The sequence below is a fragment of the Rhipicephalus microplus genome, unplaced genomic scaffold, assembly GCF_043290135.1.
Source record: "Rhipicephalus microplus isolate Deutch F79 unplaced genomic scaffold, USDA_Rmic scaffold_48, whole genome shotgun sequence".
Classification (NCBI taxonomy): Eukaryota; Metazoa; Arthropoda; class Arachnida; order Ixodida; family Ixodidae; genus Rhipicephalus; species Rhipicephalus microplus.
Window position 1 is genome coordinate 1843327 of NW_027464621.1, and position 56581 is coordinate 1899907.

Below are 56581 nucleotides of genomic sequence, written 5' to 3' on the forward strand. Positions count from 1 at the left end.
TGCGGAGCAGCGCAAAGATTCGTGGATTGCGTCTCTGATGGATTACTTATCTGAAACACTCGCCCACCCGCCATCTCGAGCGCTACACCGACAAGCCTCTCACTTTGCCAGCCATGATGTAATACTTTATCGCCGCAACTACCACCCCGTTGGCCGCAAATGGCTACTCGTCATACCCATGCATCTCCGTGCCAGCATATCTGCTGCTTTCCATGCCAATCCACAATGTGCACACGCCGGTTTGTTTAAAACCTATGCCAGGCTACGTTTTTGGTTTTATTGGCGCAGCATGTACACATTCGTTCAAGTACATTCGATCTTGCACAGAGTGCCAACGCTGCAAGCACGATCCTTGCCGTCCTACTGCACCAATGCAGCCGTTACCATGCCCAGTGCGACCATTCGACCGGGTTGGAATGGACCTTTATGGTCCTCTGCTATATACATCAGCTGGGAATTGCTGGATTATTGTAGCGATCGACCATCTCACGAGATATGCAGAAACAGCCGCGACGGCACGTGACATTGCGTCTTTCCTGCTGCAACATTTTGTTCTGCGTCACGGTGCTCTATGTGAACTTTTAAGCGACCGAGGCCGCATCTTTCTCGCAGATGTTATTCAAAAACTTCTTGATGAATGCCATGTGATTCACCACTGTACTACCGCATATCGCCTACAAACAAACGGCTTGACCGAACGTTTCAACCGCACTCTCGGGGACATGCTTTCTATGTATGTCGCCTCCGACCACACCAACTGGGATCTTATCCTTCCCTACATAACGTACGCTTACAACACGACACCTCAAGCGACGACAGGCTTTTTTCCCTTCTTTTTACGCTATGGTGAAGAGCCATCATCTCCAATCGACACCATTCTCCCCTCCTGACCCGACTCATCCGAAGGCACACCAGTTTTCAAAGCCGCTTGGTATGCGGAACAATGTCAGCAATTAGCTCACACCCTTGCAACACAAGAACAAGGTTTACAGAAATTTCGTCACTACGATGGACGGTTCCACTACCAGTTTTCGCCCAACTCTCTTGTTTGGCTGTGGGTGCCTCTCACTGCTACTCCTGGTACCTCTACAAAGTTCGTCAGCAGGTACCATGGGCCTTATCGCGTCATAGAGCAAACTTCCGCTGTCAACTATCTCAACGAACCCCTCACGCCCACTCCGCACCTGCTTCGCGGAGGCCGCAAAATCGTACACGTGGATCTTCTCAAACCGTATCACAACCCACTTATCCTCACAACACCTTAGAACACCTGCTTGGCTCCATATTCAGCGAGGGGGAAATATGTAATGAAGTAGTGGGTCATGCAAAGCTCGGCAACAACATCGGCAGTGCTAAGCACAAGACGCTCCGCCCGGACGTTGTCGCTGCTTTCGCTGGCTAAAGCTATGCTCCTACCTGGTCTCAAATAACAGTCCTGACTGTCTCAGTTCTTTATTATAAAACGCATCAAAGGCACAAAACCAATAGGGAAAACACGAGATAAGGATAAGTTTAGTTAGTGAATACGGGCCCTAGAGGCAAAGTGGTAAAGGAGGAAAGCGAAGCATCTTGAAAAGTGCCTGTGAGCGAAGAACAACTGTGAGTAGCCAAATAAAACACTTGCTTCCTAATTACATTACCATGGTGTCTGGTTGCACCAACAAACAAGTACACGTTTCGCTTGATGACCCAGGTTATCAGAGTCCCAATCCCCGCCGCGGTGGTCTAGTGGCTAAGGTACTCGTCTGCTGACCCGCAGGTCGCGGATTCGATTCCCGGCTGCGGCGGCTGCATTTCCGATGGAGGCGGGAATGTTGTAGGCCCGTGTGCTCAGATTTGGGCGCACGTTAAAGAACCCCAGGTGGTCGAAATTTCTGGAGCCCTCCACTACGGCGTCTCTCATAATCATATGGTGGTTTTGGGACGTTAAACCCCACAAATCAATCAATCAATCGGATTCCCAATGCTGCAGTCAAGAGATAGCAGGCAAACTCCTCTTAGGTGCGAGTATAAATGTCTCATTTGTCCAATTATCATCGTGGAGTTTATTAAAGCCATCGTGATTAATGTAGAGAGAAATTCTACAGCTAATGCACATGGGCACAGAATGAATTTTCCTGTGTTGAGGTAGCAAAATGTCAATAAAGTTTCAGACAGAACCATGCAGCACCAATTGGAGTACACGGCAATTCTGTGCTACAATTACACACGTAGAATGGACATAGACGTTGCTGCATAGTCAGTACACTCAGCACGAAGCCGCAGGAAAGATCACTGCCCTGTCTGCTTGTACCAGAGCCAGACAGACACGTAACATGTGAGCAAACACAGGAGCCTTCAAATAGCCCTGTGTTAACACATCACTCTATTGGTGCACTTCAAAGCTGCGCAAAGACTATTTGCAGTAATATTGTAATAGGGGTATAATATCCCAGGTAGCACAAAACATTGCAATAACATAGCATTTTTGTTGTGAATGTTGGAGAAACGTTTTATGTTTTCAAGCAACATTGTCTGAACGTTTTACATGAAACGTATAACGTTCTTTATTGCCTGTCAAACGTTAAATATTCGAAATACACTGTTAAAAAAACGTTGAATCTGGAACATTAGTGCAACATTTAAACAAAACATTGAATGCTATATTTCAAACATTAAGAAAATGTTGAAATTGCACGAACAAATAACTTAACAGGTAAACAATTCAGTAATGTTCATGAAACATATTACCATCATTATTTGCCAAAAATGCCCATTAACCAAGAAATTGAATAACTTATTGCTACAGAAAAATACTTCATGATGTAACACAAACACTGCTCTATGCAATACAGAGAAAACATTATTTCATTTAAGAAATGAAATCGGTTTTTGCTAAGTGACACCCAATAATGATAGCTACAATAACATAGTGCAGTCAATGTGGCCATTCTTCAAGGATATTGCAACTATTCTATATATGCTTATGAACTGGTCTCGCTGCTTAAAATGTCATGCACAGCCGTCTTTTGGTCATGTACAGCCGCGGCCACGTCTGTGTAGAGCACGCGAGCAGCCAGTTTTTGCTATGCGGCGCGAAACCTTGTGACAGTTTCGGGCTCTGAATTGGTGTATCGGGAGCATTTGTGTCCTAGTTGTAAGGCTGACTACATCAGAGCCCAATAGTACCTCAAGGTTTTGCCCCACAGAGCAAAAACCGGCTGCTTAAGTGCTGTACACAGACGTAGCTGCGGCTGTACTTGTCTTAGCTTTCAAGTTTCTCACGCATCACTGTGGCATGTACTTTAGCAGCCACACTATCATGGGCGTCGGCATGAGTTAGTCTTGGGGGTGGCTTGGCCAAATGATGTTTTTGCATCCCCCTGGTGGTTCCCAAGAATACTGGTGTTATAACTCACAAAAGGCTGGCAAAACAGTAATGCAATTTATTTATTACACCTGAAAAGTCTCAGTGCTTTACGTGAGAGAGTGAGCGAAACAAATATTGTAAGCAAAATAAAGATTCTAAGGCTTTCCTAAAGCTATCCAGGTTTGAATGACCGTGACACTCTTGGAAAGACAGTTTCAGTCCTGGGTGGTCTAGCAAAGAAGTGCGTCGTGGTGCAAGCAAGAGGTGGGTAGACAGCCTAGTGGTAATGAGTGAAGGCTGAAGTATGATGAGCTGTTTGGAAGTTATTATGAGATGTATGCTTTTGGTGCTACAAGTATATTCCAGTGACTGTGCATTGCAGGTCTACATTATGTACGCCTGGGTTAGTTCTTATCTAAGCGGCACTAGCTGGTACAGTACGAGCAATCGGAACAGAATGATGCAACTGCACTGTTTAGGTCAAGCTCCATAGACTTCATTTGGACTACGTTCAAACTGCAGATGATTACTTTAATTTTGGGCCAATTTGTGTTTTGTAAGCTCAAAACTTTGACTCATGGAAGGGCAAAATGCAAGTTATAATGAAAATAGCCAAAACCTTTGCAAGTATTGTCAACTATCTTACTTCAGAAGACTAGTTTAGATTGTGGGAATTCTTAAAAGACAAGACCCTTAACATAATTAAAAGACTAGATCGTAGCATGACCTCACCAGAATTTTGCGATCCTTTATACTTCTAACAGCGAAGCTGTTAAGCAAGTCGTGAGTTGGTGGCAGAAAACTATTATTGTAACAGGTTGTACAGCCTACCAGAAAACTATCATCATCATAAAGGGGTATGTGTGACAGGAATTGGGCAAATGTCACTACTCGCCACTGGTCCACTAAAAATGATGAAGGCAACGGTAGCACGACAAATCGCTTCAAAGCAACAGCGAGCCGAAGAGCCCCAAGCCCGTATGAGAAAATACTAGGGAAATGAGGAAGGCAATGGCAGTTGCGAGAAGACCCCGAAGCAATGGAAGGCATGTGCTAAAAACGTGCCTGTCGATCTATAAGAAGTGTGAACGCTCAGTTTCAGGGTGAGTTTCTGTCTCTGGAATTCGAATAACCGTGTCGTGCCAGTGACTGTCTATGCACTTCTCTGACCTGAGGATTAACATAAAGACAACCTAGCATCACCTAGCCAAAGCCTAGAAGCAACCAGATAAGTTAGTAATAATAGTATTCCTTGTTAGCATATACTAAGAATACTATTATATAGACAATACCACTAACTGGGGGCCATATAGTGCCCAAGCGAAACCCATCACTTCCAGCTCAACTGACTGACAAGCTCCTCACATGGGCAGAGAGCAACTGAGATGTTGCATCTCTTTCGGTGTCGAGCAGCACAGTTGAGCAAGCAGCCTTTATTGAAGGCACTCAGCAGTTTCTATTGAAGCCCATTTCAGCCTGCATTGCTCTTGCAGGAATGATATGTTCTGCCAAAAAACTGATAGATGCACTGGGGTAGCTTGCAATTTCATAGGATTCCAATTTTGATGCCACAAACAACATGGGTACAAAATGCTTGCCATAAAAATTATAGTTCTCTCAAGTACTGTATATATAACGATATTGCGACCAACAAAGCACTGAGCTAGTTGGTACATATTTATGTTGAGAGACGTGTGCAACCACGGACACGAGATCACTGCAGTGAATCTTATAAGACGGAGTAGGTTGGTGCCTGTACATATCTCTTTGATTCATAAAAATATTATCACGCAGGTGGTTGAAAAGTTTCGGTTTTGCAGGAATCTGCTACGCTAGGCATAGTCGTGTTCCAAGAGTAATATTATTATCACATACTGCTGCGCTTCGCTCGCCTGCGAAACTCGCTCTAACTGAATTTTATAAAAAATAGGGCGTCCATGTAATGTAATGCGCTATTTTGTTTGGTGGGCTAGATTCATGATTATGGCAGAACAGTGCAAAGAACGAGACACAGAGAAAGGCTGCTTCCTATATTTATTTATTTATTTATTTATTATTTGTGCTCTCCTGCCATGGTCGTTATAATAAACTTCAGATATACTTCCGGAGCCCCTGTTTATGTGAGCGAAATGTAAGAACAAAGAAATGGTTTGGTTTCAAGGTTTAAGAAGAAAAAGTAAAACAATATGTTAACAGGAGGGGCTACGTATCATTACTCTGTTGATCTTCAGTCAGATTGCTGCATGCCCATATGTAAGGGAACTGGAAGTACGAAGAAATAGTTTAAAGGTATAAACCATTCGGCAGATTCCACTGTCACACACTTTGGGTGAGGCCCCGCCGATCTAACATCGACGTGCGGCAGACTCGCAGGCTTCCACTTTACGCTTCGGCCTGCGGCGCCTGAAAGGTCTAGAAGTGGCACACTTCAAATTTATTTGGAGGTCGCTCGACCCGTGCGGGGTTGCACGTGTGGTGATGTATGGGCCCGACCGACGCACTCATAGAGCTGAAACGGACATTGCATTGAACGCAGGCAAACATTAAATGCAGGCAAATCCACGGAGGAAGGCAAATCGGACAATGGCAAGGAGACTACGAAAATAACAGAGAGTAAACAACAAAAGTTTGTGCGATGGAGGAGACCAGCTATAGAAAAGTATGCTTTATAAGAACACTACAACAGGTACAGACAAAACACATACGTGGAAACTACCGGAGAAAAAAAAAAATTACGAGAAAAAGCACATGCTCGCGCTTCTTTGTGCGACGCAGCACACACAATTACAATTATTTAAAAGCTGGGTATATAACAGTTGAAAAAAAATCCCAATGAAAAGTTCCATATGGACTAGGCCAGCTCTTGGTACACGTAGGGGAGTTGACGGGTGCCGCTGAAGATCTCGCCATCTTAGTACAAAACGAGAGTGCCCGGTATATCAGCCGGCTCAATACGTTGCACGGGTCACTCCATATACTCGCCGCCTACGCGAGCCTCGCGACACCGCGGCGACCACGCTTCTTGCTGGTTGCACCTTCGTCGATGCCCATGCATTCCAAACTCTTTCGGGACGTCCCGTCCCCTCTCGAGGTCATCTCTTTTTCCCCGAACACGTGTCCCTCCATTCGGTACAGGTGCAGGGAAGACGCATAGTCTTCTTCTTTCTCTATGGAAGACGCGCCGCCACTGCGTCGCCGGATGCCGTCCTCCCAACGCAAAAGCACCCTTCCTTGGACGATGGGGCGCGCGGGCGGGACGAACATTGCAGTTGTTTGTGACATCCACGTACCCCGGTAATCAAGTTACGCAAAACATGTGGAGAGAAAGTGACCGTGCTATAATTTTTTATTGAGCCTCGCGTCATGCACACGTCATGATCGAAATACATATGTATACATGTTGCACGCACAGGCATATATAATGCTGAAGAGTAGCAGATGTTTATATAACCAGTTTTTTTGCACTTGCGCAACGACGCTAACAGGAACATGCATCGTGTTTGCGCTCATAAAGAGCGAAAATGCATGGGCTAGCCTGAGACCTCTATTGATTTTTTTTGTTAATTCTTTGTAAAAGCACCAAAGAATTGCGTTCACAAACACCTAACATTTCTCGTCATTGGCGAGCATTCTTTGGTGCAGGGAAATACACGGATTTTTTTTTTTTTTATCGCCGAGTTGACACGCACTTTGGCAGATAACCCTATGAGACGAAAACAAGGTAGCAGCATCAAACAAGCGCTTTATGTCCTCGGAACTAAAATGAACACACGGAGTGAATAAACTTTACAGCATCACTCAACTAGACGTAGATGGGGGAGGTTCAGAACACAAATCATACACACTGCAGCTTATAAAGGTATCCATAAAAGAGCCTGGTGGCACTAGCTTCATTTCGGAGGTTTCGCTCGCAACATTTATCTAATAATCAATTTAAATAGCCTGCCTGTGCAGCGCGGCGCTGCGCATGCCTTGCCGGTCTCTGTTGAAAGAAACCAGGCTCTGTTGAAAGAAAATGGGAAACCTTTCTAAGCTGTAGAAGGGATGCATCCCTTCTGATCAATGAAAAGATTAGAAGAAAGGGAGCTCAGTGGTTGTCAGTAGTACATAAAAATCATAGAAAAACAGCTGCGAAATTTTGGAACCATCTAAACTCCCTAAGAAATGAGACGAGCCTAGAGCAGAGTTTTATAACTACAGCCCAAGGTGCTAGGCTAGAAGGGGACGAAGCTATTGAATATATAAGAACAAGGGTGACAGAAAAATTTCAACAAAGAAGTACTTTATGCACCACAATAGACAAGGACGAATCAAGTGGTGCAATGGCTCCATTTTCACAACGAGAGTGGGAAAGGGCTGAGAAAAGGGTTCCTAGTAGTACATCAACAGGCCCAGATGGCATTCCAATTATGCTGATAAAGACATTAGGTCCGAAGTCTAAGCAGGCTTTGAGAGAGGCAGTGAGCAAAATAATAATCGATGATGAAGTTCCCGATGGATGGAAGCTTAGAGGGATGAGCATTATCTATAAAGGAAAGGGGGACAAAGCTGAAATAAACAACTACCGTCCTATAACAGTGACATCAGTGGTCTACAGGCTGGCGATGCAGATTATAAAGGAAACACTGCAGGCATGGATGGAGGATGAAAGGGTGCTGGGGGAACTGCAGAATGGGTTTCGGAAACACAGGAGGTTGGAAGACAATCTGTTCTCACTGACGCAGTGCATTGAAATAGCAGAAAAGCAACACAGACCCCTGTGGCAAGCATTTTTGGATATCAACGGAGCGTACAATAGCGTGGTTCAAGAGGAATTGTGGGGAATACTGGACACACTAGGCGTGGAACATGTAGTCACTAATCTTTTAAAGGATAGCTACAAAGGTAACAAGGTAGTTATAAAGTGGGAAAAACAGGTATCCAAGCCTGCAGAGGTAAAACGGGGGCTTAGGTAGGGGTGTCCCCTGTCACCCTTATTATTCATGATGTACCTACAAGGATTAGAGGCCAAATTAGAGGGAAGTGGACTGGGCTTCAACCTCTCTGTAGTCAAACAAGGAAAACTTATTGATCAGGCACTACCAGCATGCATGTACGCAGATGATATAGTGCTAATGGCCAACAACCCAGACAACACAAACACAACCTCAGGACGTCCTCAGTATGCCTCCGTGAGGACAATATGACGCCCTCAGAATGTCCTCCTATGGTACTAGAATTGCACTAATCCCGTTCCCTTGTCCATACACATAACAACCTGAGCACATCCTCAATACAACACTTCAGGACTTTTTCAGTATCTTTTCAGAACAACGATTGTGTGGCCGGTTCGGTACTGTGGGCAGTGATACTATTTAGGATTTACTTCTTTTCATGATATTTCCGTACATCAAAAGAAAAACACCTGCGAGGTCTCGAGTATATATACTGTATCAACCAACAGAGAGGCGACAGTGCTGTACTATTAGAGTAAAACAAAGCTTGTTGACTGAAATTTATTTATTTAACATGTAATTAATCACAATAGACAGCTTTGTCAGGCATTCAAGTCCGCGTATAGTCTGAAAAAAGAAAAGCAGTATCAAGGCAGTCAACACAGCTCAATCAACTATGGTTGTAACCTTCCTCGAAAGTTTGACGCAGTGTCCTCATCACCACGTGCATCGCGCCCAATGCACCCACTAGTGTTAAAGGCTCCGCTTTGACAGCCTATCAGTACACTCGACACGGGCGTTGACTTGACTTGCCCGAGGTTGGGCCATGTGTCAGATGCAGAAGTCGATCGTTTCACGTTGGGACCAGGCTGATTCGAAGCCCAATCGATCGCGATTGGCTGTTGTTCCAGGCTGCTTCGAACCACACCTCGCCGCGGTCAGCTGGTGACAATGCATCCATCATCAGTCTGAACGTTGTGCATCCCAGTGCACCCATCAACACGGCAATTCACCTACCGTCATCACCTACGACTTACACTCTCACACATATCTCACTTTTAATCATGCACACAAGCAACAAAGGACACGAACCTTCACTAGTTCACTGCACTTTCCTTGACAAGATTGCCGCTGCCATTGTGACAATCAGTTGGCTTGGAATGGCTTGGCTACTTGACTATCTAGAATGGTGCCGCATAGTTAATGGTTGCCAGCTGCTAGTTTGCTATTGTGCGCTACAATGGCGTATAATGACTAATTTAAGGCTGTGACATTTAAGAACACACTGTTTCAAACGGACATTTCGCAATACCAGGTTCGATACCTAAGCCAATTGATTACGTATGTCTCATTAGGCGCGACGCATATTTTGAAAATTTTCTGCAAAAAAACAAACAAGGCGAAAATGTACAATAACTTTATGTGTAAGAAACAAAACGTGTGGAGAAAGTTTTCACGTATGAAATGCATCTACTTGGTGTGCAAAGGTCTTCAAGAATTATATCTAAGTGCTCAGTGCAATGCTTTTGTAATTCCCAAAAGATCCTTAATAGGACCTTTTCCGGACCAATTGTTGTCCCCAGAAAGCACTCGAAAAGACGTTTCTGGGGCAAACCAGCTTGTGTCGTCCTCAGTAAGTACTAAGGTCCATGAGAACTGTGCGAAAACGATTGCACCATATGAGGACGACCTCAGGACATCGAGTGTTGTCTGGGAACAAGGAAGATTTGCAGAGATTGATGGACATCTGCGATAATGAGGGAGATAGGTTTGATTTTAGATTCAGTAAGGAAAAATCAGCGGTCATGTTTTTCGATGACAACGAAGGTAGTGAGCTTAGAATACAGGAGGTCACGCTAGAGATAACAGATAAATACAAATATCTGGGCGTATGGATAAGCAATGGGACCGAGTACCTGAGGGAACACGAAATATATGTGACGACTAAAGGTAACAGGAATGCAGCAGTGATGAAAAATAGGGCACTGTGGAATTACAATAGGTATGATGTTGTGAGAGGAATATGGAAAGGGGTCATGGTTCCTGGGCTGACGTTTGGCAATGCAGTCTTGTGCACGAGATTAGAGGTAGAAGCAAGATTAGAAATTAAGCAACGCGGAATAGGTAGGCTTGCTTTAGGAGCTCACGGGAATACACCAAATCAGGGAGTACAAGGTGATATGGGATGGACATCATTTGAGGGCAGGGAAGCTAGCAGCAAGATAAAATTTGAGAAGCGATTGAGAGAAATGGGGGAGGAGCGTTGGGTTAGGAAGGTTTTCAGCTACTTGTACATGAAGAATGTCGATACAAAATGGAGGAAGCGAACCAGGAAATTGACTGGTAAATACTTAGAAAACAGTAGGTGGCCAAACCAAAAAGAACTATCGGTTAAGAAGAAAGTGAAGGAAACGGAGACTGTCATGTGGAGAATGCGCATGATTAAGAAGTCCGCACTAGAGATCTATCGAACTTTTAAGCAGGAAATTGCCAAGGAAAGAATCTATGATAATACTCGGGGTAGTTCTCTACTGTTTGAGGCCAGGACGGGAGTAGTGCGAACCAAGACATATCGGGCCAAATACGAAGGGGTAGACACAGTATGCAGTGCGTGTGGAGAGGAAGAAGAAACTGCCGAACACTTGATAATGTTCTGTAAAGGGCTTCACCCTATAGTTCAGGATGATGGCGCAGAGTATTTCAAAGCACTGGGGTTTAGGGACCGGGAGGGCAAAATAGACTTTAAGCGGGTAGACTTAACTAGAAGGAGGTTATCTGATTGGTGGCTAAAGTCAAGGCACGAGTGAAAATTAAACTCTTCACTGCAAAGTACGAATCCTCAAACTTCCTTTTTAAAGAAAAATAAATAAATTTAGTTTTTGATTCAATAAGTATTACGGCTTGGTGGCGCTAGCCACCGCTCGCTCTGCAGGATACAACCATATTCATCCATCTATTCATCTATCTTGTCAGCGTGAGAAGGTTTGGGCGAGATGATGGTACTTATTCATCCTGGTAAAGTCCTGCGCGCATGGGGACGAATGAATGAATGAATGAAACCATGTTTATTCCACTTTGTTCGCGCCGAAGGCGCTGCGGTGGACAGTCAGGGCACTATAGCAGGGGGGGGGGGGGTAGAGCTGCCTCCGTTTTATTACCGGACGTCATGGAGGCAGCTAAGTGGGGGCCGCTTGAATGGCTTGAATCTTGTGGCTGTCGCGGAGCCGGTCGCCAACCGGTGGCGCGGCCGGGTCCTGGAGGAACATGATGAGTGCTCGCCAGAACTCGATGGCGCGATCAGGGGGCGAAGGCTCCGGGCAGGCCCATGTCCGGAGAGAAGAAGGCCAGGGTCCCCGTTTTATGGTGGCCAGGGCACGGAGCCTAGGCGGGTTGTACACAGGGCACTCCCAGCACAAGTGGTTGAGATCAGCCCGGCAGTTGCACGTGGAGCAGAGACCTGTCACGGGTGGTGGCGTGTCACCCCTGTGGAAACGGTTCAGCAAGAAAGGGGTAAGGAGTGTTCCTGCCTGAATTCTCCGAAGCAGGACAGACTCTCTCCGTGTGAATACCTTCGAAGGAAGCAATGGTATCGAGAGTGGATTACCCACTGCTGTGAGGTAGGCGGCGCGACGTTGTTTGGTAATGTGCTTATCTGCTATCGGATCTGCTAGCTCGGGTGGGGTAGCCAGAAAAGTGGAAGGAGTATCGGAAGCTCTGGCTAGCGCGGTGAGGAGATGAGCGCGCGCTAATCTGTGAGCCTTCTCGTTTCCGGGGATACCGCAATGCCCGGGGACCCAGTGGATGGTAACGTCATGACCACATTCGCGGAGCAGGCGCGTCTGGTGTCGGATCTTCTGGAGTACAGGATCTGTGTAAAGAACATTAGCGCATGCCCGATGGGCAGCCTGGGAATCAGTGTACACACGATGGTGAACAGGGTCAGTTTGAGGTGACATTTCGAGGGGGGACGACGGACGAAACGGAAAAAGCAAACAGAAGCGTTGTCCTGTTTGCATTTTCCAATTCGTCCGTCGTCACCGCTCGCGCTGCACTTCTTATTTTACTGCGTAGTACCACAAAACACCTACCAGTAGTACGACATTCCTTCGCGGTTCGAAGGTGCCAAGGCTCGCAGCGTCCCGATGGCTACTGAGAGGTGAGTACGCTCCAGTACGCGCAGTAACGTTCGAAAGCCTGGCGCAGACATTGAGACTTGGTATCGACTTGAAATGCCGTAACTCAAACGGGAACTTGAGAAGTTGAGGGCAAGTATCTTGAATCACCCTATCTGCCATTTCAGATGACACATCACGCAATATAACGCGACAAGAGTTGTCTTGACATGCATTCTCAGATGTAATAATAGTAATAATAATACCTGGGGTGTAGCGTCCCGACACCACCATATAATTATGAGAGACGCCGTAGTTAAGGGATCCGGAAATTCCGACCACCTGGGGTTCTTTAACGTGCACCCCAATCTCAGCACACGGGCCTACAGCATTTTCGCCTCCACCGAAAACGCAGCCGGGATTCGGTCCCGCGACCTGCGGGTCAGCAGCCGAGTACCTTAGCCACTAGACCGCACCGCAGCGGGGCCCACATATAAGAGAGCAGGCTGTACCTCCGGGCAACGTTGCTCCGGGTTACAATAAGCTTCGCCACCTACGAAAGACGTGTAAATGCAGCTTGCATACTAATATTAAACGATGGAATTATCTGAAGACGCAAACCTTATGTCAGCGTGGAAGACGCAATCTTCTGGAAAGGTGGATCTTCGCGGTGTCATGCTCCTATAGTCTGCACGGGGTTAGATAAAACCCAAGTCCTCATGTAAAATATGTACCGTTCGTGAGGCGCCTCAATTTTTCTCATGTCCGAAATCTGCCTTTTCCGAATGCACATTTGTCTTTGAAAACTTCAGTCTATCACCTTAACACCTCGACGAAGGTAATACATAAAGTATTTGCTCAATATAAGTACATAACTGAACACGCGAAAAAAAAAACGAGATAAATAAGTGTTACATATACATCAGCACAAGTACACAGACCTAAATTATACAAACTAAAATTATACGAGTCTATAAGTGTGTTAACACGAGGCATTTTTATTGTGAAAATTGTGCAGTGACTCATTCTTCATAAACGTACTAGGGCAAGTGATTGTGCTCCTTTTAATTTGTAGTGGAATGGCAAATGGAAAAAGTAACCGTTCACATGCAAGAGTGGCCCCAGGGGCTACAGAAGTATATCTGAAGTGTAGGGGTGACGTTTGGGGGCAGTGGGCGTTCATACATGTCTGCTTTTACTAAGATGAGAAAAGGAGGGGAGGAGTTATAGCAGCTCTTAGTGGGGGAGCAGCCCCCCCCCCCCTGGTTTCTAACCCGTGGGGTGATGACAGCCCCCACTGCCCCCCCCCCCCCCCCCTGTTCCGGAGCCCCTGGGTGGCCCACTTGAAAAGAGTGTCTTGGGCGATGAGATGTTGTGGCTGCGGGGAGGATATAGGGTGGTTGAGTAAGTGAGGTACGTGTAATAAAACTTCTGGAAGTATGAAAGGGTTTCATTGTGATGGCATTGTACAAAGGAAAGCAAATTATATTCCTTTTTTTTAAAGTAAGATATGCTCACGTCAAAATGAATGAACCTTAATTGTGGCGCAGTTATGTATGACTTAGAGTGCATTAGTGAGATATATTTGTGGTCGATTCGATATGGTGGATGCATGTCCCAAAATTTTCATTGGATTCTGGTGGGCCAGTAGTTTAACTGTTTCGGGGTGTATTTTGGATGACACTTAAAAAAAAAAAAACGAGTGATTGTTAGGAGATGAAATCTTGTTAGTGAAGCATAACACGAGTTAGTATAGCATAACACAAGGTACAGCTGCCCAATTCTTCAGTGATCATGCACAGCGGCAGCTTTTTTGTTTGGTAGGGCCAAAATGATGGAACAAAGTTTCAAAAAATTGTTTAGCGGGCATGTGCTTTGTAGACGTACAGTTGTCCTCTTCCTTTTTGGAACTTATTTCAATCATATGGTAAAGATACAGGGAAAACACTGCCTCTTGGGCACGATAGTTTTGGGCGGCTACACTAGTAAGACTGCACAGCTCCCACGGGAACGTTATTGATTGTATATTGGCAAGAAAATACTATGCACACAAGAAAATTTTATCAATTTGCATTTCTCAGCATTAAGTTTAAGTAACGGTCACACCATTGCTATAAACAGTTACGCCCGAATGCAGAGATGTTACTTGGCTCGCGGCTTCAACTTAACTTGAGCAAGTCGGCGTGAAGCAAGCAGCGGACTTCAAAACGCCCAAGTCAGCCTTCGCGTTTCATAGATGCTCAGGCTGTCTTGCTTGGTCAAGTCAAGAACGAGCTTCAAAGCAGAAACACGCTGCTTGCCTGCCAACGAGGGTAATAATGAAGTTGCTCGCGTAAAGCATGCATTACATCAAAAAAAGACCATACGTTTTAAAATAACTATAAAAACAAAGGGCCACAAGCATATTCTTGCCGTTTTACGGCTAACGAGCGGCACGTGGTGCCTGCCACCACAGCAATGCGCAGTGTTGCTTCTGTAAAGCGTTCGTTGCCCGCTGGTTTTAGTGGCCACCCAAATGCGGTGCGTTTCTCCACGGTTGCTAGTTTGGAGGCGAAACAAGCATCGCGTCGTTTTTTTTTTTTCTCAATCGAACCCCATGGCATGTATTTGTGCTGACCTGGCTCACCAGGTGACGCGATTTTCACGGTATTTGCCTTTCTGTTCACCTGTGTGCATGCCTGTAATAGGCTAGGTCGCAGTTATTATGAAAAAAAAAAAACAAGTTCTGGGAACAAATGTGATTCGTATCCTTTTGTTGAGCTTGGTAAACAAGAGAAAAAGCGGGGGTCAGGACATTGCCCTCAGCAGAATTCTGTCTCGCGGGGTGCAGCAATGTATCGCTGCATGATGGTGACGCGGATAAAAAAACCCGTGATAGGGGCACCTCTTTTTTATGTGTGTGTAATTTTACGTAGCGTTGTGCTACAAGCGATGCCTTTCTGAGCGAGAAACAGCGCCCTAGACGAGACGAAAGGATAGACGAGGCACATGAACACAGCACCGAGACAATTTTTTTTTTTACCAAAAGAGACGGAAAATGTCGTCGTGTTATAGAAAAACAAAATAGCCTTTGCGGTTACGGAAGACTTCGGCGTTGTCGACACCGGGGCTATTAATACGCACGTGTGTGTAGTCGACACAACCTGTAACGCAAGGGAACTCAGCCACTTCATAACAGTCCGCCGGCTGCGGGAAGCGCACCAGCATCGCGTACAGGTGCTTTGCGATGGGGAGCATAACTTTTCCGACTGCACGGCACACTGTCGACTACGGAATGCGGACGAAATTTCCGGTCACTGGTTGGTATGTGCCAGCGCTGTAAAACCTGAGAGCCATCAACAGCTGTAACACTGGATGCGTGGGCTGTCTTCGGTTGTCCCCACTTTCACGGAGCGGCAACATAACGAGCAGCTGCCCCACGGCGTTCTTCATGAATCTGTACCTAGCGTGGAATTGTTGCTCGTCGTACAACTCCATTGGATTTCCTTGGTCACGTAAAGCTGTTTCAAGAATCTTCGGCAGGCAGTGCGCCTCAAAAAATGCTACGCTTATGGCGAGGCAAGCAAACTCAAAAGCGGCCACCTTTCACGCGACGTCCATTCGAGAGGTGGCCATGTTGGAATAACGCGTGAAGTCGCTTTCAAGCTAGCCCCGCAGCTGACTTGAAACTTGTCCTGACTTCGACCGAGCCAAGTCGCCTTCAAGTCATCCGCAAGTTCGAGAACGATATATGGTGACCGGCAAGACTGTCTTGAGTCAAGAACGAGTCAAGTACGAGTCAAGTAACATCTCTGCATTCGGGGGTTAATGTCCTCGTGAGTTAAGTCATCATTACATGTGTTAGTAATTGTTCTATAATTGATGCAGTTATTTAACATTCCTGTTTTTAGAAACATTAGAATGGATACATAATGAGATTTTATGTCTTAATTTTTGTAGCCTTTTAACAAGAACAGTTTGGGTACTGTGTGGAAAGAAAATGTATCACACATGAGATGATTCGAATGCTTTAAAAATACGAGCAATGTTGACATGTCATGCACATTGCTTCAAAAATTTTTCTGTAGGTTAGCTATGTTTCATATTTAGCAAAATCTAGTGCAGCTGGAGAATAGTACTGATGCAATATAACCAGAACATAGGAGTCGACAGACATGGCTTCAATTTTGCGGAACTAAAATATTTAAAAAGTAATAGTTGTATACTTCAAGTCGTCTCGAGCCTTAGAAATGACTTCTAAGGAAAGGCCTTTTTCTAAAGTCTGTTTCTTAGGGCTCTACATGACAGAACAGCACAAATTGGCTGAATTCACTCCACAGTTAATCCTATTGATCTGGTCATTGTGATTTCTCAGGCATTTAGTGTTTGCCTCTTTCAAAAATTCACCTACAAAGTGCAATCTTACCCCAAAACAAATAAGTGGCATATTTTTATAGCAGTAGCAGTGGTGAGCAGTGGTAAAACAAAAAATATCTCTGGAGCCAACATTTCAACCCAAGTGCTTGTGCTCATTAGTTGCTGCCCTGACAGACAAGTTTTCTTCTCAAAACATTGGCACTATAGCAGAATTCTTTGTTTGAGCACTGATCATCACTTGAAGGCTCTATATTCCCATCATCATCATCATCAGCCTGACTATGTCCACAAGAGCCTCTCCCATGTTCCGCCAGTCAACTCGGTCCTGTGCTTCCTGCTGCCAATTTATACCTGCAAACTTCTTAATCTCATCTGCTTAACTAATCTACTGTCTCCCCCTAACCCGCTTGTCTTCTCTGGCAATCCAGTTAGTTACTCTTAATGACCAGCGATTATCCTGTCTACGCGCTACACGCCCGGCCCATGTCCATTTCCTCTTCTTGATTTCGACTATGATATCCTTAACCCCGTTTGTTCCCTAATCCACTCTGCTCTCTTCTTGTCTCTTAAGGTTACACCTACCATTTTTCTTTCCGTTGCTTCCTGCGTCGTCCTCAATTTAAGCTGAACCCTCTTTGTAAGTCTCGAGGTTTCTGCTTCGTAGCTAAGTACTGGCAAGATGCAGCTGTTATATACCTTCCTCTTGAGGGATAGTGGCAATCTACCTTTCATGATTAGAGTGTGCTTGCCAAATATGCTCCACCCCATTCTTATTATTCTAGTTACTTCAATCTTGTGGTTCGACTCCGCGGTTATTACCTGCCTTAAGTAGAAATAGACTTTTACAACTTCAAGTGCACTATCACCTATCTCGAAGCGCTGCTCCTTTCCGAGGTTGTTGTACATTACTTTCGTTTTCTGCAGATTAATTTTAAGACCCACCTTTCTGCTCTCCTTGTCTAATTCCGTAATCATGAGTTGCAATTCATCCCCTGAGTTACTCAGCTATGCAATGTCATCGGCAAAGCGAAGGTCACTAAGGTACTCTCCATTAACTCTTATGCCTAACTGTTCCCATTCTAGGCCTCTGAAAACCTCCTGTAAGCATGCGGTAAATAGCATTGGAGAGATTGTATCCCCCTGCATTACACCCTTCTTGATTGGTATTCTGCTGCTTTCTTTAGGAAGTAATATGGTAGCAGTTGATCCCCTGTAGATTTTTTCCAGGATGTTTGTATTGTTATGGTGTTAATTAGCAGGCACACAGCGAGTATACACAATGGCGACAGTAACGGCCAAGCACGGACTCTCAGCGCGAGCGGCGTCCTTCTTGGGTAGACCCACTAGAGAACACTTGAGAGTTTGACCCACTTCAGTGTTCGGCGGCTTCTCTGCAATTACCCCGGGGTCGAAGAAGGAGCCGCCTGGCGACCTAACAGCTTGTCACTACGAGCGGGTCATAGTAAGCCTTCAGGCGCTCCACGTTGACTATGTCGCGCCTGCGGCGGCGCATGTCCGAAGATTGTTCAATTGGCTCGACAAAATAGTTGACTGGAGATGTGCGCTTGATCACACGGTAGGGACCTTCATATTTCAGGAGTAGTTTGGAAGAAAGGCCAGCTACAGAGGTCTGGATTGAGAGCCATACAAGGGAACCAGGAAGGAACGTGGGTTCAGAAGTGGCGGAGCCAGCTCGAATACTCTTCTGCTGCTCTTGCTCATGCGTCGTAAATGTCTTGGCCAGCTCGCGACACTCTTCAGCAAGCCTGGCTGTCTCGGAAATAGGTGCATACTCAGATGGATCCGGCGTGTACGGGAGTATTGTGTCGATGGTGTGTGACGGGTGCCTTCCGTACAGCAAGAAGAAAGGGGGAAAACCGGTCGTGCTCTGAGGGGCGGTGTTGTAGGCGTAGGTGACGAAGGGCCGTATAGTATCCCAATTCGTGTGGTTGGCGGCGACGTACATCGAAAGCTTGTCGCCGAGGGTGCGGTTAAAGCGTTCGGTCAGACCATTCGTCTGCGGATGGTAAGCAGTTGTTTTGCAGTGGACAGAATGGCACTCCATGAGAGTGGCTTCGACGACTTCTGACAAGAAGACATGGCCTCCATCGCTGAGAAGCTCCTGAAATGGACCGTGGCGCAGTATGAATCGATGCAGTAGGAAGGACGCAACATCACGCGCAGTAGCCGCAGGGATAGGGGCGGTTTCGGCGTATCGCGTTAAATGATCTACGGTGACGATGGCCCAGCGGTTACCAGCCGACGTCAGAGGAAGTGGTCTATACAAATCGATACCTATGCGCCCAAACGGACGCTGAGGGCAAGGTAACAGTTGCAGACTGGCTGGCGACATGTGTGCTGACGGTTTGCAGTGTTGGCAAGCGAGGCAAGAGCGAACGAACTGCTGCACGTAGCGGTACATCCCGCTCCAGAAGTAGCGCTGTCGAATGCGATGGTAGGTTTTGAATACCCCAGAGTGCGCTTATTGCGGATCAGAATGGAAGGATTCACAGATCTCTGACCGCAGACTGCGGGGTATCACGAGTAACCACTGCCGGCCATCGGCGTCGTAATTGCGTCGGTGTAGAAGGCCATCACGGATGGCGAAATGGCGAGCTTGACGACGCAAGGCACGCGTGGATGGCGTTGCGGATGGATCAGAGAGCAGGTCGATGAGCGGGCCGATCCAATTATCCTTTTGCTGTTCGGTAGCGATGATGTCAACATCAATGGCAGAAACAGCAGCTGAGGGTACTGAGCAGAGCACATCACCTTCAGGCAGATGGGAGCGCGAGAGGGCGTCGGCGTCAGCATGCTGGCGTCCGTTGCGGTACAGCGCGGGATGTCGTAGTCTTGTCAGGTGTGATGAACGCAGTCTTTGGTCGAGCGTCATCAGCCATGGGTACTTGCTAGTACCCCGAGCGCAGATCGAAAAAAGAAAAAAAATTCGGCTCCGTGAAGGCTGTCAATTGCGTCATCGATGCGCGGCAGTGAGTAAACATCCTTGCGAGTGATCTTATTGAGCCGTCTGTAGTCCACAGAGAACCGCATAGAACCATCTTTCTTTGCAACAAGAACAACAGGAGACGCCCATGGACTGTCCGAGGGCCGAATAACGTCGCGTCTGAGCATATCATCAACCTGCTCGTTAATTTCCAGACGTTCAGCAAGCGATACGCGGTAGGGACGTGGCCGCAATGGTGAATGGGCACCAGTGTCGATACGATGTGTAACAGCGAACGCGCGACCGAGAGAACTTCGCCCGACATCGAAAGAAGAATGATATTCTCGCAGCAGGTCCAGAAGCTGGGAACGCTGTACCGACGTCAGATTGTCATCAATGTAGGGGCCAAATACATCAGGAGATGAATAATAAGTGGAAACAGCACTGACGGTGCACGAATTGGGACAACGCGAGTCATCAGGTACGTCCAGGACTTGTGCGTTATCCACTGGTTCCACTCTGCCGAGACATTCCCCTCGAACCAAAATAACAGTGTAGGGGGATGGGCTGGTCACAAAAATAGCGGCGTTGCTCTGGGTGATTTGCACGGTCGCGAAAGGTACTAGCAACCCTTTCCTTCGGCAAGCACGGTCGGATGGCGAAACGAGTGCAATTGTGTCGGAGAGTCCAGCGCAGTAGACAGATACACCCATCGCCGAGCTTGGAGGCACTATGGTGTCGTCTTTCACGAGAATCTTGCTCAGTTTTGAGAGACTGTCTTCCGGCGTCAAATGCGAGAAGGGTGAGAGTTCCATTTCGGCAGCGGCACAATGGATGATGGCGTCGTTGCGGGAGAGAAAATCCCACCCCAGGATGACGTCATGAGAGCATGCAGGAATGATGATGAATTGGCCAACATGCAGAACGTCCTGAACGAAAACGCGAGCTGTGCACTCTGCTGAAGGATGGATACGATGCGAACCGGCAGTACGAAGGGACAACCCAGAAATCGGTGTCACTTTTCGAAGCAAGCGGCAAAAGTTTTTGTCCATAACGGATACTGCAGCTCTAGTGTCAATAAGAGCAGATGCATGAACACCGTCCACAAGCAGGTCTATGACATTAGATGGGAGAATCTGAGGGCTTTCACATTGCAATAGCATCGCAGTCCTTGCCTCGGGGACTGCGACGACTAGTTTTCCCGCTCATGAGTAGCCGAACTTGGCCTCATGGGGGACAGGGAACGACGTCGTGGAGACGGCGACCTTCGAGGAGATGGACCTGGGCGAGACGGCGGTGGCATAGACGGTGGTTTGTCGTGATAGGGACGGCTGAGGTGGCCAGCAACAGGCGAAGAAATTGGAGCCGGCTGTACGGGATGGCAATAACGGGCTACGTAACCGGCGTAACCGCAGGCAAAGCAGATGGGCCGGTTGTCGGGTGTGCGCCATCGGTTCGCTGGGGTAGGTCTTGTCCATGACGCAAGAGCCGATGGACGGAACGGTGGCTGGAAAGGCTGCAGGGGGTGCTGGAGCTGAGTCTGAGAGGTCACGTCGACATACGTAGGCGGCATACCCGCTGCAAAGGATGGAGGTCGTGTGGCAGCTTCGGCGTAAGTCAGTGGCGCGGGCGGTTGAACGACTGGAGGCGGCCTGGCGACCACTTGGGCGTAACTCGGGGGCGCAGGGGCCGGAAGCTGTTGTGGTTGGTACGCAGGCATGACCTCCGCTATTTCCTGCTCAATTGCTTGGCGGATGGGTGGAAGAATGGTAGTGGCCGATTGTTGAGCAGCCGGTGGGTGGGCAAAGGGCAGGAGAGAGAACTGCCGCGCGATTCCCTCACGTATGAAGGACTTGAGGTCTGCCAGCAGTGCTACCTGATCACAGCTCGCCTCCAAGCCTGCAAGCCCTGCATCTCGTGGTGTGGAGCGACAGGTCATCGAACGCTGCCGGCGGAGCTCCTCGTAGCTCTGGCACAGCGTGATGACCTCTGCTACTGTGCCTGGGTTTTCGGCAAGCAGCATCATGAAGGCATCATCGTCAATGCCCTTCATGACATTCTGGATCTTGTCTGATTCGGACATGCTGTCGTTGGATTTCTTGTACAGGTCCAGGACATCTTTTATGTAACTGGTGAATGATTCACCGGCCTGCTGAGTGCGTTCGCGTAAGCGCTGCTCGGCTTGCAGTTTACGAACGGCAGGGCGGCCAGAAACGTTGGTGATAACGGTCTTGAAATCGGACCAGGTTGCGAAATTGGACGCGTGGTTGTTGTACCACAAGCTTGCAACGCCCGCAAGGTAGAACACCAAGTTTGTCAACTTGCCGTCCTCGTCCCATTTGTTGGGGACGCTCACGCACTCGTAAATGGCGAGCCAGTCCTCCACGTCAGTGCCACCGGCGCCCGTGAAGATGGGTGGATCTCGGATCCTGGGGACACCGGGACAAGAGGGTGGCATGGGAGGATGCGTTTGCTGAGAGGTGTCGTGGGACATGGTAGATTGAAGGGTACGTGAGCGCAGTTCCAAGGGCATCGAAGGGGATCGTAGTATTGTGTAGAGTACACACAATGGCGACAGTAACGGCCAAGCACGGGTTCTCAGCGCGAGCGGCGTCCTTTTTGGGTAGACCCACTAGAGAACACTTGAGAGTTTGATCCACTTCAGTGTTCGGCGGCTCCTCTACAATATATACTTCATCGACACCCTGATTCTGCAGTGTCTGCATGACTGCTGATATTTCTACTGAATCAAATGCCTTCTCGTAATCTATGAAGGCTATGCATAGTGGTTGGCGTTATTCTGAGCATTGCTTTATTACCTGATTGATTCTACTATTCTACTACTGATTCTACTAGTAGCTCTCCTCTGGCGTTTCTAGTACCGATGCCATAATCTCCTACTGCCTGGTCTCTAGCCTGCTTCTTCCCTACCTTGGCATTAAAGTCTCCCATCAGTATAGTATACCGTGTTTTTACCTTACTCACTGCCGATTCCACGTCTTCATAGAAGCTTTCAACTGACGCGTCATCATGGCTGGATGTAAGCGCGTAAGCCTGTACCACTTTCATCTCTTATTGAGTTTAACTACGATACTTACCACCCTTTCTTTAATGCTATAGTATTCCTCTATGTTGCCAGCTGTGTTTTTGTGGATAAGGAACCCCACTCCCAGTTCTCTTCTGTAAGCTAAGCCCCGATGGCAAAGGACGTGTCCGTTCTGTAGCACTGTACAGGCCTAATCTGTCCTCCTAACCTCAGTGAGGCCTATTACATCCCATTTATTGCCCTCTAGCTCCTCGAATAGTACAGCTAGACTTGCCACACTAGATAAGGTTCTAGCGTTAAATGTTGCCAACTTCTGTTGCCAAGTTCAGGTTCCAATGTCAGCCTGTCCGGATCCAGAGATTCTTAGCACCCTCTGCTGCATTGCAGATCTGACCGCCGTCGTTGTCAGTTGCTTCGCAGCTGCTGGGGACTGAGGGCTGTGAGTTAATTGACGTATGCATGTGGGAAGTAGTGGCCAGATACTGCACCAGGGTGGCCAATCCTTCTCTGGTGAGGGAGTGCGTTAATGGCGGTGGTTACCGGTGAGGCCGCACCGCAGGCCTCTTAGCACAGTGCCATCGCCACGTGGATTTTTTTTTATCCGGTTGGGAACTGCGCGGCACCAAGATTCGAACCACGGACCTCTTGCATGCTATGCGGATGCTCTAACCACTATGCCATCGCCGCCGTTCAGTATATTCCCATACTGAACTTTTATTATTGGGATATATGGCACAATAGAAAGCTATGTTTTCATTGGCGCTTCTTTGATGGGTAGTGGAAGGTGTCAATCACACTGTCAGTTTGGGTATACGGAAATGTCTTGTGGGTCTGTTCTATGTGCCTGCAAGAATACAAAAGTAATGCTAGTAAAGTTGTATATGTGGGCAAAGCTCTAAATTTTCAGTCCCTCCTGTGTATATTGCACAAAAACATTTCCCATTATAGCTTGTAATTTTTTTGAAATTTTAGTGAGGTTAATGAATTTAATTTTTGAAAAATTTGTGTCGGTACTTTCATTCTATGCCAAGTCTTTGGTGTACAGTTCTTTCTGGAATTTTTTTTTGGGGGGAGGGAAGGGTCATTTTTTGGGAAGGGCCATTTTGACTGCCACTTGGTTTTATTTTTTTTTTGACGTTGTTGGTATGCAGAACATTTCAAGAATAATTTGGAGCTGTATTTTAATCTTGCTTTTCATCTGTCTCTTCATGCAGCTTTCTGTGGATTTGTGGCAGTATCTTGTAAGTAGCTTTGCAAATTCAAACATCAACATAGTTATCTTGTCAGCATAAATATAGCTTGATCTGATATTTGTTCTAGTGCAATTGTTTGTGAACATATCTGAAACTGTTTCGTCCATCTGCTACTGCCTTGTGTATGCTAAGGCATCATGGAAGGTGTGTGTTGTAAAAGGGCTAGGTTTTGGTATTATATGTATGTGTGGTTGAAGGCAAAAAAAAAAATCCAGAGGAACTACGCGGACGAAAGTGAAAAGTGATTAAAACACTCGTAAAAAAACGTTTCGGCTCGCACACGGGAGCCTTGTTCACAAGTGAAATGAAAGGACGTGTCAAATAGTTTGCTCATGTATGCCTTATTTATGGGACAGAGACGATAGCAATCTGCCTTCAGTGTAAGCGCTCTGCCTGTGTGATACATTCAAGCGTACATAAGGCAAATTGCTTAACACATGTTTTCATTTCACTTGTGAACAATGCTCCTGTGCCAAGCCGAAACGCCCTTTTTAGAGTGTTTTAATCACTTTTCATTTTGGTCGACGCAGTGTCTCTGGTATTTTTTTTTACCTTGTATCAATCCCAACCAAGCAGGCTTCTGCCAAACTTCAAACTTCTATATCCAAGGCCATCCTCTGAGCCGACACTGGTGTGCTGTATTTGTACAACTGTATTTAATAGCCCTAGGTTTTCGTTCCCCATTGCAGTGTGATGAACTGTAACAAGTGTGCAGCTTTTCTTCTTAGGTGACCGCATTGGAGCATAGGCCACTAGTTGTCTCATAATGAGCAAGCTGGAATTGTACAAGCCCAAATCACCGAAGGAGTGGTTCAGTGAAATTACAACCAGCCACCAGGATGCGATATTGAAGGAGGATTTTTCTGCATTTTTGAGCTCACTCTTCACAGATTTTGATGAGCTCTCAGCCGGAGAAAAAGAACATGCAATTACCTTGTTGTTTGAGACGTTTGATTGTGACCATGATGGAAAAATAGATTCTTCAGAATTCGAAACACTGTGGACTCAGTGGGTGCAAGTCATACTATGCCCAAAGTCAGCCCTTATTGTTGTTGATGTGCAGAATGATTTTATCTCTGGAAATCTTTCAGTGAAAAATCTTGATGAAAACAGAGACCCAGCAGGCATTGTGCCCATCATTAATGACCTTGTAGAAAATGTCCCGTGGAAACTTATTGTGTATTCACAAGACTGGCACCCACAAGACCACATATCATTTTTTGAAAACAAAGACCGTCGACCTTTTCATGCCAGTAGCAAAGTGAATGCTGGAGATGCCAAAGTTTTTGATACTGTGATGTTTGCTGATGCCGTGCGCCGCACTGGTTGCATTGAGCAAACGCTGTGGCCTGCACACTGTATACAGGATACATGGGGGGCAGAACTGCACAAAGACCTCAAAGTTTGTGACGGTGCACTGATAATACGCAAGGGCACTAGCCCAGATGTGGACAGCTATTCGGCATTCTGGGACAATGACAAGCGCACATGTACGATTCTTGACAAAAAACTGAAGGCACAGGAAATCACTGATGTTTTTGTGTGTGGAGTAGCCTATGATGTTTGTGTGGCCTCCACAGCATCGCATGCTTTACAGTTGGGGTACAGGACTATTATTGTAGATGATGCTTCATGTGGCACTAGTGCAGCAGCTACAGAAGCCACAAAAAACCGTTTAGCTGCACAGCATTGCATGGTGTTGAGCAGCTCAAAGGTAAAGAAACTGGTCTCTCATGGCTTGAGGCCACTTCATTTAGGTATTCAGCTTGCGGTGGCCATCGCAGCCAAAAACAAATGATTGTCTTTTTTTTTACTTCATCCAGTGATGAAATTTGAACTCTAAGATTGAACTCTAATGGTTCCTGTTGTCTTGGCATTTCAGCTTTGTTAGAGGTATTCTCACCTTTGTTGCTTCTGAGCTGGTTATGAGAGTGTAAACACACAGCACTATGTTTGCCATATTTGTTGTCCACCACTGTCAACCATGTATGTCAAAGCATGATTGGTAAGAGGCCAGTGCTTCTGAGTGCAGTTACTAGTAAGCAGAAGCTAGCAAACCTATTTAAAGAAGGATGCCATGCAAAGGCAGATCATATTCTGCTTAACTGAGTTAAGTGAAATGGTTTGTTGTTTTTTTTAGAATGCATATTCAATTTTATTGATCTGATATTAACAAAAAAAATGTTCTGGGTCATCATATAAAGTAGTTTAGCTTTAGAAAATGAGCATTCGAAAATCGTAAATATTATATTGTTCATAAATACCGTATAAATGCGTGTAAGGGCCGCACTTTTTTTTCAAGAAATGAGGGCCAATTTTCAGGGTGCGGCCCATACACGAAACGTGCAATTTTTATTTTTTTTGAAGCAAAAAAAAAAAAACGTACCAGCTAGCGAACGAAGAACGTTTATTGCAGCATACAGCATATGTGCTTAATCGTCGTCGCTCAACGAGTCCTCAGACTCGGTGTCCGAGATGGTGTGTTGCGGAGCACCGTCCTCCCACAAGCAGTTATCTTCCGCGCCATCCAAGCTGTTGGATATACCGGTGACTTTAAAGCTTCGGGTCACAACGTCCGTCGAGACTGAGTTCCACGCCGACAGTACCCAACCGAGAACAGCCGCAAGCGGTGCCCTCTTCAGCCGTCCGGTCGGCGTCTGCTCGTGGCTGCCGCTTGCCATCCATTCCGTGTAGAGCCTTCTGAAATCCATCTTAAAAGGTCGATTAACGTTGACGTCCAAAGGCTGCAGCATTCCAGTGAGGCCGCCCGGAATCACGGCCATGTCTGTGCCGACACGGCGCAGCTGTTCCTTCACCTTATCGGTAAGGTGACCGCGGAAACTGTCTAATACTAAAAGTGACCGTTTGGCTAACAGCGCTCCTGGTCGGTTTTGCCAAACACACTTTACCCAGTCGAGCACCAAGTCATCGTTCATCCACCCCTTTTCTTGGGCTCGAACTATGACTCCCTTGGGGAACACTTCGTTGGGAATTCTTTTTCTTTTCAATACGACATACGGGGGTAGCTTCCGCCCGTCCGCGGTCACACAAAGCATCACTGTGCAGCGTTGGCGCTCAGCGCCGGTGGTCCGCACGGCGACGCTCTTTTTGCCTTTCAGTTCGACTGTGTAGTTTTCCGGGCAGTCAAACCACACAGGAGTTTGATCTGCGTTCCCTATTTGCGACAGTAGATAATTATGTTGATGGCGAAGGCCGATGACATATTTGTGAAAACTAAGCACCTTATCGGTGTAGTCTTCTGGCAGCCGCTGGCACAACGTGGTCCTTCGCCGAAAGGAGAGATCCTTCCTTTTCAGGAATCGTCGCACCCAGCCAGCGCTAGCCTTGAAAGTCCCGGCTGGTATATTCTTCGCACGTGCCAAGGCTAGTGCCTTCACGCGCAGCATGTCTGTAGTTAGTGCATATCCATCGTTCCGCACTTCTGTCACATAGCGGAACAACTCTTCTTCTAGTTCCGGAAACTTGCATGGCTTTCCTCGGAAAGCGCACTTTTTGCTGTTCGTGTTTTCCAGAGCTTCCTTTTGTGCGCACCATCTTCGAACGCACTTTTCGTCGACGTCGAATTTTCTGCCGGCGGCACGTTTCCCGTGCTCGAGCGCAAACTCGACCACCTTTAACTTGTAGCCAGCCGTGTAGCTATTCAGGTGCTTGCCCATCGTGCTACAACGTGAACGCTCGGCAGAAGACAAGCACGAGAGACAATACGGCGTGCACAACTCCTACAAATGGCCGGCTGAACTGCACAAGTTGGTGATGCTGATGCCGATATCGAGAGCGCGTTTGTATAGTGGTGCGAGGCACGAAGGATAAAATCCCGGTTTAACCTTTAGGTAACAAGCGTATGAACACTAATCAAATAGTTGAAATATTTAGCAAACTTTATGAACACCTTAGCACGAAGAAAGTTAAACAAAATATACTAGTGACGCACCTGTAAACCGCTGTAAACTTTGATAGTGATGATGATGGTTGCGTTTTTTCGCGCCATCTGTTGACGACGTTCAAAAGCTCGCATGCACGCGCGCATTTTGAATACGTGTGGGTTAATGAAAGTGTGGGTGCGGCCCTTACGCGATTTTTTTTTTTTTTGAATATGTGCGTCATAAAAACGACGTGCGGCCCGTACACGGGTGCGGCCCTTACACGCGTTTATACGGTAGGTGCATTATAAGAGATCTGAAGTTGAGAATAAGGCAGCCACTCACTTTCTGTGCCATTTGGGCTAAAATGTCATCACCTGAAAACAAGTGTTGTTGCGTTGCCACCATAGTTCAAATATATTTCTCGTTTGTTGGGAGCATGTTTTTTAGAAATGTGTCAAGTGCCTTATCTTCTTCCTGGCGAAATTTCACTCCAGAGACCCCATTGGAAGCAGCCTCAGTTTGGAAGTGACAGTTTTCATATAAACTTGTTTCCAGGCCAAAATGTGCCAACTGAAAAAAATTAGGAGGTTGAAAAATAGGCTACCTTCATAAGTTTCCTTTTATAATTTTTCCTGTTGGCATCTATCGGAAGTGTAGGCCACTTCTCAATCTTCATTTGCTACTAATATTACTTATTTTCTCACACTGTGCTGTATACTTGGTAGGTTGTTCATGGCTTAATACTACAAAGACTTATCTTTCAATTAAGGACTGTCACACTGCATTTCATTTTTCTTGTACTCTGCAGCTGTTTTTGGAGCACATTGTTTGCAAGTGCTTTTGACAGCAATTGCCTTCCTATATTCTTTTCTGTAGTGAAGATATCACCCATACTGTATAGTTAATTCTGTATTTACTGAGAAAGCCAAACAATGTCCATTTTAGAGTGCTTGTTTTTTTGCAAAATCAATATTTCAGCCCCGCATTGCTGCATAACAACTAGAGCCTTTTCACCTTAAATGACTACCATTTCATTCTTATCTGAAAAAAGCTGTTAGTGTTTATAATACTCTCGCCTGTCATGTGGGAATATTGCATTGTGTGTGAAGTAGCCATATGTCTTGTCAGCCACAACATGCGAGTCAGTAGATGATTGTGAGTCAGTAGATGATACGTGTAGTATTGAAATACAGTAAACTCCAGTTGAAATGAACTCTATTAAGACGTATTCTTTCTTCAGACAAACAACACAAGAATATTTGTTTGGTTCCCCATAAACTGTTTGTTCGGTTCCCCATAAAAAAAAAAAAAGAACCGCATAACAGGCCTCCTCTGTTAAGATGAACTCTCGCAGCGACTGACAACAACAGGGAAGGGATTCTGGGGAACGAACATTATAGTCCTGGTGGAGGCGTTCAGGCAGACAAGAGAAGGCAAAAAAAAATTAAAAATATCCGGCGCAAACACTCAAAGCTAATTGAGATGTGGAGGGAGGAATCGAGATTAGTGGAAACGAAAGTTCAGCGCATAAAGCAGGTATCTCCCTCACTCCTAGCCTGTAGGTGGAGAAAGGGCCGACTTTAAAACAGCAAAGAAAGCAGCAAAAAGTATTCATTCTTTTGTATTCTCCTTGTGCTCTTCAGTTTCCCAACAGGAGCACAATGGAGAACAGAACACATGAGCTTGGCTATTAGGGAAAATGCAAGGGAAGTGGGGTAAAAAAAAAAAAAAGCCAAATGAAAGTGAAAAGGGAACAAAGGTTGTCTGTGCATAATAATAACATGAAACCGAAACAACGTATGCGGCATTAGCACTCCCATCAGGGGAGTCAGATGCATTGTCATTGCCATCACACAACAACGCCTGAGCACATGTGGTCAGTTTGCATTGCTTTACATAGGGCCTTTGTGCATCGTATCTGTTCACAGTGAAATGCAGCAAATCCTGATGTGCTATTTTAATTATGAAAGTGCATAACAAAGGAAGGTCATATTGCACACTAAATATGGCGGTGTCTTTTTCGTGTGCTCGAGGCTTGTGATTGTGAGTGCCATAAATGGAGATCTTCAGCTGCACCTTGTTCAGGAAAAGTTACAGCAGGCTGAAAATAAGAGAATATCCAAACCTCAAAGAAAAGCTTGCAGACTTTTATAAGCAACTTGACGTATATTTGCTTTTTCAAGGTAAGAGTATGCAATGAGGGCATATCCAAAAGTGATAGAAAAGCCAGTAAAACAGCCTCTCAGAAGGTGAACACCCAGAAGAATAAATTTTTCATTCTTTCAAGGAAAATTGTGCTTGTTTTTTCCTTGCTACAGTTGTACTGTTAAAATTTTTATGAACATATTTTTATGAGCATATTTATTATGAACTCGCAAAATCAAGTACTCGTTAGATTGGTATAAATACTCTGCTTGAAAGCATAGTTTTTAAGCCAAACAAATGCTTTTCTTGTTCCTTTTCTCTTCACTGTAGGCAAACTTCATTCAGTGTTTTCAAGCAACATATTTAAAAGTACTTGGCATGGTTAGCATTTGGTTTTTGAGGGCACTTCTGATAAGACAAACAAATGATCGTGGTCCCTTGGAGTTCGTGTTTAAGGGAGTCTACTATACTACTGTATATATTTGTATCTGCTTTTAGTCTGCCTCTGTGCCAACCTCATGTTAAGTCTAATTATTTTTTCAAGTGTATTTTACTTACATTGTGATGCATGGTTGTCTTTGTGTTACCAAAAATGGTGCCTCATCACAATTTTGCAATGCCAAGTTTTGATTGTTACATTGGTTTTTAGATGGAACATTCTGTTCAAGTTCTTTTATAGAATACCTTTGCAAATGTGATTTTTTTTTCTCCTTTCTTGTGAAAACATGTCAAAAGCACTTGCATATCTGGCAAAAACTGTGCTTCGCATTATGTACTTAGAACAAAACATAGCTTCATGAAATGTGAGAATTCATAATATATCAGGTTTTTATGTACATTAACTTTATGTGATGTGATATCTGTGATGCTACCTTCAATTGCATGGAGAAAGAATCATCATTTCTACCAGTATTTTACCGAACAAATATTAAAGTGAGTGTATAAAATTGCAACAGAGTTTTGTTTGCATCTGAGCTTAGTTGCAAGACACTTCAAGTGCTTACTTCTGTATCTTTTCTACTGCACATTTTTCTATTTTGGTGCCAAACAGCACATTTTTCTACTGTATATTATGCTTAAATTGTAACAGACAAGTTATGATGACAGAGAAAGAGACAAGATGAAGTTGATGTTTTACATTTCAAATGCCTAAATGTTCCTTGATACAGCACTCACTCATAGAAATCGCAATAGCTGAGCACTATACTGGTGTGTGTGAGTGTGGGTCCACGCCCAGGCATGTGTGTGTGTGTGTGTGTGTGTGTGTGTGTGTGTGTGTGTGTGTGTGTGTGTGTGTGTGTGTGTGTGTGTGTGTGTGTGTGTGATAGAGAGAGAGAGAGTGAACAAGTGACGACTTGGAAGGGCCCCTAGCAGGCTTGGGCATTGCAGTTGAAAAAATGCTGCTAGTAAATTGGTCAGTGGTGCTTGTGTCTGCTGTAATGCCTGGGAGTCCAAACTGAATTTCATTGCGTCTGCAAAGTATTCAAGCTGGTATCATTCGATGCAAGTGGCATCAACATCGATAGACTGGCTGATGCCACCAGAGTTGAAACCAGCGAGTGAGCCAGTCTGATGCAATCGACAGCACCTCTGTGGTGCGTCTTACACAATGCCTGGCAGGTCCTCTCACCCATGGGTCCGGCAGCGTCAAAAACAGCGAGCGAGCCAGCCTGATGCAATCGACAGCATCTCTTGCAGTGCGTTTTACGCTACGCGTGGCAAGCCCCCTTCCCCACAGGTCTGATTCCAGCTAGTCTAATGCATTCGTTGGCGTCTTTTGCGGTGCATCTTATGCAATGCGCAGCAAGTCCCCTCACCCACGGGTTCGATTACAGTCGGTGACCAGCGGCGGTTCATGACTGGAGGCTGCGAACTATTCGCTGATGCAAAACATCTACAGGGCCTATGAAAGAACCAAGCAGCGCAAAAAGAGAGAGAGCAACCGAAGAAATCTCAGGTCATCATCGAAAGCTGTCGACCTTAGTGCTGAATATGTAACGCCTCTGTTTATACTGTACATAAATTGTTCCACTTTAGTGTCTCTTATAGGGCCCGTCAACAGGCTCCGACTTTTTTTTTACACCCCCCAAACAAGCTCAGTAATTCGTAGAGTAGATTGCAGCAATCACGTTTTCTGAATATTGCAAAGCTGCGTGCCGCGCACAGTCTTCACAGTCTCCATTTCTAAAAACGATTCCCGTGCTCCTTTTCTACACCTGACAGATCTCCTTGCATGTGCAGTGACAACTCGGCAACGTGACGCAGCACGCAGCTCGTCGATTGATCTAGACCAGGTCTCAACAAACAGCAGTGAAGTTAACGACAGTTCCTGTTCCCACCCACAGCTACGACAGAGCTATTCAATCATACGAGTTGCTAAACTCCCCATAGGCTCCATGCTTCGAAATAGGGACACTTCACTGACGCAGTCTTTGGAATGATGATGTGATGGTGGCCGGCCCCTTTGCAACAGGGGAACACACAAAGTGGTTTGGCCTCAATAAAAAGCAAAAGAAAAAAAGGATCCACATTCTTAAACGACAAAGGCAGGAGGCGTGCACATAATGGTCTAGGCCCTTAGTCCGCCGTATAGTTGCCCACCACTCAGTAAGCCGCCTTTTCGTGGCTGTCATGGCAGTCTTCATTGAGCATTTGAAACCCGAGCGCCTGTGGGAAAGTTGCGCTCTTCACCGGAGCAGTTGGGAGACTCCTGCAGCGAAGAACGAGGTGCTTCTACGTCTCACTTTCTACGCCGCAAACTTTGCACAGGTTGCTGACAACAGTGCCATCGAACTTTCTGCGGTACTCGAGAGTGCGAAGAACCCCAGCTCTCGTCTCGAACAGGAGGCTGCTGCCAATGCTGTTATTATATAGGTGCGACCCACAGATGTTGACTTGGTGTTTTCTGTAGCACTCGAGGGTGGATTTTGCCTTCATAGCTTCTCGCCATCGGGTTTCTTCTGCTTCTGTGACTCGCAGGCGGACCTCGACTGCCCACTTTGCCACAGTTTCAGGAGGACTAGCTTCTGCAAAAAAGCCATACTTTTTCTCCAGCTGGTAGAGTAATCATGTCCAGTCAGTCCTCATGCATATTGCCACGTTCCATTTCCCAAGTTTTCGTTATCGTCCCAAAACACCACACGATTCTTAGCGCAAACCGCGCCTGCAGTTATCCAGAAGGTTCCGGACTGTAGTAGATCATTTCGATAAGATCACGCCCACTGTGCGAACGTTACAGATTGTTCTGGAACCTACGCCACCGCCAGCGATAACGCTAGAACATTCGATGGCAAGAGTATAAATGCCGACGCGCTTCGCCACTTGTCAGTAGTTGTTGATCGAAGGCCGACGCTTTGTTCGTCGCTATCAGTCCGAGACTGCTATCTGTGTGAGACTGCTGCTGTAATTGGACTTTCCTTTTACCGGGCACAGGTTCGCCCAAATAAACAGTTAAATCCCAACACGAAGTCTCCTGTCTTCGGCCACGTCACGACCCCGTGACATCTGGTGGAGGTGCTGCTTCGCTCATGTACCGGACGCCCCCGTCACGCCGTGAACCCAGCCCACGTCGCGGAGAAGATACCGACGCCAACCAGGAGCAGCGAACAAGCCGCCGACAGCAAGGGCTACCACCGGAGTACGGGCTTCTGCAAGACAAGGCGCGGAAGACCAAGGCCATGACCGCGACTGCAGCGACAATGACAACCGCAGCTTCCCAGCCCACGATGGTCATGCATCAACCCAGGGAACCACCAATTTTCCATGGGTCATCGTTTGAAGACCCGGAGTCCTGGCTAGCCCCGTCGCACTTCCGTCTGGCGACGGAAGTGCGATGGGGCGGCATTTCGGCATGGACGGGGAGGAGCGTTGTGGCGCACTGCAGCGGCGTAGCTCATAGTTTCTGGCTCGGGCAGTGGTGTTTGGGGAATTCGAAGCGATTGCCGAACTTCTTCTCGCACAATGTCGGGTGTTTTGGGTGTGGACGCCGATACGCCGACGTGGACTAAGTGAAAAGCTTCTGCGACGCTACTTCGGACCGTACAGGGTGGTTTGACGTCTCGGCCCACTTGATTACGAGGTTGTCCCCGACGGCATCACGAACTCTCAACGACGCCGATCGCGACCTGAAGTCGTGCATGTCGCGCGCCTCAAGCCGTTCCATGCGCGTTAACAAACTGAAACAGTGTTTTTTTTTGTATTACTGTTTCATCGTAATTTATTCATTGTACTTTCTTGCATTATTATTGTACCTTCATCTTTAGTTAAAGCATCGGGACGATGCCTTTTTTCATAGGGGGGCAATGCCACGTTCCATTTCCCAAGTTTTCGTTATCGTCCCAAAACACCACACGATTCTCAGCGCAAACCGCGCCTGCAGTTTTCCAGAAGGTTCCGGACTGTAGTAGATCATTTCGATAAGATCACGCCCACTGTGCGAACGGCACAGATTGTTCTGGAACCTACGCCACCGCCAGCGATAACGCTAGAACATTCGATGGCAAGAGTATAAATGCCGACGCGCTTCGCCACTTGTCAGTAGTTGTTGATCGAAGGCCGACGCTCTGTTCGCCGCTATCAGTCCGAGACTGCTATCTGTGTGAGACTGCTGCTGTAATTGGACTTTCCTTTTACCGGGCACAGGTTCGCCCAAATAAACAGTTAAATCCCAACACGAAGTCTCCTGTCTTCGGCCACGTCACGACCCCGTGATAATATGTTGCTGAAAGATACTCTAACACGTGGCGCGCCCACCGAGTGTGTCGCATGAGCGTGAGACGACCCTGATAGGCAATCTTGCTGGCGGCTTCCCGAACATCTCCAAAGGTGGCTCTGACATCTCCCTGTATCGCCTCATTGGCAACTCGACAATGGGAACTGAGCGCTCCATGGCTGACCTCTCTCTGCTGATGCTCCAACCACTCCCGTGTCGTTGGCGATAAGCACACTACCGCGTTTCCAAATGTCGGGCTTGGCACGTGAAACATTTCCCATAGGTCCCGGATCATTTGAAAGTGGTTGCAACCAGGCATCGGCGACGGAGGATTCGTTGAGCCTGCGGCACAGTTTGTCAAATCATAGTCTCGCATAGACTGTATTTTGCTGCATCCACAGTGAACACTGATATCCTGTCAACAAAGAAATAAGGTCCATACGTCTATGTCTATCAATAACATCTAATTGACATTCTAATAATGTGTCATCATAACAGTCTAGAGTGTCTACATATATTAACTTCGTATACACTTCTCCCTTAGACAAAAACTAGACGGCGCGACTGATGTCGCATATACACGCTCTCAACATCAAGTGCATCGCAGATCTTTGTCTTTCAAAACCGGTTTAGTTGACGTTTAGAATGATAAATATATACTGGCACGTAAAATCTAGAAAGTACTCGAACATAAATGGACATTTAACATTCGAGCGTGCGTAATGCATACACTTACATGCACAAGGAAATGAAGAGTGTGAATAAACAAAATTAACATGCGTGGCACGTTAGTGCTGCCGCACATGATAGGGAGAAATCATGCAGGCCGAAGGTACTTTCAAGTGTAAAGCCCTTTAGAGTCCTGGGCTTTCGTCGCTTGGCGTAACGCATAAAAAATTTAAAAAATGAAGCAAGTGAGAAATATAAATTCAAAAGGAAGAAATAAAAAGAAAAATAGAAAGAGCAATAGAAATAGATAAACAATGGAGACATAAAAACTTAAAAAAAAACAAGGAGAGAAGAAAGCATCAAGAGAAACAAAGACTTTCCAGCTTCGCACTTTCTTCAGGCTTGCTGCATGTATACATAATTTTGTGTTTGAGACCTGCGCTCCCACTGCAGTCTGCCTCTTGGCTAGTGTGCCATGCTTACAGAAAGCATCAACAACGTGAGGCTGGCCTTAGATATGTCATCTGACAGCAATCCAGCCAGCCTCGCCCCGTCGCAGTGGTCTAGTGGTTAAGGTACGTACTCGGCTGCTGACCCGCAGGTCGTGGGTTCGAATCCTGGCGTCAGCAGGTGCATTTTCGATGGAGGCAAAAATGCTGTATGCCGGTGTGCCCAGATATGGGTTAAAAAAACCCAGGTGGCTGAAATTTCTGGAGCCCTCTACTACGGCATTTCTCATAACCATGAGGTGGTTTTGTAACATTAAACCCTACATATCAATCCAGCCAGCCTCACGCCTTTGATTCTTTCTATAGCCGGGCGGCAATGAGCTAGACTGCCATGGGACCACAGGTCTAACACACCAACTACATGCGGTAAGTGTGCGAGGTACATGAAAAACCTTTTATTCACTATATGACAATGTCTATATCTATTGAATGTCCATTGAGTGTCCATGTGTAACGTACCTGAAACCTTACTCGATCGAGCTTTTCATAGTTACGGGTACATTTAATCTTCATAATTTGGATTTTTATGTATATATGAGACATTTAGAATGTCCATATGGACATTTTTCCCATGTGGGAAAAATATCATGGATGTCTACACAATATTTGTGGTTCACTGTACAGGGTGACACCCAGTACCTGTATTCATTGCATGCGGCCACTGGTTCTCCTCCTAAGGTCAGCGCCGCTGCATCGGTACTCCCTCCAGCTAGAGGGACAACTGCTGATTTCTTAATGTTGAATCGAAGTCCAAGACTTGCGATTTTTATCTGGCAGATATTGAGGAGGGATAACAACTCCTGGTTATTCTCTGCCATAACCACCAGATCGTCTGCAAATGCCAAACCAGGCAGGTGGAATTTGTTCTCTCCATCACTAGTTGTGCTGAAACGCATGCCAATTCGGGGTTTGAGTTCAACAAGGCCCGCTCTATTCTGGCTAAGTATAGAATGTACAGCAATGGTGACAATGGGCAGGCCTGCCTCAAATCCTTATTTACACGAATTGGGCCAGTAATTATGGCACCGAACTGCACACTCACTACACTGTCGCTGTACAACCGTCATATAGTAGGGATTAGCAGCTGTGGTAGTCCAAGGTCAGATAAGCATGCAAAGAGGACCATCTGAAGGGGCTTCAGGGGGAGCTAAGGGTGGAAATGGAGCAGAGGATAAAGCTCCAAAAACAGCGCGAAATGTCGCATGAGCAGAGGAAGCTACCGCCAGCCTATTAGAGCAAATGAAGGGCGTTCTTAGAAAAGAACGGGAAAGGCAGACCAAGCTCGAGCAAAGGGTAAAGGAGCTAATGGCGCTTTGCCCCGGCGCCGAACGGTGTGAGATGGAGGGCGCGGATAGCGAAGAAGGCGACAGGCAAGAAGGGAGATCAGGGGCCGCAGTGTCTGGCCACAGCATGGAGGCTCTGGGAAAATACAGCTCGGTTGCGCGACAGTTTTTGAGCAGGGCAGGAACACATGAGAGACGGCAGAAAGAGAAAGAGGTGTCGCAAACAGGAAGCCAGCGATTGGAGCCTAGAAAAGGACCTAGTGGAGAGGGACCCTTAACGTGGCCAAAGTTAGAGATGGTGTCCTCACGGCAGTGAAAAAAGATGGGAGAGTGAGGGTGGAGGCCCAGCCAGAAGAGAGCATAGTGGATGTTCTGGCCAAAACTCAGGAGGTTGTAGAGGACAGCATAGAGGGCGAAAATCTCGTCATTATTCATACTTGCCTTAATGATGTACTGATGGGCAAGGTTCAGGAACCTTGTGAGACAGTTAAAGGGTGGGATGCGTAAGCTCCGAGAAGCCTCTGGGAGTGTGCATGTGACCCACTGTCCCACAGGTCTGGGGGCAGTCTCGTTGGATTGAAAGGAGTGTACTGGAAGCCAACTGTGTGATTAGGGGTATGAGCCGGCAACTTGGATACAGTGTAATGGAGGTGAACCAAGGCGTGTACGGGCCTGGCGCTCATCCCTTTACACAGGATGGCATTCGTTACAGTAGTGTGACGGGCAGGAGGGTTGGTAATAGAATGGGTCATCAAGCCGCAGCTTTTTTAGCGAGACCAAGAGCCCTGAGGCCAACAGTGTAGCCATAAACAATTCTAAAAAGACACCATTATTCGAGCCACGTGGGGTCCGTGGAAGAAGAAATCGACTTGAGCACAAGGGCCGAACTAAATCAGACATAGGCTATATTGTCACGTGATTGCAGAACGACCACAATGTCTGTTCACAGGAGCAGCACTGGACGTCGAGCCGAACCGAAAGTTGGAGCACGAGCACACCATGGCACATACTCGCATTGACATGGCTAAGCCTCATTCCATGCCTGTGGCATTACTCCCTCTTCCAAAAAAAGTACCACCCTGATGATGAATGCCGATTAAAAGTTAAAGTAATCACCTACACGCACAAAGACGCATGATGAAGCAGTGTCAGGTGGCTCGGGGGTAGTGTGGCTTCATCCGTGACATGAACAATGTCGACCTGCTGGGAACATCGAGATCGCCGAGCTGTGTCTTCAAGCAGAATTTCGTAGTTGACATCTGTGAGTCGCCGTAGTACTCTATAAGGACCGAAGTAGCAGTGAAGTAACTTTTCCGAGCGGCCCCTTTGGCAAACGGAGATCCACAGCCACACCAGATCACCGGGTCGGTAAATAACATGGCGGTGACGGAAGTTGTACCTGTGTGAGTCAATGCGTTGTTGTTTTTGGATACGATCGAGTGCAAGCTGGCGGGCTGCGTCAGAGATCCGTATAAAGTCGTTCGCACCAGTAGGAATATCAGTCATGTCAGGCAAGAACATGGCAACCAGCATCGTGATTGCTTCTCGGCCGTGAAGCAACCAGAAGGGAGTGAAACCCGTAGTCTCTTGAACCGCAGTGTTGTAAGCGAACGTTACGTATCGCAAAATTTCATCCCAGTTTTTGTGATCGCGGTCGACGTACATAGATAGCATGCCAGCGAGCATCTTGTTTGATCTCTCCGTCAGACCATTGGTTTGTGGATAGTATGGGGTCGTTTTGCGATGAGCTGTTCCACTAAGTCTCGTGACGTCTTGCATCAGTTGGGCTGTAAAGATTGTTCCACGGTCAGTGATAAGAACTGTTGGTGCTCCATGGTGGAGGACGATGTTGTTGATGAAAAAATACGCAATCTCATTAGTGGTGCCTCGTTGTAGGGCTTTCGTTTCGTAGCACCTCGTTAAATAGTCAGTAGCGACTACGATCGAGTGGTTGCCATCATGTGACTTCGGGAAGGGCCCAAGCAAGTCCATGCCGATTCGTTCAAACAATTGTGACGGGGGTGGAACAGGCTGCAATAAACTAGCAGGGCACACAGGTGGGGCTTTACGGCGCTGGCAATGATTGCATTTTTTAACGTAATGCTTGACATCCTGGGTGAGCTTTGGCCAGTAGTAGCGAGTCCGAATCCATGCAAGGGTACGTGCGAATCCTAGGTGGCTGGAGGAAGACTCATCGTGGCAGGCAGATAAAATGTCAGCACGTAGCCCTGGTGGAACGACGAGGAGGTACTCAGTTGCATAAGGTTCGAAGTTCTTTTTGTAGACGATGTCGTTGCAGAAACAAAATGACCCTGAACGTGCGAATGCCGATGGTGGACTCGAGCTGTGACCTTGAAGGCATTTGATAAGTTGTCGGATCTCTGAATCATTTCACTGTTGTTGGGCCAAGTCAGATTCACTGACTGCACAAAGAAAATGGCCATTGGTATCATCGTCACTTGATGTTGTCGCAAGGGGAGCGCGCGAAAGGCAATCAGCATCAGTGCTGCGGCCCGACTTGTAGACGACTGTAACCTCAAATTCTTGAAGGCCCAAGCTCCACCTCGCGAGGCGCCCTGAAGGGTCCTTGAGATTGGCCAGCCAACAGAGGGCATGATGGTCCGTAACTACTTTGAATGGACGGACATACAGACACAGTCGGAACTTTGTTACCGCCCAAATGACAGCGAGGCATTCCTTCTCCGTGGGCGAGTAGTTTGCGCAGATGACAGAATGCGACTAGCATAAGCGATGGGACGTTTAGCGCCGTCTTGCCACTGGACGAGCACTGCACCAAGACCGATGTTGCTTGCGTCAGTGTGAAGTTCGGTGGCGGCATCTTCATCAAAGTGCCCTAGTAAGGGTTCACTCTGAAGGCACTGTTGAAGCTTGGAAAAAGCGGCTCTCTGCTCTGGACCCCACACAAAAGGAGTATCCTCCTTCGTTAAGCAGGTAAGGGGTTCAGCGATGTTGGCCAAGCTCTGGACAAAGCGCCTATAGTAGGCGCAGAGATTAAAAAACCGGCGCCAATCCTGTTTGTTCGAAGGTGGAGGAAATGCAGCAACGGCCATGGTCTTTTCTGGGTCTGGTCGAATGCCATCGTGACTGACAAGGTGGCCGAGGAACTTTTAATTCTTCGTAGCCGAAATGACACTTCTCCGGTTTTAGCGATAGACCTGTGGACCGAATAGCGACAAAGACGGACTGAAGTCATTGTAAATGTTGCTCAAATGTTTTGGAAAAAATAACGACGTCGTCTAAATACACGAGGCAAGATTCCCACTTCAGACCGGACAAGACGGTGTCCATCATCCTTTGGAACGTTGCCAGTGCAGAGCACAGTCCAAATGGTGACACTTTGAATTTGTAGAGGCCATCCGGAGTTATGAATGCTGTTTTTTCCCTGTCGCGTTCATCGACCTCGATCTGCCTGTAGCTGCTGCGTAAATCCATTGATAAAAAATATCGGGCATGTCGAAATCGATCCATTGAATCATCTATGCGTGGGAGAGGGTAGATGTCTCTCTTCATCACTTTGTTGAGCTTCCGGTAATCGACGCAAAATCGAAGAGTGCCGTCTTTCTTTTTTACAAGTACGACGGGTGATGCCCATGGACTGTTCGAGGGTTGGATGACGTCGTCGTCGAGCATCTGTTTCACTTGAAAACGTATTGCCTCTTGTTCTTTTTGCGACACGCTGTAGGCGTGCTGTCGTATAGACCGTTCGGTAGGGTGCGTTATAATGCGGTGCTTCACGGTTGGGGTCTGCTTGATCTTGAAGGTGGACGCAAAGCAGTCACTATTCGTACGTAAAATCATGCATATCTGCTGCTGCTGCGCAGAGGATAGCTGGCAATATTAACATGGGTGGCAGGAATTGGTTGAAGTGGGAAGAAATAGAAGAGCAATTAAGGCAGGAGCAGCTGATGGTATATGGGGTTGTGAAGACACATCTTCGGCACATGTAGCAACCACCTTGTAATCCGGACTACATATGGGAATATTGCAATACATCAGAAGGCAGCAAAAAGGCAGGTGGAATTGGGGCATTTATACATAAAAGTGTGTGTTGGCAAAGAGTCGAGCAGGGAAATGGAGTCACTAATTTTTTAAAGAATATCTTAATTTTTTAAAGGATATCTTAAAGTAACAAGGTAGATATAAAATGGGAAAACAGGTATCCAAGCCTACAGAGAAAAAACGAGGGCTTAGGCAGGGGTGTCCTCTGTCACCCTTTTATTCATGTTGTACCTATAGAGGCCAAATTAGAGGGGAGTGGACTTGGCCTCAACCTCTATTTCATCAAACAAAAAAAAAATTCATTGAACAGGCACTACCAGCATTGACGTACGCAGATGATAAAGGGTTACTGGCCGAAAACAAGGAAGATTTGCACAGATTGATGAACATCTATGGTAATAAGGGAGATAGGTTAGATTTCACATTCAGTAAGGAAAAATCGGCAAGTCATAATTTTTAATGGTAATGAAAGTATTGAGCTTAGGATACAGGAGGTCACGCTAGAGATAAAAGATAATTACAAATATCTCTGGGCGTATGGATCAATGCGACCGAGTACCTAAGGGAACACGAAATATACGTAACGACTAAAGGTAACAGAAATGCAGCGGTGATGAAAATTAGCGCACTCTTGAATTACAATAGGTATGATGTGAGAGGAAAATATATGAAAAGGCGTCATGGTTCCTGGTCCGACTTTCGGCAATGCGGTTTTGTGCATGAGATTAGAGGTACAAGCAAAATTAGAAATTCATCAACGTGGAATAGGTAGGCTCGCTTTAGAAGCTCATGGGAATACACATAAACAGGCAGTACAAGGAGATATGGGATGGACATCTTTTGAGGGCAGGGAAGCTAACAGCAAGATAAAATTTGAGAAGCGGTTGAAAGAAATGGGGGAGGAGCATTAAACTAGGAAGGTTTTCAGGTACTTGTACAAGAGGAATGTCGATAACAAATCCAGGAAGGGAACCAGAAAATTGACGGGTAAGTACTTAGAAAAGTGCAGGGGGCCAAATCAAAAAGAAGTATCGGTTAAGAAGAAGGTGAAGGAAACGGAGACCGGCATGTGGAGTACTGGCATGATTAAAAAGTGCGCACATCTATCGAACTCCTAAGCAGGATACTGTCAAGAAAAGGATCTACGATAATACTCGGGGTAGTTCTCTACTGTTTGAGGCCAGGACCAAGATTTATCGGGCCAAAGACGAAGAGGTAGACACGGTATGCAGTGCGTGTGGAGAGGAGAAGGAAACTGCCGAACACCTCATAATGTTCTGGAAAAGGCGCGCAGTTTTCCAAAGCACTGGGGTTCAAGGACAGCCGGGGCAAAATAGACTTTAGACGGGTAGAAATACGTAGGAGGAGGTTATCTGATTGGTGGCTAAAATCAAGGCACTATGAAAATTAAATTCTTCACTGCAAAGTACCAGTTCTACACTACTCTATTTTAAGGGAAAAACAAAAAGACAAATCTGGTTGTTGGTTAACTAAGTAATACTTCTAGAAAACGCAAGCTACCGGCCAATCTAATTTAAAGAGTGCAACCATGCTTATCCATCCATGATAAGGGCACAACACATCCATCTATTCATTCATCAATGTACAGTGTCGTCGTTTAAGAGCTGCGCGCGGCTATGCACTGCCAAAATGGCCCAGATTTTTCGGTGAATTTTTTCAATTTTTAGTTTCACTTGTACAGTTATGATGGTTTGATTTTTTTTCTTCATTATAGCTTCAGTTGCTATAGAGTGTTACGAAAAGTCACGCAAGTTATGAAGTATAGAACAAGAACTTTGACAGCGAGCGTACTGGACCGCCTACTTGATCGGTACGCTCCCTGTCAAATTTCTTCTTCTTTTCACCCACGCGCTGTCTTTCTGCAGTAGCTCGTGATGCACGTGCTCATATTGTCACACTATGGCTCCTAATAAAAAAAATGGCAGCATATTCACGGAGTGAATGATGTAGAGTGGGGCGAAGCTTCCGTCCGTCCGTTCGTTCTTGTTTCTGTCCGTCCATGCGAATGTCTGTGTGGCCGCCCGTGCGTCCATCCGCCTGTCCGTGCATGCGTCTGCTCGTGCATCGGCACGTCCATCTGTGCGTCCGTCCCTGCGTTCGTCTATGCATCCGCTCCTGCATCCGTTCATGCATCTGTCTGTGTGTTTGTTCGTCCACCTATTCAACACTCCAAGTACCATTATCTTGCATCTTTTCATCGTATATTCATCATATAGAAGCACCGCCATCAAGCGCACATTCCAAGGACTGAACGAAAAGAGGCACACACACACTTTCTTATGACTTGGGCTTCGTGTCTACTTCCCACCTTTAACCACCTCTGGTTCATGGTATATACTAGTTCACTGTATTCATGGCACTGCGGCCCAACGCTCGCTAAACCTTTTTAAAACAAGGAGCTTACGCCCAGCGAGTATAACGTCGCAACCCTTTCTTGTCAGATAGTGCTCAATGTGCATGCCAATGGCTGCTAATGGTGAATGAGAGGCAGGAGAATTCGGCTTTTAGTTAACGCGCATGGTGCGAATTTTTTATTGTTCAACAACGCACAGAAGAAATCTCCCACCGGCACCACTCTCCGATGGAGGCGGAAATGTTGTAGGCCCGTGTGCTCAGATTTGGGTGCACGTTAAAAAATCCCAGGTGGTCGAAATTTCCGGAGCCCTCCACTACGGCGTCTCTCATAATCATATGTTGGTTTTGGGACGTTAAACCCCACATATCATCACCCACCGGCACCACCTTGGAGGTCAAAATGTAAGACTCGTTACACACTACGACTACTACTACTACTAAGAGAGACGAACGGGTGTCGCTTTAAGGAGCTTCGCCCCTAAAAGAAACTGTTCAACTTTATAATGCAAGAAAGAACGAGCGTCAAGAACGCAACTTTTCTTGTACGCTAGAAGCAGTCCGAGAAGAGGCTGGAGAGAGGTGGAAGATATGCCAGAACTTTTCTCTATACCCGTGGATTTCGCGTTTTCTATATGTTTTGTTGATGGCATTGTGCACACGAAGGGTTTGTTTATTGCGCGTCAAATAGAACGGCACTGCCCGCGACGTTGCTCTCGGCGCGAGCCTCGCCGCATTCTTTTCTGTCACGAGCAGTTTTCAAACATGAACACGAAGGTTCTACGCTCGTCATGCGTTGCTGTGGGTCTTCCTACTTTCCATACGGCTTTAGAAGTCCTCTGATGTCAATGCCTTGAATGGTGCTCCACCGTTCAGTACTGTCGTTTCTACTTTTATGAGCTCTAACAGACCTCCAACTTTGCAGTCGTTGACGGAAGAGGAGAAAGCCCATTACGAGTCCTTGGCGAATCATTACAAGGAAAAGCAAGTGGGATCCTTGGAGAACAACTTCACGTCTGATGGGCGTAGCATTGCAGTGAGTCAACACGCTGTCTTGCTCTTTTTTTTTTTACTCGTCTCATTCATTTCATCACGTGAGGAGTTGCTCAGCATGTAGCGCCGCATGCATCGTCTTGCGACATATCTTGTCCCCGTCAGTGCAGCTTACACGAGCAACGTTGTCATTGTTACTGATCTCTTTTGTCGTTTTGCTCGACTAGAATTTGGGCAACTTAACCCCTCCCTGACTTAATCCTTTCTTTTTTTGCCATCTAGAAATCAAGTAATTTCCGTTTTTCAACCTGGCGACCAACATCGTCAGTGAGGCGCAAGGAATATATTAACCCTTATGAATTGGACTCACTGTGTATTGAGTTGAACAAGGATTTATCCGTGCATATCATAAATTGATCGACCCAGGTATGAAGCTTGCCTTTTTTCATTTGCACGAGACTGTTGATTACCATTTTGGATACGGAGTGTCTAGAGTTACGTCCAGACGTAATGCTAGCAGCCGTTAAAGTTACGTCCAGACGTAAAAATAAGACATGTTAGAGTTACGTCCAGCATGACAACAATACAAAACCGGCAACAAACAAAGCAACAGAGGAGAGAGTGATCGCCAGCGCAGGAGAAGAAGAGAGGAAACGGCGCTTTTTAAGGGAGCATATCTGTGCATAACTATCGTGGAAAGTTTAGCTATAAGTTTTGTGCGTCATGGAGATAGCCACCAAGTTCGCGACCTTTAAGACTTTCGAGGAAGCAATGAGGGAGTACAGTGAGCGAAACTATGTACAGTACTATGCCCCGCTGCAGTAGTCTAATGGCTAAGGTTCTCGGCTGCTGACCCGCAGGTCGCGGGATCCAATCTGGCTGCATTTCCGATGGAGGCGGAAATGTTGTAGGCCCGTGTGCTCAGATTTGGGTGCACGTTAAAGAACGCCAGGTGGTCGAAATTTCCTGAGCCCTCCACTACGGCATCTCTCAAAATCATATGGTGGTTTTGGGACGTTAAACCCCACATATCAATCAATGTACAGTACTACAAATGGGAGTCGCGGCCAGTGTCTGCGACAAGAAAAAAGGTATCAAACGCTACATTAATGAGAGTATACTGATGTATCAAGTTCATTACCGCTGCATCAAGGGAGGCCGGAAATTCAACAGCCGCTGCAAAGGTGACCGCCAGACGAAGTGAGTATAATATACTGTCTTTATCATTACAATCCTTTTTCACGACATTTGCCTGTTAGTTCCTACGAACCCCTTAAGGAAGCGTACTGGTCCCCTTTTATTTCTAGCATATACATTAATGATATTGTCGAGATGATAAAAAAACTTGTTCACTTTAGAATTTCCCAGATGATTGCTTGCTGTTAATGCCTATGTGGTTCCCTGTCAAGAGTGGGAGATGCAACTTAACACTGAATATGAAAATGAGAAGAAAGAAAATTTTGTTTATTTATTTCTGTACAGACTTCCATCAAAAGAATCAATGAATGAAACTTTCTACAAATACCTCGGCGTCACGATAGATAATACACTCAGCGTAGCGCACATATTTCGAACATCTGCTCATCCGCGTCACGTAAGCTATGCTTTTTGCAACACTAGTTAAGGCGCACACTACCTGACTTCAAACTACTAGCACATTCATCCATTCCAAGACCCAAGCTTGAGTACGCTTCTATAGCCTGGGACCCTCATGCTAAATGTTATATATATGCATTCGATATGATGCAACGAAAACTAAGATTTATTTATTTTAAATAACGTTAAACTCACTCGCTAGCTCAACCAATAAATAAAAAAAACATTACGATGGGAAATTGATTCAATAAAATATGATTTTCATTGCAATATGTTACTCAATTCTGAACCATTGGTGACGCCACTGACGTCACGAACTAAAAGGCATCGGCATAAATAATCCATAAGACCATACAGCACCAAACGCACCCTTTTTCAAGTTCTCGTTTTTTCTGCGAACAATTATCGCTTAGAATTCGTTGCCCATGCCATTACTCTAACGCGTAAAAACAACCATAACTTTTAGGATTGATGCAACATCATGTTATCAGATTTATTAATTTTGCACATTTCTTTTGCATTTTCCTTACTATTTTGTTTCTTGTAAATTGCTTAATTTCTATCGGCTAAACATGTTAAAGTATTAGCTTTTTTATTGCACCTTTTGCACCTCTTGCTAAGACCCGAAATGGGCCTGCAGTATCTAGTAATTAAGTAAAATAAATAGCTTCATAACGAGATTGTCAGACGAGCCTATATATTTCTTTTTTCAATCGTTCTTTCGACAAAACTTTCGTTGATGAATGCTTGGCACATTTCAAGTACTGCGTGTCCGTAGATGGAAAAACTCTGGAGCTTACGTTCAGCCACACGGAACACAATCACCCTATATCGAAGGTATCGTGATTCCTTTTACATGTAGGAGGTTAATAGTTGCATATACCAGACAGATTAAAACTGTCACGACCAAAATAAGAAATGTCCTTTAGCAAGTTACGGAAATACGGTATGCAAATACGGTAAGGCAGTACAGTAGTGCTCCTTTTCAGTGACAGTGCGTCCCCCGGACGACAGGTCCTTCGTTAGCAATGCGCATGCTGACAGGCCTCAATGAAGTGTGTTAACCCCACAGCGATTTTGAAAGAGCTTTTGCATTGGGATTGCCTTCACTCATGAAAGGTCAACGACCGGGAAAGGAGGACCCGTGCGGCAATACCGCAGCGTATTTGAGTACTGTATTTCTGCAATATGCTAAGACCTAGTGAAGCAGGAGGCAAACGGTACAATTTTTCACCCGATATGACGCGTGGTAACAGGTACGGATCTGTAAAAGTATTCTTTTTTTTTCTCCAGCGAAATATCTAGCTCATGCTACAATTAAAGCTCCTGAACATAACCTCATAAAAACTTAAAGTATTACAGCATTATTTCTCTTGCGATAGAATATCAAGTATCGTGGAATAATGACATGTAAATTGGATGCACTTACAAATGCTCATAGATTACACATGATGGGCTTTCGTGTCCCTCGGGGTAGATGGGACTAGAACACTGTCAGTTGGCATGCATAATGCGGGTCCTTGAAATCGCTGAAAAACCACGAATTCAAAAGATTCATTTTTAAGGCCTTGAAAGTGCTCTTGAGTTTTCGCAAGCCTTGAAAACCCTTGAATCCCCCCCCCCCTTTTTTTTAAAGATATTGTCACATACTTCATGGCCCATTACTTGTAATGCCATAAATTTAGCAGGTGGCCATCACATAAGAATTTAATCATAAATAGATTCTGCATGTAACCAACATCGTGCATTTCCGGAAATTTGGAAAAGATAGGAGCAGGAGGATGAAAAAGAGAAAAAGAAATGTTGCATGCAGGAGGAGGTCGGAATGTTCACAAAATAACGTGGCTGATAGCCCTACTTAGGAATAGGTATAACACGAAAGTCAAAGGTGTCTTTACAGAGGTACTTTGGCAATTATTGTGCATTGCCTCAGCAACATCAATAAATTGCAAAATTATGTTAGGAATGGCAAGCAGCTCGAAACTTGCAGCGCATACCTCAAGCAGAAATAACGCACGAAATTAGCATATGCAGAACGAGCGCAGACTAACAACCGTCACGCTCGAAACTTGGAGCGCGCTGTTCAAACAGAAAGAAAAACGCACGATCAAGCAGAAAGAAAGACGCATTAAAGGAGCGCACAAGTATACGCAGGACAAGAGCGAACAACTGTAGCAATAATTCGTGCATCTCGAGTCAGCAGCGTGCTCCTTTCGTAAAAGCGGCCTTAGCAGTGTGCGAAGTGACCTTTGTCCTTTCCCTAATGACAAGTCCAATGAGCGCTCGCTTAGGAGAGACCACTCTCTCTCCTTGTAGGCAGGGTTTCATGGAGGGGACGACCTTCATAGAGCGCCCAACGAGAGCCCATTGTGCCGTCTCGCCACTGATGTAGAAAATGCGCAAAAGTTTCGAAGCCCTGAGGGCAACCGAACGGTGTATGCCGTGAGCACTCCAGGCAAGGCACGCTCAGTTGTGTAGTGGTTAGCGCCGCGCGCTGGAAACCTAGAGGTTACTGGTTGGATTCCGCGTGACAGATGCTTGCCTTCTGGTTTTTTTTTCTTTGCAATCTCTTAGCAAATACTTTTCAACGTCACTTCCGTGATGGAAGTACGCCAGCGGAGACCCTGGCATTTTCATCATCAGCTACAGCAGACTCATATGCAGAAAAAGCACAAAGAATCAGCGACCTGATGGGCATCATCAAGTCAAACATTCTTAGGATGAGTGCCAAGACCAAGCAGCGAAAGATAATTATATTGATATGAAAATTCAGAAAAAGCAACAAGACGTTGCATAACAACTGTTCCTTAGTTTTTCCTATCTGAATAAATGTTTGCAATTTGTGTCAGGCTGAACGGGATTACCTATGCAGTGTAAGAAACTATGATTGAAAGTTGTCTGAAAATAAAGTGTCACTGGAGCCACGTTTTTGATGTCTGCTCCATTGATGTTGCGCTTTTTTCACGAATTATAGTTACTTAAAGCCTTTGTCCTCCCCTGAAAGTGTGTGATTGGGTTTTTGACAGACAGTGTGTTTCTAAAACTTCGTACATATAGTCTTGAAAGTCCTTGAAAACCCTTGAGTTTTTTCATGTAAACAAGCATGAACCTTGAGCTGGTGATGTTGCCGCTTGGTTTCTTCACATTGTTGCCCACTTCCTGACCTTATAAGGACACTGAAGAAAAAAAAACAAATGTTTCTCTCTAGTTGTAAATTACTAAAGACACCGTGCATGCTGTGAGGAGATGCTTGACGATTGCAAAATACAGGTGGCGTCAGCTTGAGGTCGTGATAATGAACAGCGCAGAAAAAAAAATATACTGAAGGAAGAACCACCAAGACAAGCTCCGACAGCAGACTGAAAAGTCAGTGCACATAACCTGTGCTTAAACGTCGTTTTTTTTCTTATTATTATCATGCATTCATACCAATTAGCCCAGTTTGAACCTCTTCAATATTTAAAGTCCCTACACTACTCGCTGTGTCATTAAATTTTGATAGTGTCTGCTAAATGAAGTACGTTTTTTTTGTCAGGGGCCCAGAGAACGAACGAAATTTCAGAAATTTTCTTGACCAATGCAAAAAGAAAAAAAAAGCCTGATATCTCACACACCACTCCAAGACCACCCTGGGAAATCTGAAAATGTTTATTTTTTCGCTTGCTCGTAAACCTATGGTGGTGAAATCAATGATGCTAAAGTTTTCATAGAAAATTTGTGTGTCTATAATCACCGTTTCACTTTGTAACCCTTTTATTATTCTGTTTTTTTTTTCTGTTTCCAGGCGAAGACACTCACGGGATCCCTATCACGGGTTTCGAGCTGGGTATGCCTGACTGCCGGGCTGTTGTTTGAGCCCTGACGGCCCACCTCCGACCTTCCTCGGACTGCCTGGCTCTGCCACCGTTCTTCTTCATGCCAAACAACATGCCCCAGGCCGACGGCTACCTGCGGTGGCTCGTAATGCATGGAGATTGAGAAGGGAGGAGGTGGAAGAAGTCTTGACTAGATTTGTTTTCGTTATAAATGTGATATTCATATATTTATAATAAGTGCAATAAAATCTGTTAATTCGAAAATTTGAGAGTGATATATTCCCACATAGCATGCCGCTTTAAGTCCTTGAAAAAGTTGCAACAGGTCCTGGAAAGTCCTTGAATATCCTTGATTTTTCGGTTTGAAAACCTGTACGAACCCTAGACCGAACTCAGTGCAAAATGATGTAGTCATCTTGAACTGCTGAGCATACAAGCAGTGACTAGAATGTCTTGTTTGAATTATGAGCACTGTACATACTTGACTGTGTTGAGATTGCGGCTTGCTAAAGGGAAACTGAAAGGGCCAGGAAGATGGTCTACAAGTCAAGCATGAATGTGTTGTATTGTGCTCTATTCTAATTTCTTTCTACAAATGCAAGTCAACCAATATATTGCGAGAAAAAAAAAAAGAACTTGACTCGTGTCTGTTTACAGGAAGCACTGCGTACGTGCTATAATAAGCATGGTCAAGACCCATTGTCCATGCCGGTTTTTTTTGCTAGGGAAGGCATGGCCTTTGCGATGAGAATTCCCAACTGTTGTCAGCAATGAAATCTGGTATAGCGAGCATGGTTCTGCGGTTGATGCAGTATTTATTTTCTTGGTTATATCACTCAAAATCAGATCTTGACAAAGGGTTCCGGTGTGTCGAGCTTGAATGGCCGAGCTGCAGCATTCTAGGTGGTCTGTGTACATTTTTTCTAGAGTTGCTTTTAATTTTGGTGGTGTGTCAACGTACTGCAAGTGTATGTGTGCAAAATACCTGTGTAGCTGGTGCGAAACTAGAGCTCCGTTATCTTGATAAATTCACTAGCTTTGATCGAGCTCTTCTGGTTTCAGAGAGAGGTCGAAAGCTAACTATAGGTGGCATTTCCAAAAAAAAAAAAGAAGCAGTTTCGCTGCTAGGGCGAAGCAACTAATGCGATAGCAAGCAATCCGAATCTCACACGAATAACGACAAGCACCTCGACGATTTCAGCATGCCCCTGAAGCACAGAGGAAGATGCTTGAAAAGAACGCATAGGTATACTCGGGACACGTGCCGCTGTGTGTCGCCACCAGTGCTAGAATCTTTTGCTGCCATTTGAGCACGGCGGTTTTTCCTTTTAGGGGCGAAGCTCCTTAGGGTGTGGGCTGTGCGTCCCCTGTAGCCTGTATGTAGCCACCTCTAGTTTAGTTCTTGCAGTGTTCACTAGATGGCGGTACCGTCCCCTGTATGTAGCCACCTCTAGTTTAGTTCTTGCAGTGTTCACTAGATGGCGGTACCGTCTCCTGTATGTAGCCACCTTTCGTTTAGTTCTTGTAGTGTTTACTAGATGGTGGTACTTGTAGCTGATGATGAAAAGATGCAAGATGTTATAAACTAGAAAGCGGTACTTGTAGTTGATGAAAGACGCGAGATCTTATAAAATAGGAATGATGTCACATATGGCGCGTGTCATTGGTTGAAGGCAATCGTTCGATTTAGTGCGGCGACGTACGCTAGGGGGAGCGTTGTAATAAAATCCGTTCGCTGTTGGCGCGTGCTCGGAGTCGCCGGATGGATAAGGCTGGACAGCGGAGAGAGCGCAAGGCGGCAGCAGCGCGCGCTCGCAGACAGAATCCCGATGTGCGAGCGCGCGAGGCAAGGGACATCGCAAGCCATCCATCGTCTAAGAACAAATAAAAGTTGATTTGTGTATATACACACACAGCGTTTCTCACGTCTTTACATGATGATCAACTGGGCGAATTACACGGAAGATTCACAGTTTACCGATGAATCCCTCCGGAGCTTCGGCCATTCATCATCATTCACCCCGTGAATATGCCGTAATTTTTTTCTTCATGTTGGGCAATCATTAGAGCATGGAGGTTTTTCCCCTTTTCATTTGTCCTCATCGGGCGATTAGGAACAGTGCAAATTGCGGAAATTGAGGAGGCATATTTCTGATGTCCCGGAAAGTTGAGTAGGCCTTATGCTCGAGTAAGGGCACTTGCTTGGAGGTTTTATGATCGTGTTGCAAAATAGCAACATGTCATGCCACTGCCATGTATGTTTGTTCAATCCTGTTATGCAGGGGTCCTTTCTAAGTTTTTGCACCATTGTTACACAACTACCTTCGAAAACATATTTGGAACAGTACAAAAACAAATTACACAGAACATCTAAGTCATTATATGTTCTTCCCCAGAGCCCTGAGGCCAACAGTGGAGCCCAAGACAATTCTAGAGAGACACCAATACTCAAGCCACGTGGGGTACGTGGAAGAAGAAATGGACGACTTGAGCAAAAAGACCGAGATAAATGGGACATAGCCAATATGGGTGGCAGAAATAGGTTGAAGTTAGAAGAGATAGAAGAGCAGTTAAGGCAGGAGGAGCTGATTGTATGTGGCGTTGTGGAGACGCATCTTCCGGACACGAAGCAAACACTTTGCCATCTGGACTACGTATGAGAATGTTGCAATAGAACAGAAGGCAGCAAAAAGGGAGGCGGAATTGGGGCATTTACACTTAAAAGTATGTATTAGCAAAAAGTCAAGCAGGGATGCACGGATCATTTATGTTCAAAATGGAAAGCAGCTGGGCACATGAAACTCCTTGGTTTAATGTACTTGTGGACAGGAGCAAAGGTCAGAAAGGAAAAGAAGGCAATGGTAGGCTGTATAAGGATAGACATTGAGGAATTAGGAGGAGAGTGCGAGATAGTTATACTAGGCGATATGAATGTGCACATACAAGATATAGACGACTATACTCACTCAGCATTAAAAATGATCATGGATATATTTTAAAGGCATGATTTGATCATTTGCAACAGTACTGAGAAGTGTGAAGGGCAAACTACCTGGGAGGTAGGAAGGCTGCAGTTAACGATAGATTGTGCACTGATGTCACATAGGATGTATGATAGGCTTAGGGGAATTCACATTGATGAATGTGGCTCCAAAAGTCTGGTTAGTGATCACAAATGTATCAAGCCAAGTTTTGGAAGAGCATTGAAAGTGGGAAGGAGACAATGTGATCAACAACAAGCGAATTTTTATTCGGAAAAGCAAACAGAAATAGCTACTGAACAAGTTGAGAAAGTAATTGCTGACGATAATAAAACAGTGTGGACGTACACGAATCAAATTAAACTGAGCTAGAACTTGCTAGGGCACGTGACAAGTTGCCCCAGTAAAGGACACACAAACTCAAGAGTTGTCGGGATGAGGACGTTAAGAGAGCCATAGCAAAACGTCGGGAAGCCTCTAGGGAACACAGACATGCTAAACAGTCGGGTGAATCAACAGATGATGTTGAAATAAAATGGGAACGTCTTTCTAAGCTGTAGAAACGAAGCATTCCTTCTGCCCTTCTGATCAATGAAAAGATTAAAAATGTTGGCTCAGAGTGTGGCAGAAGTACATAAAAAGATAGAAAGGCAGCTGCAAAATTTTGGAACCATCTTAACTCCCTTAGAAATGAGACAAGCCTAGAGCAGAAGTTTATAACTGTAGCTCAAGGTGTCAGCATAGAAGGGGACGAAGCTATTGAATATAAGAACAAGGGTGACAGAAAAATTTCAACAAGGATGTGCCTTATGCACATTAATAGACAAGCATAGATCAAGTGGCGCAGTGGCTCCACTTTCACAAAGAGAGTGGGAAAGGGCTAGAAAAAGGGTTCCAGGAAGTATATCAACAGGCCCTGATGGCATCCCAATTATGCTGATAAAGGCATTGGGTCCCAAGTCTAAGCAGACTTTGAGAGAGGCAGCGAGCAAAACAATAATCAATCCTGAAGTCCCCGATGGATGGACACTTAGCAGGATGAGCATGATCTATAAAGAAAAGGGGCACAAAGCTGACACAAACAACTACCGTCTTGTAACAGTGACACCAGTGGTCTACAGGCTGGCAATGCAGATTATGAAGGAGAGACTGCAGGCATGGGTAGAGGATGACGGGGTGCTGGGGGAACTAGAGAATGGTTTTCAGAAACACAGGAGGTTGGAATACAATTCATTATCAATGATGCAGTGCATCGAAATAGCAGGGAAGGAACACAGGTCTCTCTGGCTATCATTTTTGGATATCAAGGGAGGGTACGATAGCATGGTTCAAGAGGACTTGTGGGGAATACTGGACACACTAGGTGTGGGAGATGGAGTCGCTAATTCTTTAAAGGATATCTATAAAAGTAACAAGATAATTATAAAATGGGAAAAACAGGCATCCTAGCTTACAGAGATAAAAGGGGGGCTTAGGCAGGGGTGTCCTCCATCACCCTTGTTATTCGTGTTTTACCTATAAAGATTAGAGGCCAAACTATAGGGGAGTGGACTTGGCCTCAAGCTCTATTTCATCAAACAAGAAAAACTCATTGAACAGGCATTACCAGCATTGACGTACGCAGATGATAAAGTACTACTGACCGAGAACAAGGAAGATTTGCAGAGATTGATGAATATCTACGGTAATAAGGTTGATGGGTTAGCTTTCAGATTCAGTAAAGAAAAATCAGCAGTCACGATTTTTAATGGTAATGAAGGTGGTGAGCTTAGGATACAGAAGGTCACGCTAGAGATAAGAGATGAATACAAATATCTCTGGGTGAATGGATAAGCAATGACAAGGAGTACCTAAAGGAACACGAAATATACGTAATGACCAAAGGTAACAGAAATGCAGCGGTGATGAAAACTAGCGCACTGTGGAATTACAATAGGTATGATGTTGTGAGAGGAATATATATGAAAAGGCGTCATAGTTCCTGGTCCGACTTTTGGCAATGCGGTCTTGTGCATGAGATTAGAGGTACAAGCAAGATTAGAAATTCATCAACGTGGAATAGGCAGGCTCGCTTTAGAAGCTCACGGGAATACACATAATCAGGCAGTACAAGGTGACATGGGATGGACATCATTTGAGGGCAGGGAAGCTATCAGCAAGATAAATTTTGAGAAGCGATTGAGAGAAATGGGGGAGGAGCATTGAACTAGGAAGGTTTTCAGGTACTTGTACAAGAGAAATGTCGATACCAAATCCAGGAAGAGAACCAGAAAATTGACGGGTAAGTACTTAGAAAAGTGCAGGGGGCCAAATCAAAAAGAAGTATCGGTTAAGAAGAAGGTGTAGGAAACGGAGACCGGCATGTGGAGAACTGGCATGATTAAAAAGTTCGCACATCTATCGAACTCCTAAGCAGGATACTGTCAAGGAGGATCTACGATAATACTCGGGGTAGTTCTCTACTGTTTGAGGCCAGGACCAGGACTTATCGGGCCAAAGACGAAGAGGTAGACACAGTATGCAGTGCGTGTAGAGAGGAAAAAGAAACTGCCGAACACCTGATAATGTTCTGTAAAGAGCGCGCAGAGTTTTTCAAAGCACTGGGGTTTAAGTACAGCCAGGGCAAAATAGACTAGAGATCTATCGAACTCCTAAGCAGGATATTGCCCAGGAAAGGATCTATGATTATACTCGGGGTAGTTCTATACTGTTTGAGGCCAGGACCAGGACTTATTGGGCCAAAGACGAAGAGGTAGACACGATATGCAGAGCGTGTGGAGAGGGGAAGGAAAGTCAAGTCAAGTTTATTAAATAGTTCAGTTGAGCTACATGGTTAGCGTTATTACAGCAGGAGGTCCCAAAGTTCCAGAGAAACTGACAGGGGGACCTCCTACGGCTACATGGATGGGGTAATTATAAAAAATACAGCAATAGTATACGGACTTGTGAGTAATAATGAATAATCTTGATTAACAATAAAAATACTATCAATCCACAACATAATGGTAATACTCACTATTGAAAAATAACAAGCAAATAGTCAAAAGCAAGTGAAGACAAAAAACAATATTAATGAACTCCACGTGACAAATGCAACACGTTTCATTATCAGTGTTATCAATTATACAAAGGCAAATTGAAGTAGTAAAATAGCACAGAACTGTGGAGAGCTATTAACAGTTAATTACACAAATCGGATGAGCTGATTAATTTCTGAACGTAATATTTCTTATTGCGCAAAGTGAAAATATGGATGTTATGCGATGATTTCGATTCGAAAGGCAATGAATTACAAATGGCTATGCTAGTAAATAAGTTTGAGAACTTGCCGTAGTTTTTCCTTACGGCCGGCAAAAGAAGATTACTGCACTGGGAAAACTGGGTGATGTTACCATTAGTTAAGTGACGATGATCAATGCATGCAGTAAATATGTCATGCGTGATGAGTCTAAAGGCGACAATGGACATTCTATGACAAAATAATTGTCTCAATGGGAGTATGTTAAGCTGAGGAAAGAACGAGCTGCAGGAGAAGTGAAATGGGCTGAAAGTCATTAATCTAACTGCTTGATTCTGAAGTCGCTGTAAACGTTTGATGTGCGTGAAAT

The 56581-nt window shown here is 45.6% G+C and overlaps 1 protein-coding gene across 4 annotated transcripts; it reads left to right on the forward strand.

The window, feature by feature from the left end:
* The first annotated feature begins 12251 nt into the window (after positions 1-12251).
* Naam (Nicotinamide amidase) lies at positions 12252-50256 on the forward strand. Of its 4 annotated transcripts, none has more exons than XR_012889288.1 (4): positions 12252-12439; positions 23956-23982; positions 44514-44624; positions 49962-50256. XR_012889288.1 is itself a non-coding variant. In XM_037428711.2 (3 exons), the coding sequence occupies exon 3, from the start codon at positions 24761-24763 to the stop codon at positions 25790-25792; it is 1032 nt and encodes a 343-aa protein (XP_037284608.1). In that variant the 5' UTR covers positions 12252-12439; positions 23956-23982; positions 24710-24760; the 3' UTR covers positions 25793-30976. The 4 variants fall into 4 exon arrangements, 2 of the variants coding, with proteins under 2 accessions (XP_037284608.1, XP_037284607.1); XR_012889287.1 differs by lacking the exon at positions 49962-50256 and adding an exon at positions 44864-45010; XM_037428711.2 differs by lacking the exons at positions 44514-44624; positions 49962-50256 and adding an exon at positions 24710-30976.
* The last annotated feature ends 6325 nt before the right edge of the window (positions 50257-56581 follow it).

Excerpts from the sequence above, each read along its gene's own strand:
- Naam (XM_037428711.2), top strand. The coding sequence starts at position 24,761 with ATGAGCAAGCTGGAATTGTACAAGCCCAAATCACCGAAGGAGTGGTTC.